The sequence below is a fragment of the Tursiops truncatus genome, chromosome 12 (genome assembly GCF_011762595.2).
Source record: "Tursiops truncatus isolate mTurTru1 chromosome 12, mTurTru1.mat.Y, whole genome shotgun sequence".
NCBI lineage: Eukaryota > Metazoa > Chordata > Mammalia > Artiodactyla > Delphinidae > Tursiops > Tursiops truncatus.
Genome location: NC_047045.1, coordinates 30,697,865 through 30,769,953, shown reverse-complemented (window position 1 = coordinate 30,769,953; position 72,089 = coordinate 30,697,865).

Here is a 72,089-nt window from a genome sequence, read left to right as displayed (position 1 = left end):
TACGTGCACTATTGAAGTATGAAAACTTTCTCCTTGATCAAAATGCTGGTAAGGATCTATACTTTTTTTTTCTTTCTTTACACGAGTACCCCTGCTATGAAAAAAAAAGTAGGAAGGCCAAATAAAAGTCTGAAACAAGCAGCCATAAAGTGACTTTTTACATTTTTAAAGTAGGTCAAAGTAAGGTATATTATTCTTACTACAAAAGTCAGGTTAAGCCTCTCAATTAGGAAAAGATGCATTTTTAGAGTTCTTCCAGTTTTATTGATTTTTGATGTCATTTTTAAAATGATGAATAACTACATTGTAGGAAACTAGACTCAAGGAGCATTTTTTTCCTTATCTTTTGCTACTTCCAAAGAGCCTGGTTCTGGCTTTCACAGGTCTCAGGAATATTACCTTCTAGAGCAGCTGGGATGATAGACCCATGCGAAAATGTCGTCTCTGACATTTATGAATATATGAATGTCCTTGTCCTGGGGCTCTGCCATGCACCTGAACATGGCCCATGCTTCAGACAAAAGCAAGGTCTCTCATTTGGAACAAGGATAATCTGCTTAAAAATCGAAATCTCTTATAAATGGCTGACGTGTGCAAGAATATCATAGTACATAGCTCTTCGTGAGGTAATTTTAAAAGAAAATGATACACATTTTGCTCAGCCAAGCAATCTGAAAGTTCAAAAGGCAAGAAGCCCTTCTCAGCATGAAACTGTCAAACATAGTTGAAAAGAAAGTTAATTACAATTGGCATTTCCAGGCCTTCTGCTGGCCATGGCTGCCTTACTGAAAGGTGACATTAGTGACATCCATTGCATAGGGGCTGAGAAATGAAGAGGATCAAAAAATCTGAAGCTCTGAATTTCTGCAACATAGGGTGAACGGCCCTAGGGCGCTTGTTATTTTTTATAGACATTTTACAGATTTGTGCATGGGAAGAGACTGAGACTAGCCACAAACTAGATACAGAGAAAATAGTGGGGTTCCAGAGAGATTGTCTGGATTCTTCCTTTTCATGGAAAAGGTACTGGCGAAGCCTGAAGCTCAGGCAAAGACAACTTTTCCTGTTTTGTCCACCTCTGAGTTTTCCTGAGTGGGCTTAGATTTCTCTCTGATGACTTCCTGGTTAGGTGGTTGGAAACAGAAAACGCTAATGGAAAAAGATTGACCTTCTCCCAGGAGCATCAGTTTTGTTGATAGTCTTGGGAGAAAGTATTTCATGTTAAAACAAGTATATATATTATGGGTGGAGAATTCAGACATTCACATATGTTTCAGATAAAATGGAGTATTTCAAGTATTTCAAAGTATTGTTTTGATTGTATGCGGCTTTGACTGGTTCCCAGATCCCAAGATGACACATTTTGTTTCCTTCGCCGCTAAGACAGTTTTGTGAAAACTTTTAGAGTTACTGCATCCTAAGATTGCAGTTATTAGTTAGAAATAACTGTTTTAAAATTGCTGCAGTGTGAAATTTAGCAATTGGTCTGGTTATTCCGTTCACAAAACCCACATTATGGTTTTATACACACCTTTAGCCCTGGATGAGGAGACAAGGGATACACACTGGGAGGCTTCCATCCATCAGAAAGTTCTAAGCAGACAAACGCTGAAGACAGAAGAGGTCACTCTGAGCCAGCTGGATGGGCAAAAACTGTACAGCCATCAGCAAAGCCAGAACAGTATAAGTAAGACACACAATTATTAGTGTTTTTATGATAAATAACGGTTTTAGCAAGTAAGATGTTCACCAACTGATACAAAACAGTATTTTTCTCAGTGTTCTGTTAGGAACTAAATTACTATGATCGTCTTCATCTGGGTAAGAAAGTAATGACATGATGACATTACTGTCAACATATGTGATATAATATTTAATATTATAGCATTAGAGAGTTTTTCTTTTGTTGGCCAATCCAAAGACAGATGCAGCTAGTGGGAAGTAGCCACATAGCACAGGGAGATCAGCTCGGTGCTTTGTGACCTCCTAGAGGGGTGGGATAGGGAGGGTGGGAGGGAGACGCAAGAGGGAGGTGATATGGGGATATACATATATGTATAGTTGATTCACTTTGTTTTAAAGCAGAAACTAACACACCATTGTAAAGCAATTATACTCCAATAAAGATTAAAAAAAAAAAAAAAGCAAGGGAGATATTGAATCACCATGGGATTCTAACCATGGGAATGCCATCAACTACCAATACTTTTTCGATGAAACAGCCAGTATAAGGAAGATGCTCAGAAGTGACACATTAAAAATTCCTTAATTTTCAATTATCGTTTGCAGTCTGGCTAGCATTATTATTAGGCACTCACATTTGAATTTCCATACGCATTTGCAAGAAATTCTTGAGTGATAACTTCAAAAATGTCATGTTTTTAAACAGCTTATTTTAGTTTGCCATGTATGAATACCCAGTTTTTATGCTTAGAATCTTAAGGATTCTGCTGTGAGTAGTTACGTAAATGTGAAGTCTTCTAATGATACACTGTTTTGCCCAAATGTAAAATTTCATTTTACAATAATAAAATAACAATAATAAAATCTGTGCGCCAACTAATTTTTGAAAACTATTTTCAGGGTTAAATAGTTATATAAATAAATTCTGGTAAATGACGAAAAATACACATTGACAAAAACCATATAACAAACCCATTGGATTTGGGAACTGATCTACAGAAGCTTAGTGGTTTTATTCATGCTTTAGGAAGTAATAAACATATTAATTCAGCCAATAAATATTTATTGAGCACCTACTATGGGCCAGTTGCTGTTCTGGGAGCAAAACTTCTCAAATAGGAAAAGGGAGAAAAAGTTAAATTCCAGTAACAACTAGAAAAATATTTTAATCTTATTTTAAATATTACCTAAGCTATTTGTTTGAGACTAAACTAAAATACTCTCTAATGTCTAACGTATCTGCAAAGTTTAATACAAATTACAACTTCCATGCTCTGCATCATGTATTAGGCAAAACTTTGATATACCTCTAATTCTTATATGTAATATTTAATACTTTCATTTAGATTTTTTTTCAGTTTGGAGGATTTTATGAAATGCTCTAAAAATAAAACTTTCCTTCCTATTAAGGCTGGGAAACATCATTATTATCATTTTTGGTAACATGTAAAGCTGTAGTGATTCTTATTGCAGTCAAGTAGCAGTTACTGGTGAGGGCACAGATGACTGGTTTTTAGACTCGTGTCTAAAACTCGTTGCTGAATTCAGCCAACAACTTGTTCATCATAACTCTAACAGATTTTTCTGCTATTCGGACCACTGGGAACCTTATGAACCAGTCAGTTCTGCCCTCCTTCTTATGACAAAGTGCCAATACTGTCTACATCCAGAAAACCAAGCACCAGAATCATATGCTACTGCAGTGAGCTTACTTTTCAAGTGCAAAACAAAGAAAAAGAAAATTTCTCTAAAAAAGTGATAATTTTTCATTGTCGTCATGCTTTAAAAAGTCTGAAATTTTCTGGTAAAAGTTTCCAGCCAAGAAGGAGGGATATTCTTGATCTTGATATACTAAATAATTCTCTCTCTCTCCCCCTCAAAATAATTGCGCGCGCTCTCTCCCCCTCCCCCCATCCTCGTCTCATTGAGGAGTAGGAACAGGGGATTGTTTCTCCATTATATAGACAATCTAATAATTTTAGCACTGGAAAAGATCAACTCATTTTAAGAGTAAGAAAATGGAATCCAGTGATTTGGATAAGATCCCAAAGCTAGGGAATAGTTGAATTTGTCGCTAGTTCCACGTTCCTAACTTGTAATCCAGTGATCTTATTAATGGACCCCCTATTGTCCCTTCTTGTATTATGTTATCCTATTGCTTATATGTTTAGGAATTATAATTTGACCGAATTTATCAAGTAAATAGAGTATCACCTCCATTAAAGACAGAAGGTTTTTTTTTCTATTTTGTTCATGATTTTGTCCTCTGTACCTAAAACAGTGCCTGGCATATAGTAAGTTCTTCAAACATATGTGTAGAAGGGTTTAATCATGGTTAAATTTGTGCATTAGTGCGTGAGATTACAGCTAAACTATTCTCTATTTTGCTGAAGGTAAGCCAGATAGAAGTGTAAATTCTACTGGAAAAAAAAAAAGTTAACTTGCTACAAATAAATTCAAGAGACAATAAATAGAGTAGTTAATACTGGGAATTCCATTTGTCTATTCAGAATTCAAGCAAGCTTGACAAAATATTCAAAAGGTTCTATGAAATATGATTAAAACAAGAAAATAGTGATTAAAATGAGACTAAGAATCATAGCAACAGCTAAAATGTATTTTACATGTTTATTCTGAGAAAGAAGGCTATAACACACACATAATCTTCCCTTGTCTACACAATATTTTTATAAGGTAATTATTGAAGGTATATTTTCATTTTGAAAACAGTCTAATCCAGGAAAGTCAAACCACTTGCTTGAAATTAAAGGAAGTCAGAAGAAGAAAGACTGGAAGAAAAGGAAAGGAGTGGTCTCACAATAAGTCCAATTCTGTTTGCATTTAGACCATGCTGCTTCTGGTTTGGTTTAATCAAAATAATAAAATCAGTCAATAGGCCACTAGCTGGGCTTTAAACACTATTTTAGGCGGAATAAAGAAAATGCATAATCATCTCTGTTTTTGACAGTCTTCACAAATGAGAAAAGAAATTCAAAGCTTTAGTTTCATTGATATTTGAAACATGACTGTTTAAGGTCACACCTTAGTTGCTGAGCAATAGAGGAAGTATAATTGAAAACAATGACTGACTCTGCAAAACCCACAGAAAAGATCCACGGTGCATCAGAGTCAGATGTGAGCTGGAGACCTTGCCACGAGCTGCTGCTACCCGGGGATGACAGAGAGTGACACAAAGCTGAAGGCGAGCTTCTGCCTTAGATTCCCATATACACAGTCTCTTTTGAAAACACCCTGGGTTTTGATAGCACTTCTGAAACCAGACATATTTTTTTTTCACAGAATTAATTTATACTCAACATCATGAATCACAAAAACACATTTTTGCTTGAACACAGGAATGAAATATAATTCACTTTCTTTGTTGCCGTCCAGAAATGCCCTTCAAAGCACTTTGGACACAATTGTCAGACAAGCATGATTTACTGTATTTGTGATGTTTTTGCTCAAAAGTTGGAATTTTCTTTGTGTTTTCCTTAGAAAGGACTAGTCCATTTCTTTACCCCTCTTCTGCAAGCCTAGAGCCCTCCTCACTCCCACACTCCCACACAAAGACACTCCTTAATTGTGTTACTGTTAGGCTGACCTCCAACCCCAACTAAAATGAGGACAAGGCTAGTTTTGTGTTTCGTGGGATAACAATTTATGAGCAATTAAAAATGAAGGGACACAAAGCATTCATCACAGTCTCAGCTAGACAGGCAGCTGAGGTCAAAGGCTCTAGCGATGAAGTGTGCACAATATATTTTTATTTCTGTTTTCACTAAGAAGGAAACGGGTTAGCTAAAAATTATGGCGTTCAGCCTCCAGTTCAAAATAGGTGCACTTAATCTTTGGAGACAGTCCATGCTTGGCCAGATAGGTTATGACAGCACATGCAAAGACACATACAAACACACACACACACACACACACACACACACACACTCACACTCACAACCTGAGTACCAAACAATATGATGTAGGAAAATGAAACATTTTCTAGTCCAATTCGCATACAATTTCTAAAAGAAAAATGTGCTAAATAAATATTCATTATGATTTTATAGCCAAATACACAATATTCTCTCCTCTTGACCCTATGATGGAAAACAAAATAGAAGATTTTAAGGTATAATCCTCCTGGCACATTTCTCAATCTGTTCGGGGGAACATGAGAGTCTTATAACTTTATTTTCCGGGAGCATCAGTGGTCTATTACATGAAAGTTGAGATTAATGTCTGGCCTGCTGAGTTTCAGTCAGAGTTACATATCAAAGGGCTAGAGAAAATGCCTCTCAACGTAATGTCGTTGGTTTTTAAAATTTGTCTTTTCCTGAAACACTACAGGATCCAAATCTGACACTCGTCTTCTGATTTAAGATTTTGGCCTGGTAAGAATAAAAGTTCCGGTGAATTAACTATTCGTTATGCTATTAATTGACGTCACTGTTGTTTTATACTGTGTCTAATTTTCAATAGAAACAAAAAGGCTGATATCAAGCATATCATCTGTGTTTATTCCAGGTGGAGATTTACTCACTTAATCAATGTGCTGTAATGTCAGAATAAACCAGAACCAAATCGTAATGATTGTTATTATTGAACGCTACCAAGGTGATGCCAGGTACGCATGTAAAATTCTTCTGATGAGAGGAGTAGAAAGTTTACTATCACAAATTGGGAAGTCCTTTACATTCCTCAGTAATTCTCTACTAGAAAAGCAGAGTAAATTTTGAAAAGGAATTCAATTTGCACCTAAATAACTTGACTTTGCTAGAAGACAAAGATTAAAAGCTATCAATAGCTAAACTCAGATTAACACAACATTTCTCTCATCAGAAAATTTCAAGGTCTGTCATCCATTTGAAATCACCAGACTACGTGTCTGTCTCCATTAGCTGTGGCTTCTTTGAAGGCATATTCAGATACCTTGGTCATCATACACACACACATACCCTTTTATAATTTTGAAATACAACACATATTCCTTGCAGTAACCTTGGAAAAATTCAGGAAACCGCGGTAAAAACATTTCTCACAGTCGTACCATCCAATGATCCAATGATTATTACTGATAATTTTTGACATAAGACCCTCTAATATTTTCTTCTATTTATATCTTATTTTTAAGTAACACCATACACTATTTGTTTCTCTTTTATTCTGTGACTACTGTGAATTACTTTGATTGATTTTCCTATGTTAAGCCAACCTTAAATTCCTGGGATAAACTGCACTGTCATGAATATGTCATTCTTTGCATATATTGCTGGATTTTACTTGCTAATACTTGTTAGGGATTTTTGCATCTATGTTCATTAGAAAAATTGAACTGTAATTTAATTTTCTTGTAATATCTTTGTAGTATTTTGGGATCAGGTTTTTGCTGGCCATATAAAATGACTGTGAAAATATTCCTTCCTCCTGTAGTTTTTGTAATAATTTATTTTGGAATGGTATTATTTTTTACTTAAATGTATGATAGAATTTATCATTGAAACAATCTGGGCTTGTAGTTTTCTCAGTGAAAGATTTTAATTATGAATTCAATTTCTTTAATTGATCTAGCGCTGTTCAGATTTTCTATTTTTTGTTGTGCCAGCTTTGGTAAGTTATGTTTTTCAGGAATTTGTTCATTTCACTCTCAGTCGTTGATTTTATTGGCATAGTTATTCATAGTATCTCTTTATTATCATTTTCATGTCTATAGAATTTGTTATAATGTTCCCTCTTTCATTCCTCACATTGGTAATTTGTGTTTTCTCTCTTTTTCTATGGGTTTATAAATATTACCAATCATTTAAAAACACAACTTGTGACATTCCTAATTTTATCTATTATTTGCCCATTTTAAATTTTTACTGTGTTCTTCTTTTTTATTATTTACTTACTGTAGCTTACTTTGTGTAAGTTAACAAATATAGTTTGTTCTTCTTTCCTTAGATTCTTAAAATGGAAGATTAGATAATTAATTTTACACTTTTTTTCTTTTTAAAAATAGGCATTTAAAGCTACAAATTTCTCTTCAAGCAACACTTTAGCTGTATCTCACAAGTTTTGATATGTTGTATTTGTTATTATCATTCCATTCAAAATATTTTCAATTTTCCTTGTGATTTCTTCTTTCACTCATGAGTTTTTTAGAATTTTGTTGCTTAATTTTCAAATATTTCAAGAACATATTCTGTATGATTTTGATCCTTTTTTTAATTAATGAGACTTGTTTTACGGCCCACATACCATCTATTCTGGTGAAAGTTCCATGTAAATTTTAAAAGAATGAATATCCTGCAGTTGTTGGGAGAGTGTTCTAAAATGTCATTTGGGCCATGTTAGTTGATAATTGTTTATATCTTTTATTGCCTTCCTAACTTTTTTCTTTACTTTCCTTGTCAGTTACTGAGAAAGAGCTATTAAAATATCTAGCTATAATTGTGAATTTATGATTTTTCCTTTAGTTTTGTCAATTTTGTTTCATGTATTCCAATGCTCAGGTATTATATACATAAGTGTTTAGGATTTTTATGTCTTTTTGAGAAACTGACTCTTTTATCACTACAAATCCTCCTTCTTTAACTCTATAAAACTCTGCTCAAAGTCTACATTGTTTGACATTAATACAGCCTTACTTGCTTTCTTTCTTTTTTTTTTTTAACATCTTTATTGGAGTATAATTGCTTTAAAATGGTGTGTTAGTTTCTGCTTTATAACAAAGTGAATCAGTCATACATATACATATGTTTCCATATCTCTTCCCTCTTGAAGCTCTCTCCCTCTCACCCTCCCTATCCCACCCCTCTAGGTGGTCACAAAGCACCGAGCTGATCTCCCTGTGCTATGTGGCTTCTTCCCACTAGCTATCTATTTTACGTTTGGTAGTGTATATATGTCCATGCCACTCCCTCACTTTGTCACAGCTTACTCTTCCCCCTCCTCATATCCTCAAGCCCATTCTCTAGTAGGTCTGTGTCTTTATTCCCATCTTACCCCTAGGTTCTTCATGACCTTTTTTTTTTTTTTAGATTCCATATATATGTGCTAGCATACGGTATTTGTTTTTCTCTTTCTGACTTACTTCACTCTGTATGACAGACTCTAGGTCCATCTACCTCACTACAAATAACTCAGTTTTGTTTCTTTTTATGGCTGAGTAATATTCCATTGTATATATGTGCCACATCTTCTTTATCCATTCATCTGATGATGGACACTTAGGTCGCTTCCATTGTAAATAGAGCTGCAATGAACATTTTGGTTCATGACTCTTTTTGAATTATGGTTTTCTCAGGATATATGCCCAGTAGTGGGATTGCTGGGTCATATGGTAGTTCTATTTGTAGTTTTTTAAGGAACCTCCATACTGTTCTCCATAGTGGCTGTATCAATTTACATTCCCACCAACAGTGCAAGAGGGTTCCCTTTTCTCCACATCCTCTCCAGCATTTATTGTTTATAGATTTTTTGATGATGGCCATTCTGACCGGTGTGAGATGATATCTCATTGTAGTTTTGATTTGCATTTCTGTAATGATTAATGATGTTGAGCATTCTTTCATATGTTTGTTGGTAATCTGTATATCTTCTTTGGAGAAATGTCTATTTAGGTCTTCTGCCCATTTTTGGATTGGGTTGTTAGTTTTTTTGTTATTGAGCTGCATGAGCTGCTTGTAAATCTTGGAGATTAATCCTTTGTCAGTTGCTTCATTTGCAAATATTTTCTCCCATTCTGAGGGTTGTCTTTTGGTCTTGTTTATGGTTGCCTTTGCTGTGCAAAAGCTTCGAAGTTTCATTAGGTCCCATTTTTTATTTTTGTTTTTATTTCCATTTCTCTAGGAGGTGGGTCAAAAAGGATCTTGCTGTGATTGATGTCATAGAGTGTTCTGCCTATGTTTTCCTCTAAGAGTTTGATAGTGTCTGGCCTTACATTTAGGTCTTTAATCCATTTTGAGTTTATTTTTGTGTATGGTGTTAGGGAGTGTTCTAATTTCATACTTTTACATGTACATGTCCAGTTTTCCCAGCACCACTTATTAAAGAGGCTATCTTTTCTCCACTGTATATTCTTGCCTCCTTTATCAAAGATAAGGTGACCATATGTGTGTGGGTTTATCTCTGGGCTTTCTATCTTGTTCCATTGATCTATATTTCTGTTTTTGTGCCAGTACCATACTCTCTTGATTACTGTAGCTTTGTAGTATAGTCTGAAGTCAGGGAGCCTGATTCCTCCAGCTCCATTTTTCGTTCTCAAGATTGCTTTGGCTGTTCGGGGTCTTTTGTGTTTTCATACAAATTGTGAAATTTTTTGTTCTAGTTCTGTGAAAAATGCCCGTGGTAGTTTGACAGTGATTGCATTGAATCTGTAGAGTGCTTTGGGTAGTAGATTCATTTTCACAATGTTGATTCCTCCAATCCAAGAACATGGTATATCTCTCCATCTATTTGTATCATCTTTAATTTCTTTCATTAGTGTCTTATAATTTTCTGCATACAGGTCTTTTGTCTCCTTAGGTAGGTTTATTCCTAGATATTTTATTCTTTTTGTTGCAATGGTAAATGGGAGTGTTTTCTTAATTTCACTTTCAGATTTTTCATCACTAGTGTATAGGAATGCCAGAGATTTCTGTGCATTAATTTTGTATCTTGCTACTTTACCAGATTCATTGATTAGCTCTAGTAGTTTTCTGGTAGCATCTTTAGGATTCTCTATGTAGAGAATCATGTCATCTGCAAACCGTGACAGATTTACTTCTTTTCAGATTTGGATTCCTTTTATTTCTTTTTCTTCTCTGATTGCTGTGGCTAAAACTTCCAAAACTATGTTGAATAATAGTGGTGAGAGTGGGCAACTTTGTCTTGTTCCTGATCTTAGTGGAAATGCTTTCAGTTTTTCACCATTGAGGATGATGTTGGCTGTAGGTTTGTCATTTATGACCTTTATTATGTTGAGGAAATTCCCTCTATGCCTACTTTCTGCAGGGTTTTTTATCATAAATGGGTGTTGAATTTTGTCGAAAGCTTTTCTTCATCTTTTGAGATGATCATATGGTTTTTCTCCTTCAGTTTGTTAATATGGTGTATCACGTTGATTGACTTGCGTACATTGAAGAATCCTTGCATTCCTGGAATAAATCCCACTTGATCATGGTGTATGATCCTTTTAATGTGCTGTTGGATTCTGTTTGCTAGTATTTTGTTGAGGATTTTTGCATCTATGTCCATCAGTGATATTGGCCTGTAGTTTTCTTTCTTTGTGACATCTTTGTCTGGTTTTCTTGTGCTTAAATATTTTCATGTCTTTTTTTCACCCTTTTACTCTCAACCTGTCAGTTTCTTTCTATTTAAACAAGAATATGAAAAACTACAAATCTTTTAATCAGCATTCAGTTGTGCTCAGCTTTTTAATTCTGTTCAATAATCTTTACCTTGTAACTGAAGTGTTTAGCTCATTTATAATCATTTACTGTGATTATTGATATACTTGGATTTAAGTGTAGCATTTTATCATTTGTTTTCTATTTGTAACATCAGCTCCCATTTTCTGCCTTTCTTGTCTTCTTTTGCCAGAATCAAATATTTTTTACTCTTCTGTTTTATCCTTTTACTGATTTTTTCATATACTTATTAGTAATTTTTTTACTGGTCCCTCTAGAGATTACAATATACATCTTTAAATTAACACAGTCTACTCAAATGTTATACAAAGTCAGAAAAATATGAAACCTTACAACAATATAATTCCATCTACTCCCACTCTGTTCACTCTTGTCATGCATTTTATTTTACTTTATTATTTTGGCTATAAAAATCAATAGTCTATCAACAAATATACATATAAATAAGGATAATGATTTTTGTATCCATTTCCCAGCTGAATATAGATTATTTCAAATTTTTGATTATTATGAATAAAGTTGCTATGAATAATATGTACAAGCTTTTACTGTGAACATGTGTCTTCAGTTATTTAAAATAAGTACCTAGGAGTGGAATTGCTGCATCATATAAGTGTTTATTTAACTTTCTGAAAACTTCCCAAGGAGTTTTCCCAAGTAGTTGTACCATTTTGAGTTCTTACCATCAATGTATGAGAGTTCCAATTGTTCTAAATCTTTGCTCTACTTGTTGTTTTAAATATTTTAAATTTTACCTATTTGAATGAAGTGGCATCATATTACAGTTTTAACTTACATATACTTTTGTTAAAGTGTGTGTTCAAATCTTTTGACTATATTTTTATTAGGTGGTATTATTGAGTGATAAGAGCTATTTATATAATTTGGATACAAGTCAGAATATCTGTGTTTTGTTTTCAGTGTTGGGGGAAAAATTCAGTCTTTCACATTTAGGTATGAGGTTAGTGAATACATTTTTTAGATGTCTTTTAATAATTTAAAGAAGATCCCTTCTTTTCCTAATCTGTTAAGATTTTTAAAAAATCATAAATGGATATTGCATTGTGTCAAAATCTTTTTCTACATTTATTGAGATAGTCATACAGTTTTCCTTTTTTAGTCTGTTGATGTGGTAAATTACTACATCATTTGATTTCAAATCTGTATTCCTGGGTTAAAGTCCAGTTAATCATGCTGTATTATATTTTGATAATCACTAGATTCCATTTGATATGTCTATATCCATTTTTATATCTATGTCCATTTGAATTATTAATCTTTAGTGTTCTTTTCATGCAGTGTCTTTGTTTGGTTTTGATATTTGTGTAAAATCGGCCTCATTAAATGAGTTTAGAGAGTGTTGCTTCCTCTTCAATTTGCTAAAAAGGATTTGTAGAATCGGTGTTTCTTCCTTAAATGTTTGATAAATGTTGATAAGTAAACTCTCCTGGGCCTGGGATGATCTTTGTGGGAAACATTTTTATCTTTGGTCAAATTTTCATATCATAGATATTGGATGATTCAGATTAGTTATTTCTCCCAAATCAGATGACTTTCTTTTTGGGTCAGAGAAGTGTCACATCCCCAGCAGTAGATGGCTTTTGCTCTTGTATGAAAGGAAGGTCCATGGCTCATGTAGTTTTTGTCCTCAAGTCCATTCTCTATGTCTGTGTCTTTATTCCTGTCCTGCCACTAGAGTCTTCAGAACAATTTAAAACATGATTCTTAATACTAAGGAGTAGTTATTTAATTGTGTCCTTATCTGTTTTGTATTCCCAGCTTTTAATATAAAGTCTTGGATATACAGTACACAATACATCTTGTAGGACTGGATTTTTGAGTAAAGCTGATAATTATATTTAATTTAAAAAAAACTCTGCTGAACACATATAATATATAATAGACAAGACTGACAAAAAGTGGTTCCGTTTTGTTGCTAAATCTGCAGATAAATGAATCATGTGGTAATGTGCCTTAGACTGGGTTCCCCCAAGAGCAGAGCTTGAAGCAGCTGGCTTTTGTGGTTCTATTTCATTATGGAGCACAATCTCCATGGGGAAATAATGCAGAGAGGAAGGAAGACCAATGATATGAAACATTGTAAACTAACTAAACTTAGAGGGTGCAGGTTATTCTCAAATTTGTTAAGCAATGTATGTGTGTTTCTTTCCTATAAAATATTTGTTGATGTGAACAGAAAGAGTTAAGCAAGAATCTCTCCAATCTGAAACACTTAGAGCTAGAAGGCATCCTCCTTCCTCACACCAATTTTATGGATGAGCAAATTAAAAGTTGAAGGTTAAAGGCCTTGCTCAAAGTCATAAAGCTAATTTATAAGGACTATGAGTCTATACGGGACATAACATACAAGCAATGTGGGTCCTTTGTCTACTTGTTCATACTCTCTACAAACATGAATTGATCACCAATTTTATGCCAGACACTGTGCCCAGTGCTGTACTGTGTGCCCTTTAATGTTTCTGATACTGAAGGCATTCTTGCATTCTCATTTATATTGGTTTGCTCTATTGCTGTTCCAGGTTTAGACATGAGAAAAGCCAGACTTATAAGCATAGTTTTCAGGGGTTCACATCGCTTCTGTTCCCCGTGCAATGACACCATCCAACAGGCAGGTTACCATAATGAATAAAACATAAGCATCTAACCGTACTCTGGAGGCAAGACCAACTTTGAATAATACTCAAAGTAGAATGACATACTGAAAATATTTAGAAGTACCTATACTATTTTAATTAAGAGGAAACCTTTCTTTGATGGTCTTAGCTTTTTAAATTGTAATGAAAGTTAAAATTAATTTTTTTAAGACTTTTTAATGTGGACCATTTTTTGTTTTTTTTTCTGTATGTGGGCCTCTCACTATTGTGGCCTCTCCCCTTACGGAGCACAGGCTCCGGACGCGCAGGCTCAGTGGCCATGGCTCACGAGCCCAGCCGCTCCGCGGCATGTGGGATCTTCCCGGACCGGGGCACGAACCCGTGTCCCCTGCATCGGCAGGCGGACTCTCAACCACTGCACCACCAGGGAAGCCCCACGTGGACCATTTTTAAAGCCTTTATCGAATTTGTTACAATATTGCTTCTGCTTTATGTTTTGGTTTTCTGGCCTTGAGGCACGTGAGATCTTAACTCACTGACCAGGGATCAAACTTGCACCCCCTTGCATTGGAAGGTGAAGTCTTAACCACTGGACCACAGGAGAGTCCTGAAACTTAACATTTAGAGAGGAAATTTCTTCAGGTATAATAATTTCCACCAAAACCCACGCTGATATTAGTGGGTTGGAATAATAAAATAAGAATAGTATCTATGGGATGTGGGAAATAACAATGCTGAGTCCAGTCACATCAGACTTGGTAGTTTCCAATTCTGGCTGCATGTTAGAACCTTCGGAGAGCTTTTAAAAATACAGATGCTAGGGTTTCCCACCCAGAGATTCTGATGTAATTGGCTTGCAGTGAGGTTTGAGCAACAGAATTTTATTAAGGTAAGTCTAATATGTAGCCTATTAGAATGCACAGGTTGAAGATACCGTTAGAAACAAGTTTAGAAAGAAGAAAATAAAAACCTTTCATTATATGGTAGAAGGACTTGACTTTGTAGCCAAAAGGGAGTATCATATAGAACTAGGGTTCAATTAAGGTTAAGCTGATGATGGGGCACAGAGTGGAAGGAGAATGTGGGGGGGGCATGTGTGTACATACAGACTAAAGGCAGAAAACCACTTATCATGCGGACACAATAGGGCAACTGGGAGGTGATAAAGGTCTGAAATGAGGTTAAAATAGGGAAATGAATGCAAAGGAAAGAAAATATTTCCTTTCCGATAGGAATAGGAAGCAAACAGAAAAGAGTATGTCCCTTTTCCCTCCTACAAAATTCCAGTCTTCCTCTAAACTCAATTAAATGTTGCCTTTCAAATTGCCTCATATATTTTTTCAGTGAAAAAGGATACTTTAATTATTCATATGAAGTGACTATTACTTACCCCAAAATAATCTCTAAAAAGTAAATTTTACATATATTTTAATGATAGTTGGAATTTTTCAAAATATATGCTAACATATCTAAATCTTAATGAAATCAACACATATATTCTCACATCAAAGCTCCTTTCGGACTAGATTACAGAATCTATACCTGCATAATTAAAGATCCCTGAAGGGACTTCGTATCAGGATAAGATCCTGAAAAAAAATAAATAAATGAAAATGTGCATTTCTGGTATGTAGTTTCTACACACCAAACTCAGGCAGCCCAGAAACAGAAGAGTGTGTCATAAAATTAAAATGTTTACTACAGCTTCTAGTTGTAAAGCTTAAGTCCAAATTTCTTCATCTTAAAATAAATAAAAAGAAATCAAACTATTCTCTGACTCTCTGACCGGCTGTATATTAGCTCCTCCAATGTGTCATGGGTCTTCCCTTCTTTCTTCCACAGAGTATTGACCTGCACACCTCCAGGGTTGGGTCTCTTCTGGGGTGGCACCCCTCTGGGAAGCCCTCTCTGACCACACAACGCAAAAAAAAGCTCTGAGCTTTTGCTACCAGATTCATCTTTCCTCGGTGTCACTATTACTGTCTGTAATTACACTACCATTTTGTAACCAATTGACTAGGGTCTGTCTCTCAGACTAGACCATAAGCTCTGTGATGGTAGGAAATGAGTCTGCTTTGCTTACTTCTGTATTTTTAGCACCCAGAGAAGTGATGGACACAGAGCAGATGCACTAGGGTCTGACATTTAAGAAAACAGAAACCATACCAGTTTCTGTTTTATAACAGAGATAATTTAACATGGGAGGACCTCATGGCACAAAACAGAGTGTAGAAGGGTATATTTGGAGCTGCGAGTCAATAGCCAATAACTAGCACACCTAGGGAAGTGCCTAACATATAGGAATTATTGAATATATGTTTGTAAAATAAATGAATGAAAGAGGATAAGCCAAATTAAAGAATAAACTCAAAATAAGAAGATAATGAATAAAAAATGGAGTGTACTTGATACATCTCATGAGATAACATAAAAATTGGAGACAAAGGGTCTGAAATCTGAATTCTAATTCTAGGACCGTATGCATTCAGCTGTGTGGCCTTGAGGATGTCATTTAACATTTCTGTGTCTTAAATGTCTTGTACCTACAATGTGGTATTGAACAAGATCTTCTTCTTCTCCAGCTTTGAAGTTGCAGTCTCTCTTAGCTGGTTCCCTATGTCCCTTGCAGTGATAATCTGAGCTGTGGCAAGAACAAGTACAATCTTAGGAAATCTGGATGAAGAGTACGTCAAACTTGAAGACACCACTTTACTCCTACCCCAGGGAATGTGTGAATGTTCCCTCTTCTGTACTCGCCCTGGCAATTCATACATTCCTGCATTAATGCACAAGTTATCCCTTTGTATTTGAGAGATGTATTTAATTACTTTTTGGTTTCCCTGTTCGTCCTTGAAGTCTGAGACCCTGATATTTTTAATTCTTGAATTCCTGGTAGCATCTGGTACATGATAGGTGCTTAATGGAATAGTAGAATTTAGTGAAGACAGTTAGCTAGTGAGGAAATTCTCTTTAGGATTAGGCCAATTTTCAGGCTTCTCAATGAATCTATTTGGTTATGTTTTCTATCTATTCCTGCCAGTAATAATAGTTTTGGTCTTTACACCAAAGCATTAACAGTGTCTTCTTTGAAATCAAGAAGCATCATATAGATGGAAGAAGACAGAATACAGGAGGGAAAAAATCGTGAATGAATTACTCATCCATCCATCAAAGGGTCTTTATACCTCGGACCATGCCCAACACAAGATTTATGAAACACCCAAGAGCAACTGCAAGGCATGATACTTAAGAGACTTACAGTCTAGCTGGGAAGGTCACCATGAATAGTACAAGACAGAATCTAAGAAATACAGTGTGTCAGAAATTTTGTTTTTTCTGTCTTCAAATTGTATTTGGAATCTAACCACCAAGCACCACCTCCACTGGCTAGCCCAAGCTACCATCATCTCCTGGCCTCCTCACTGGCCTGCCTGCAGCTGCCCTTGACTCACTTCATCTCAGTGGCACAGAAATCCTGTTAAAGTCTATATTGGATCAGAACACTTCTCTGTTCAAATTTACCAAAGCCCCCCATCTCATTAAGAGCAAAAGTCACCATATTTACAACGCCCTTTTAGTAACTTCCGAAGACCTACTTCTCCAACCTCCTTGTCTTTTTCTCCCCCTTACTGTTGAGAGCCAAGCGTCTTGCTCAGAGATGTACAACTTCTCTGTCAAAAACTGGAAATTTTGGAGATTGTAGACAAATAATCCAAGGTTCAGTAGTGCTTGGAATTTGATGTGTGTGTGTGTGTGTGTGTGTGTGTGTGTGTATTTCTGTCTCTGACTGTTTAAGGGGAGCTATGTGCATGGCATTACAGTCAGACATATATGAGAGGCAATCCTATTTTACTACTTACTAGATGTGTGGCTAGTTATCCAATATCTCTGGGCCTCAGTTTCCTTTTCTATATAGTGGGTATGATCACATCTCATCTTGCGTCTTTCTGCATTTTAAATGATATCATGGCAGTTACAAGGATTTAGCTCAGCGTTCACCACATAGTGGATGCACAACAATTACTAGCTTCTTTCAGTTCTATTTGTGTCAGAATTGGGCACTTAAGATGCAAAAGAGGGGGGCATGGCTAAGGGTTCAATGTAGGCTCACTAGAATGGTAGCTCTGATCAAGAGGAGGGTCAGGCCTAATAGGGATGGGCTGGATAGGAATGGGTTAAAGGAGTTAACAGGCTGCCCAGCTGGACCATTCTCAATCAAGGGCCTGCATAAAAAGCAGGCAGGAGCAGAAGCGGGGGCTGGCCATGCTGAGAGTGCCTTCGGAGGCCGGCAGCTGAGAAGTTGCTCATCTCTTGGTTCAGCCTGTTGTCACACCCTGGAGTGGGGGACCAGGGGATGCGGGAGGCTGGCTGGCCTTTGTTAAAACCCTGAGAGCGAGCAAGCAGTGTTTTATATTGAGCCTGACAAATAAAAGGCCAACCTGAACCATCTGGTTCTGGAACATATGGGAAACACAGATTTCTATTGTCAATGACCAAAATATTAGTCTATTGAATCTTAAGGTATTTGACTATCAGGAAGAATTTGAATAATGGAATAAGTAGCTCTTAGAACGGTCACTCTGATGAGGGGAGGATTAGGAGAAAAGGCTTCGATGTTGCACACAAAGTGATTATTGATTTTAGTACAGTGCATCTCATTGCAGGGCCCCCGATTGTTTAGAAATATTAACTCACTGATGCTTAGAGTATTGCTGGGTGGGAGGGAGGGTCGCTCCAGTGGAGGGGAGAGTGAACGCGTGTCAGCCGAGAAGTCAGGAGACTGCTATTCTCCGGCAGGACGGATCAGAAGTGACAGTGGACTCAATTACAGCCTCCTGCTCCTATTTTCATAGTATGTCTTTGAGTCATTGTGAAACAAAAATTAAACACAATAACCAGAGCCTGTTTTTAATTGCACCCTAACAAGAGCCCTTGAAAGGCCTGCTAGTATGTAGGCAATTAGTTTAAAAATGCATCAAATTATTTGACAATCATTCAAGGATTTTTATTAAAAAAATTTTTTTCTGTTGCTTTTGAGGTCAGGTTCATCAACCCTTAGTAACAGAATGGGGCAAGATGAATGCAAAATTCTACTATAAAGCTGTCTGAGTGAAAAGTAGCATAGGTTGATCATTCCAGTTTTAAACATGAAGCTTTGGACAAAAGTTTGTAGTTGAAGAGGAGATTGCAAGAATAACCGATGACAAGCCCAGTGGATATACTGCAGCTTGACTTTAGCAAAACATTTGGAAATTCTTAAAATGTATCCTTCAGTCTACCCCAAATTGACTTGGACAGGCTTGAACGTGGCATAAGGCCTTATGAAGTTGATTTTTAAACCGTGAGGGCAAATTCTAACATATCCAAAAATGAGGTGGTATACAGTAGGGCAAAACTGGGTCTTCAGTGTTGCTTAACTGTGTTGCCAATTTGTAAAGAGCGCTAAGTGACATCTGTAAAGACAGAAGGGTGACAAGTGCCAATACTACCTGAGTGTTTAAATAAAGAGGCCCAGAATAATCAGAAATATTAACAAGAAGTTAATGGGCAACAGCTTGGAAAAGTACAAATACATTTGTGAGGGTCCACTGATGCTGCAGATGTTCAACCTGGGCAGACTTTGTCGTGACAGGGGGCAGCAGCGGAGATAATAATAATGTCTGGTATTCATAAAGCATCTGTCTTTGGGGATTTCAAAGCGCTTTGGGTGTGTATTATCTTATTCAGCCTTGCTCCTTTTTGTCTGCAGTAGCCCAAATAGTGGCCATAGGGGAGGTGGCCAGCACACCGACTGGAGACTTTATCTTGTGTTTAATGACACTGAGGCAAAGTGTCTGGGCCAAAGGGCATTTCAGGGAACTGAGAGGCCCAGCAGTTTTGTGCTGGGGAAATTTCAGAAAATTTCTGTGGGTGTTCTGTGAGCGTTCTCAGCTTACTTCTTCACACATAATTTGGAGAGGGGATGAAGAGGTGAGGGGAGTTGAGAAGCCTAGGAATAAGTATTATCTTGATGAAACTGAGGCTCAGAGAGATGGAATAGCCTTCAGAGTCCCACTGCATGTTGGTACAGGGAAGTTAGTCCCCCTCACGAGTCAATTCTGGGCTTTTTGATTGGGTGTTCGCAAAATGATGTCTTTTAACATGGAGGTGGCAATCCAAGGGAGTCGTGGGATGGAACAGAGGAGGCAGACCACTCTGGAAAGTGGCAATGTAACTGAGTTCCTCATTACCGGGAAGATGGAGATAAGTTGGAGTCAGGGTGGGCCTGAAGGGATTGACCTGTGACTAAGTGAGCTGGTGTTGGGGGAACATGCTAAGTCTACAGGCAGAAGAGGGATTATTGAGAATGACGCACGAGAAAACCTGGGAGTAATGGGACGGAATGAAGAACCCTTTCCAACAAAAGAAATCTTTGGGATGGTAGGGATACTCTAAGTCCACAGCATATTTTTGATTGAAAATAGCATGTATAAATAAATCCTATCCTTGCTTTTTGAATGATGAAACACATCTTGCAGTCTGCGATCATGATACAATCAACAAACACATTGCAAAGTTTTGTGTGTGTTGGTCCTTACCACACAGCATCCAACAATAGCAAAGAAAGATTACCCTCTACATGATCTTTGTGGGGAAATACAGGTTATAGCTGATGCTTTTCATAGAAAGGATGAGTACAACTTCACAAAAGCCCATCATCATTGCCTGTCTGGCATAGAGTGAAACCTTAGCCACCTGGTTTTGTATTTTCCCTGAAGCCCCCAGACGAAGGATAACTGCCACACAGAAAAGTAGAAACTCTGGTGATGCTGTAAAAAGTTGAGCAGTTTTGCTCTAAAATTATATAAAGTCTACTGATACATGCATTCAGGAGCAACTGGTGAAAAAAATTTCAGAAATAAACACCATCACGATTCCTTCAGGAAATGGCGTCTATAGACAATATGTCACTTCCTATATGATTCTACAGTGGTCTTGCATACATCCTCCCTCTTTGTACTCATAGTAAAAGCAGCTGATTAGAGTCTGGGAAACAACAGTCAAAGAGCCACGTTATACAGAGAATGCACAGAGACAATTAATGAAACGTGATCAGTCTCGACATTTTTCATATTGCAAGTGGAAACGTGCGTAGGATCTTATTACCTAATAAACCCTGAGCACACTGACAAATTCTGAACACTGCTAACTGTCCTGGTGCACATGCATTTCTTTCTTTTCCAGATTTTTGTTAAACACATACAAAAATGCCTCCAAACAATAAGTAGAGCTACTCACATTAATATATTAAAAATCCCATTAATAATGTATTATAATGGTTCTCTTATGATGCAGTTTTTCATCACTGACCTTGCAGATTTTATCCAAAGTATGCCTGACCTCCCAAGGTCATGCCAGGGAGCCTGTGCTCAATTTCTAAATAGCAACAGGACTGCTCAGACATGAAATCGCTGGGTCCGAAGAAGTAAAGCCAGCTCCTAGCTGTTTTAAAAGAAGCCCCTTCTGTGCTGTGATTTTTTTTTTTTTTTTGGTATGAGTCTTGATTTGATGAAAAGACTAAATTAAATAAATGAGCAAGTCATAATGTGTAAGCCATTCCTTCAACTCTCCTGCTCAATCCTGCTCACATGAGTTGGCAGTCTTTCTAGGCTGGTTCAGACTTAAACAATTACAGGCTTCCAAACTAATTAGGGGGCAGAGCATTATGGGACTGCTGAAATTTGGCAGTTGTTGCTAAAAATAAGAGTTCAAAACTAGCTGTTATGAAAACAACTGGAAGTTTTCAAGGAATCGCAATCGTAAACCATCAGCGTGGCCCTGAGCCGCCCCGCTTCCTTTCGTGCACCTTTCTTCATTTTTCGCGCTGGTTGATAGAGGAACTACACAGCTTTCTGTGCCAAAACAATGCCACTCGCACTTGGTCTAATTTACAGAAGCAATGCATCAATGCCTTTATTATTTCCGCTATAAAGCATCTTTAAAATTTTTGAAAGTTTTGTGGTTAAAACATTATTACAGTCGTCTCTAAATAGTCCATTGTGATACCGGATTTCTTTTTTCCCTAAAGAACTGCTGCTGCTTTAATATAATTTCTGAAAGGACAGATTTACCCTGAATAAAAGCTTCCCAGGAACAGTTCATAGACTGATGAGAGTCCACACCTACTCGTTTATAATTTTGAAGTAAACTTTAATCAGGAGTTGATAAATACAGCGAAACAGAAGTAAAATATTAGGTGAAGTGTTGTGATTATGAAGAAAGTGAGGGCTCAAAAAGTTCAGTGATTTCCTCCAAGTTTTCATAATATGTTTGCGTGTGATAAAAACTGGTAGAGAAGATAACTTTTTCCTTCTACCTTGCTGTCCACACAAAAATAAGGCCACTAAGGTCTTTTACTACACAAGGCAGGAACCCTGGACCTGCCTGTAAGTGTGAGAATGAACATGAGCAGATTCATTTTAGTTCTTACAGCACAAGATTTAATTATTGAACAACCAGAAACACCATCACCTGATTCATAATGCGATCTTGACATATGCCCCCCGGGATGGAGCTGGGTTGAGGCCACAATGCATGCACAGTCATGCAGGTACATAGAACACTACTTTCTCTAGTACATCTTTTCACCATCCTGGGTACTAACTGAAATTATAAAAGTGAACACAACCATCGGTGTAGAAAACGAATACAATCGTGATACATTTGGGATTTAATCCTTTAGCAAAAACATTCCATAGCTAACATGAAAAAAAAAAAAGCTAAGCACAAAACTTAGCACCTAGGGTTGCTTGATAATATTGATAATGAAAATATTGCTTGATAATGAAAATATTGCTATACTTTTCTCTCTCTCTTTCTTTCTCCTCTGATTGTAGCAGCACATAATTGAATCATTTGACTGCCAGGATTGGGGGCGAACTTTGCAGGCCCTGGTAGATCTTCACTGACTGGCCTATATGGGAGTTAAGCCTTGTCTTAATTCCAACAACATGCCCATATTTAGACAAGGGTGATAGTGTAGAAATGCAGCAGAAGAGCACAATCCTCTTTCTTCCATTTGGACCCCCCTTACTTCATTCTATCTTCCCTTTCTTTCACAGTTTAATATTTCAAAATAGCCATGTACACTTGTACCTCTAGCTACTTTTTCATCTTTATTTTTTTAAACCTTTACCATTTTGCTTTACTCCTACCATTCCCCCAACAAGATCAAGGCTTCAGCCTCTCTGTCTCCCCTAAATCCCATTACGTCATACCTCATCTAATTGTCCTTCAACCCCCTTGCTGGTTTCTCTTCCTTTAGAACCCTCCCAAAACCAGTATTTCCACTTTAACTCTCTTCCCTTCTCATTACTTCCTGTGTGCTGAGGACCACCCTTTACTGTTGGTTGAGATCTTTGCACAGAATTCCAGACCCGTGTGCTTAACACTTTGCTGGGCTTCACCACTGCGTTATCCCACTCAACATGTTCCTATCTCTTCCTTCACCTCTATTACCCCTCTCTCCACCTTGACTTTTATTCTCATTCCAGTTAACGATTCTGTCATCCGGTTGGTTAAATAGGAGAAAAATGTGTGAATTCTCTTGCTTCCTCTCTCTCCCTCCTCTTCCTATCCAAAAGGTTAAGTGATGTCAATGCACCTTGAAAGCTTCACTCAAATCTGTCTGTCCAGGGGCTTCCCTGGTGGCGCAGTGGTTGAGAGTCTGCCTGCCGATGCAGGGGACACAAGTTCGTGTCCCGGTCCGGGAGGATCCCACATGCCGCTGAGCGGCTGGGCCCGTGAGCCATGGCCGCTGAGCCTGCGTGTCTGGAGCCTGTGCTCCGCAACGGGAGAGGCCACAGCAGTGAGAGGCCTGCGTACCGAAAAAAAAAAAAAAAAAAAATCTGTCTGTCCGCCTTGCTGGTGACACACTCCACATCCTCATTATCTCTTTCAGATTATTGACACGGTTTCTCCTCTGTGCTCCTTTCTGCCAGGACTGCCCCCTTCTAATCCATCTCTACCTTGTTGCCAATTTCTAAAATGCAAACTTGATCATGTTAATTTCCCCTTTAGAATTGTGCAGTGGCTTCCCATCGCCTACAGGACAAATTCTTGTGTTGTTTACATAGCATATGAGATCCTCCGTGATCTAGCCACTAGTTAGCTCTCTGTTTTCACCTTCTAACATGCTTTTGTACACATTTTGGGCTTCATTCATCATAAAATATTTGCAGTTGATTCCCTTCCTTTCTTTTCTTGACTCTCCACAGGCGATCTCCTCCAGCCTCACCCCTTTAAATACTCTCTCTACATTGATAGTTCTCAAAATGACGTCTCCTGTCTGGACCTTGTTCTTGAATTCTAAACTCAAATACTCATTTGTTAGATGTCTATACACATCGCAGACTTAACATGTTTTTGTTTGTTTGTTTGTTTTTTGCGGTACGCAGACCTCTCACTGTTGTGGCCTCTCCCGTTGCGGAGCACAGGTTCCAGTCGCGCAGGCTCAGCGGCCATGGCTCACGGGCCCAGCCGCTCCGCGGCATGTGGGATCTTCCCGGAGCGGGGCACGAACCCGTGTCCTCTGCATCGGCAGGCGGACTCTCAGCCACTGCGCCACCAGGGAAGCCCAGACTTAACATGTTCTAAGCAAACTCCTGATCTTAAAACCCGGCCCTCTCATGGTTTTGCTCATATCAAGACATGGCAACTTCTATTTCTTGTTAGTCAAGCCAAAAAACCCTTCAACTCATCCTTGATGCCTCTCCTTCTCTCATACTCCATATCTAAGTCAAAAGTAAGCTCTGCCTATACCATCTTCAAAATATATCTAAAATCTGAGTTACGAATGTGGTCTAAGTTACCATTATTTTTGTTGGTTTGCTATAGCTTCCTAACTGGTCTTCCTGACACATCCTTGTCACCTTTCAGTCTGTTCTCGTTAAAACAGTCACTGTGATCTATTAAATTGTATGTCAGATCATATCACTCTTCTGCTCAGAACCCTCCAATGGCTTCCTATCTCACTCTGTGAAAGCCAGGGCTGTCTTCAATTGTTTTATCCCCCATTGGTTGTTCATTATCCTTTTTTTTTTTTTTTGAGTTTTCTCTTTTTGTAAATTTATTTATTTAATTTATTTATTTGTGGCTGCATTGGGTCTTCGTTGTTGCATGCAGGCTTTCTCTAGTTGTGACAAGTGGGGGCTACTCTTCGTTGCTGTGCGTGGGTTTCTCACCGCAGTGTCTTGTTGCAGAGCACGGGCTCTAGGCGCGCAGACTTCAGTAGTTGTGGCACATGGGCTCAGTAGTTGTGGCTTGCGGGCTCTAGAGCGCAGTCTCAGTAGTTGTGGCGTGTGGGCTTACTTGCTCCGCGGCATGTGGGATCTTCCCGGACAAGGGCTTGAACCCGTGTCCCCTGCATTGGCAGGTGGATTCTTAACCACTGCACCACCAGGGAAGCCCCTGTTCATTATCTTAATTCCCATTGAGAAGTTTATATACATTGGTCTCTGCATTAATTAGAATCCTCTGCTACTTTCTGTATCCTAAATTTTTCAGAACCCAACTCATTTATCAAATCATTGTGTAATATTTTTCTTTGCATACTGTTACACAGAACAGCTGTTATTATTTAAGCTGTAATGTGCTTGTCTGCAGCCAAACCGTACAATATTGAAAGTAAATGAGTGTGTCTTACATTTCATTTTATCCCTCGCAGCTTGGTCCATAGTATAGGATCCAGAAATATTTGCTCACATTTTTGATTGTATTAACATTACAAAGTAATTGGTTCTAAACCACAGGATTCTAAATATACATACTTTACTGGCAGAAGCGTTAATTTTGGGGATCAAAGAGTCCTAGACCTTGTTAATCTATGAAGGAGACATAGTTTGATGTGTATCTTATTAACAATAGCCACAAAACTGACTTTGAGGAACCAAGTTTTAAGTCCGTCTCTTCTGTCAATATTGGTGTCAGAACCCTGGAAAGTATTTCTGACCTGTAGCCGTCTAAATTACATACCTCCCTGAGATTAGATGGATACCCTACTCAGAATTAGACTAGCCCTTGGAGAGTTTACTTTTGGTTCTTAATCTTTTGGATGTCACAGACTGCTAGAGTTTTTTATGAAAGCTGTGACTCTTCTCCTCCCCAAATGACCATATGCATAGCCACTTAATATTTCCATAACTAAGGGACTCAAGTTTTCAAAAGCCTATCCATGGAATGTCTAGAACTTCATAGATCCCAGGTTAAGGATCACAGCTCAAGGACTGCAATTATATTTTTTCCCTTACTGCCCTAAATGGTTGGATGATTTTAGGTAAAGCATGTACAAGCAAACCTTGTTTTATTTGATTCACTTTATTGCCCTTTCCAAATATTGCATTTTTTACAAACTGAAGGTTTGTGGGAACTCCGCCTCAAGCAAGTCTACTGGTACCATATTCCCAACAGCGTTTGCCCACTTCCTGTCTTTGTGTCACATTTTGGTAATTCTCACAATATTTCAAACTTTTTCAGCATTATTATATTTGTTATGGTAATCTGTGATCAATGATCTTTGATGTTACCATTGTAATTGTTTTGGGGCACCATGAACCATACCCATATAAAACCACGAATCTAATCAATAATGTGTATGTTTTGATTGTTCCACTGACTGGGTCATTCCCCTGTCTCTCTTCCTCTCCTTGGGCCTCCCTATTCCCTGAGACACAACAATATTAAAGTTAGGCCAAGTAATCACCCTCCAATAGCCCCTAAGTGTTCAAGTGAAATGAAGAGCTGCATGTCCCTCACTTTAAATCAAAAGCTAGGAATGATTAAGCTTAGTGAGTAAGGCATGTTGAAAGCTGAGACCAGCTGAAAGCTAGGCCGCTTGTGCCAGTTAGCCAAGTTGTGAATGCAAAGGAAAATTTCTTGGAGGAAATTAAAAGTGCTCCTCCAGTGACCACACAAATGATAAAAATGCAAAACAGCATTACTACTGATATGGAGAAAGTTTGAGTGGTCTGGATAGAAGATCAAACAAGCCACAACCTTCCCTTAAGCCAAAGCCTAACCCAGAGCAAGGTCTTAACTCTCTTCAGTTCTAAGAAGGCTGAGAGAGATGAGGAATTTGCAGAAGAAAAAATTGAAGCTCGCAGAGATTGGTTCATGAGGTTTAAGGAAAGAAGCTGTATCTATAACATAAAAGTGCAAGGTGAAGCATCTAGGGCTAATGTAGAAGTTGTAGCAAGTTGTCCAGAAGCTCTAGCTAAGATAATTCATGAAGGTGGCTACACTAAACAGACTTTCAATGCAGATGCAACAGCCTTATATTGGAAGACGATGCCATCTAGGACTTTCATAGCTAGAGAGAAAAAGTCAATGTCTGGCTTAAAAACTTCAATGCATAGGCTGACTCTCTTGTTAGGGACTGATGCAGCTGGTGACTTGAAATTGAAGCCAGTGGTCATTTGCCATTCTGAAAATCCTAGGGCCCTTAAGAATTATGCTAAATCTACTCTGCCTGTGGTCTATAAATGGAACAACAAAGCCTGGATGACAGCACACTTGTATACAACGTGGTGTATGGAATGTTTTAAGTCCACCATTGAAACCTACTACTCAGAAAAAAAGATGCCTTTCATGCTCTGGTTACCCAGAAGCTCTGTTAGAGGTGTACAAGGAGATTAATGTTTTCATGCCTGCTAACAAAACATCCATTCTGCAGCTCCTGGATCAAGGGGTCATTTTGACTTTCAAGTGTTAGCACTGAAGAAATACATTTTGTAAGGCTATAGCTACCATAGATAGTGATTCCTCTGATGGATCTGGGAAGAGTAAATTGAAAACCTCTAGAAAGGATAACCAGTCTAGGTGCCATTAAGAACATTCTTTCAATCCAAGAACATGGTATATCTGTCTATCTGTTTGTGTCATCTCTGATTTTCTTCATCAGCGTCTTGCAGTTTTTGGCATACAAGTCTCTTGCCTCCTTAGATAGGCTACAGACACTATGGAGAACAGTATGGAGGTTCCTTAAAAAACTAAAAATAGATCCTGCAGTCATATGATCCTGCAATCCCACTCCTGGGCATATATCTGGAGACAACCATAATTCGAAAAGATACATGCACCTTATTGTTCATTGCAACACTATTTACAATAGCCAAAACATGGAAGCATAAATGTCCATGGACAGATGAGTGGATAAAGAAGATGTGGAATGGAATACTACTCAGCCATAAAAAGAATGAAATAATGCCATTTGCAGCAACATGGATGGAACTAGAGATTACCATACTAGGTGAAGTAAGCCAGACAGAGAAAGACAAATATCATATGATGTCACTCATGTGTGGAATCTAAAAAAATGATACAAGTGAACTTATATACAAAACAGAAATAGACTCACAGACATAGAAAACAAACTTATGGTTACCAGAGGAGAAAGGGGTGGGGAGGGATAAATTAGGAGTTTGGGATTAACATATACACACTACTATATATAAAATAAGACCTATATGTACAAGGACCTACTTTGTAGCACATGGAACTATACTCAATATTTTGTAATAATCTATAAGGGAAAAGAATCTAGAAAAGAATGTATATATGCATATATATGTGTATAACTGAATCACTTTGCTGTACATCTGAAACTAACACAACATTGCAAATCAACTGTACTTCAATTTAAAAAAAAAGAACACTCCTGGGCTTCCCTGGTGGCGCAGTGGTTCAGAGTCTGCCTGCCGACGCAGGGGACACGGGTTTGTGCTCCGGTCCGGGAAGATCCCACATGCAGCGGAGCGGCTGGGCCCGTGAGCCATGGCCGCTGAGCCTGCGCGTCCGGAGCCTGTGCTCCGCAACGGGAGAGGCCACAACAGTGAGAGGCCTGCGTACCGCAAAAAAAAAAACCCCAAAAAAACCAAACACTCCTGATTCATAGGAAGAAGTCAAATATCAACATTAACAAGAGTTTGAAAGATGTAGATTCCAGCCCTCATGAATGACTGTGAGAGGTTCAAACTTCAGCAGAAGCACTGACTGCAGATGTGGTGAAAATAGCAGGAGAACTAGAATTAGAAGTGGAGCCTGACGATGTGACTGAATTGCTGCAATCTGATGATCAAACTTGAATGAATGAGGAGTTGCTTCCTATGGAAGCGGTTTCTTGAGACATTGTCTACTCCTAGTGAAGATGCTGAGAAGATTGTTGAAATAACAACAAAGGATTTAGAATACTCGGTAAACTTAGTTGATAAGGCAGGTGAAGGGTTTGAGAGGACTGACTTCAATTTTGAAAGAAGAAGTACTGTGGGTAAAATGCTATCAAACGGCACTGCATGCTGCCGAGAAATCTTTTGTGAAAGGAAGGGGTCAATCGGTGCAGCAAACTTCATTGTTGTCTTATTTTAAGAAATTGCCACAGCACTCCCAGGCTTCAGCAACCACCACTGCGATCAGTCATCAACGCTGAGGCAAGACCCTCCACGAGCAAAAAGATTGACTCTCTGAAGGCTCAGATAATGGTTAGCATTTTTTAGCAATAAGTTATTTTTAAATTAAGGTATGTACATCGTTTTTTTAGACATAATGCTGTTGCACACTTAATAGGCTATAGTATAGTATAAACATAAGTTTTATATGCTCTGGAAAAATGAAAAAATTCATGTGACTTGCTTTATTGCAATATTTGCTTTTTTTGTGGTGGTCTGGAATCAAATCCAAAATATCTCTGAGGTTTGCCTGAACCATATTTACACCTCAATTTTCATCACTTACAAAGCACAGGAAAACTTCCTGGTGCCAGTTTAGTTCACAGAGGGTAGGCTGACTAAATCCCTTGGGCACTATGCAATGGAAAGTATAATTTCACCTAAGAGGAGAGTTGAGTCAATAAATGAGAAGTGTGAAACTGTACATAGCAATAAGTCACCTTGTTAAATAGTTATGGGAAATTGAGCCCACTTCACCTAGATGCAATGGAATATCACCAAAAGGGAGAATTAACTTATCCCAGTAAATGCTTCACTTGAAAGTAAACAGCTCTAGTTCTCTGAGCCAGCCAGTCCCTGTTCTACTTTTCTTTTCTTTTTTTTTGTGTGTTTCCTTTTTAATAGCTTTATTGAGATATAATTCAAATACCATACAATTCACCCATTGAAAATGTACACTTCAGCATATTTTAGTATATTCACAGAGTTGTGCAACAATCAGCATGATGAATTTTAAAACTTTCTCATCATGCCCCAAAGAAACCTTTAGTTATCACCCTCTCCCACCCCAGTCCCTTCAGCCCCAGGCAACAACTCCTCTGTTTTCTGTCTCCAGAGACATTTCATGTCCATGGAATCATACATATGCCATCTTTGTCTGCCTCCCTTCGCTTAGCGTGTTTTCAAGGCTCATCTGTATTGTAGCATACATCAATCTTTGGTTCCTTTTTATGGCTGAACAATATTTCTTCATATGGTTATACCACATTTTGTTTATCCATTCATCAGTTGATGGACATTTGTGTTTTTCTTCTACTTTTTGGCCATTCTGAATAGCTATAAACTTTTTAAAAAAATAGATCTTTATTGGAGTATAATTGCTTCACAATACTGTGTTAGTTTCTATTGTACAACAAAGTGAACCAGCCGTATACATACATATATCCCCACGTCCCCTCCCTCTTGAGCTTCCCTCCAACCCTCCCTATCCCACCCCTCTAGGTGGTCACAAAGCACCGAGCTGATCTCCCTGTGCTATGCAGCTGCTTCCCACTAGCTATCTATTTTACATTTGGTAGTTTTTATATGTCCATGCCACTCTCTCACTTCGTCCCAGCTTACCCTTCCCCTCCCCGTGTCCTCAAGTCCGTTCTCTACGTCTACGTCTTTATTCCTAAAACAGCTATTAACATCAATCTCTCTTTATCCTACGATTAATCAAGCAATCATCTCTTTTAAAGATTTATTTCTTTTTTGTGAGAACGGATGGCATGTTTTTAATGAAATTCTAAAATCTGATCAATGTCCCCCAATTCTACAGAAAAAGAATACAGCATTGCACTCAGAGCAATGATTTTTTTGGAATCAATCGGTGTTTTATTTTTTTATATATTCATTTCTCCCCAACAGCAAAAAAATTTAAAAATAAAATAAAAAGATTTTAAGGCAGTAACAAGCAGCAATGTTTTAAAGACAGTTCCCCTAGATGTCCTGGCATTCTACAGGGTTCAGTGAGAGTGATGTGGCCCCAGGCAGGGCTACCAGATGAATTTTATGGCTCTCTCCCTAAAGGGTGGCTTCTTATTGTATCATTTTGCCAAATCCAATAAGACCTGATGCGCTCATCACACCAAGTACATACCCGGGCTGGTGCCACAGTGTCTAGACTGTCATGTCACCTGTGTCACTTGTGAATCTTGTGAATGCAATCCATCACATTACAGTGACATCTCATCTTTTTCATCCCACTCCTTTTCCTCCCCATCATCATCCCTACCATTTTACTGAGCTCCTAAGAGGAGCCAGGCACTGTGCTATGTTTCCACGTCGTTAGATTATCAGTACAACTTAGCAAAGTAGTTATTAATCTAATGTTCCATTTGAGAAAACTGAGGCTCAGAGGAGTTAAGTAACTTTTCCTCAGTCTTTAGTAAAGGGTGGCAAGTAGACTGGAGAGAAGTTAAGGGGAAGAATGCACAAGCAGCCACAAATCACAGAAGTGGAAGGAAGGAGGAAGAACATGAGAGAATTTAAAAGTGTCCTATGAAGTTGGGACGACTACAGTGACACTGAATGGAAATCTTACAAGTAGAAGAGAAAATAGATATGAGTATTGACCTGTTTGAAAAATAGAACTGTTAGGGTAGAATTCGATGTTACAGGAGGAAACTAGAGCTAACAGTTTCTCCTTCGTTTCCGCCTGAAGCACAAAAGGGTTGAAGTTTTCCCACCTATTTAGAGAGAGAAGTGAGCTCTGCACAGAGGGCATGATGAAGCAGGACAGCTGGTGGAAGGGGTCAGCCACTCCACCACTGTCCAGAGTAATTCTGCTCTTGTCACCTATTTCATTCCCTACTTCCTAAAGTTGCCCTGTAGGTAACAAAACCCACATCCTGGATGGCCTCCCGCTGTTCTTTGAACCTGCCCCTTTAGAAGGGGGCGTCCTGCCCTTCAACACCTTGACTCTGATCTCTGAGAAAACTTCTGACCATTGAATTCGATTCATCTCATCTCACTGATGTCTTAGCATCCCCACGGACTGGCAACCTGAGCACATTCCTGGAAGCCCACCCCTTAAATCTATTTCTGCTATCAGATAATCGCTAACACAGCCATTCATTTCACAGTTATTGTATACGTAGCTGTCCCTGTTCTAGTCTCTAGGAACACATAGCGAACAAAATAGGCATTGCTGCTTCACATGGGAACCTTACACACACACACACACACAAATACACAGACACACATCAAAGTAGAAGAACAATGGGAAAAGGGAAATCATGTACTCATTCTATGTAGACCATGTGCATCTTTGCCATGTATATATTCACATCATAAAGATGTTGCTTCTTTTAATCATTGGATTTATCGCTTAAGTTAGAAATTGTAGTTTTCTGCAGTATAGCAACAGAAAGAAAGAAGTGATTGTGATGCTTTCTTTCCTCAAAACATCCTCCCTGGGATGGAGTGTGTATAAGCTACCTGTCCAGCAGAGACAATGATATTGCATCTCTCCTCCCCGTGTTGCTTGGATGAAACTCACTCTTGAGTCTCTAGGGCTCAGGGGAGTTCAATGGGCTAATAGGCAATCCCAGCTGAACCTTGGCAGACCTTCCCACCAAACCTCAGGGGTTACTGGATTTGTAATGCAACCCCAAAGCCATCTATGAATCAGCTGCAGTGGAAGTGCTTGCCTGTGGCATCTTGCCAAGACCCTATTAGAAGTCTCTCAGAAGAGTCTGACAACAGATATTAAAAAGGCTGCAGAAGGATGATTATGGTCTGTCATTTGAAGAGTCTACCCATGGACTACACATCTTCTTCCTTATGGATGAAAATGCCCCTAAGTATAAACTGTCTAGCCAGTACCATCTACTGTATATTGGTTGCAAATACAGTGAAGATGCTTTCAAATAACTCTTTCTTGGGAAGTTGGTCAGCAAAGGATGGAAAGCCCATAATTCTGGTATACATTTGGTATCCTCACCATATCAAATCCTGCTTGAATGCATCATCTTTAATTAAATGGTGTGACTAGACACTGAGAAAAACATATCTTCTGGGGCTAGCACTTGCTCTCAGAATCAGACATACTCTATCCAGGTGAAGCAGTCTGAACGTGAGGACGTAACACACTGATAAGGCGCTGCTTGGAAAAAAAGAGAAAAAGAGAGATAGAGAAAGAAAATTGTTCCTTAGAACGACCGAAGGAGCGTTTCAACACGTGCATAAGAGGAACAAGATAGTGGGAAAAGACAAGAAATTATGTTGGAGTGGTGCTCGAATTAAACAGAAAAGCTTTGGGGAAAGCATACTTTTCAACCTTCAACCCTTCTTTATACTAGACTATAACTAATTATAAATGAACAGATTTTTTTTTAATTTAAAAGTTGTATAAATAGCAATTTTTTCCATTGCTGCACAGAGTGTATAAAGAAAATAACCCCTTTCTGAGAGGGCACACCTGCTACAAAGATGTTACAAAATGAAACAGATACAACCTTTTGGGGGGAATGCCCTAAATGTGATTTATCTCGCTTGTAGTGTAGCCTGATTTTAGGCACAAAATAATTTGTGCTCCTTGTGGTCAATTTCAGATCTGTTTCATCAGAATTACAAAAAATGGGGATAAGGGAAAATTATTTGATATAAGTAAGGGGGAAAGATAATGAAATTGAGTAGAAGAAGCATACGTATTGAAAAGATTTAAGGAAAGAGAGCTTGATACATTTGAAATAGCTCATAGTAAAGGGACAAAAATTAAAATTATAGGACAAAACAATCATTCGTTCAATTGTTTACTCTTAAAAGAACAACAAGCTTTCTCTCCTCTTAGAGGGTCACTCTTCTGACCCCTCATTTTACATTTCCAATAGCCTTTGGTATATAATCTTCTCTTGGCTATAAACTCTAAAATTCATTCACTCATTCACTTGACATTTATTGGTAACTTACCAATAAATGTCTAGGAAAGGCAAAGGGAGGCTCCTGTGTGTCTAATTTAACAGCTGAGAGTTACGTATTAGAGTCTGGAGGCCACTCCAGCCCCCCCAAGTCTTACATCACAATTGTCTTTGGCCACCACCCAAAATGTAACCCCTCTGGGGACCATTACTGTCATTCCTATACCCCTCTGTGCTTTCTATCTCCTGACTCAGCCTCTCTTCTCTCCTCTCTCCTCTCCTGCTACTCCTTTCTGCTCTCTCTCTCTCTCTCTCTCTCTCTCTCTCTCTCTCTCATGTCTGTTCCATGGAATGCAAACTACCCTGTAACATTACCTTTTCCACAGAATACTTTGTTTTATTTGCTTGGAATTCAACTTTAGTTTTTATCTAGGATACTGCCTATCCAGGGGCCTGAATAAATAGAGTCTTCCATGGGATCAGGCAGTTGGGTCTGCTTTCACCTGGGTCCTGAGGCAACTTTCAGGTCATCCAAAATCTGCTTTTCCCCTGAGATTCACGCCATTTCACTCTAACACCTTCTTCTTCAATATCATCTAACCACGCCTAGTCAGTACTCCAAATTCGCTGGACATCTCGCTCACCGTCTTCCTTTATTTCCCATGACTTGCCAACAACCTAAGTGATTTCAGTGTCCAGGCCAGGACTTCTGATACCTAGAAACTATAATATTTTATTTCCCTTTCTCCAGTATATTTTTAAAGGACTTTATTTTAGAGAAATTTTAGGTTCTCAGCAAAATTGAGAGGAAGGTGGAGAGATTACATATATACACTCTGCCCCACATATGCATAGCCTCCCCAGTTATCAATATTCCCCATCAGAGTGATAAACGTGTTGCAATTGATAAACTTCCATTGACACGTCATTATCACCCAAAGGTCATAGTTTACGTGAAGGCTCACTCTCGGTGCAGTATTCCGGTACCTTTTAACCTTCTCTTTTCTTGAACCCTCCACCCCCATGGCCATACCTGAATCTCGTTACAACCCACTTTTATTCCTCATTTGAGAGCTGTCACTCTAAAACCTCACTCTGACTGTAATCCTCATTCTTTATCTCCTACTCCTGCTACATGATTTCTTCAACTTCATAGAAATTTCCCAGCCTTTAGGTCCTCCATTTTCTTTCCATTGCTTCTCTAGGTATCCTGGAATCTTTTTTGATCATTTATTTACCCTCGTTTTTAGAACTTTTAGTATTTTACATCTTCATCATTCTGCTTATAGGTCAAGCAGAATTCTTCACTACTTTGCTCTCTTCTACCCAGTCTTCTGAGAGCAGCTGGAGGGAATGCCACCACCACACCGGTGCTCACATGACAATTCCCTGGCTTGACCCTGTCTTCTAACTGACAAGGTGCTTTACCTGTTCATAGTCAAGAGCCTTAGTTAAACACGAGTGTTTTCACTCTCAACCAAAGTGCACAAACTCACTCAGCCTCTGATTCCTGCCCTCCACATACGTACCTAATGTTGGTATATTTCTTATTCCCTTCTTCCTTCTATGTCCCGAATTCTGTACCTTCCACCACCTCTGGGACATTAATCCAGTGCTTTATCTCTTTTTTTTGTACCTTCAATGATCCCTCACTAGCAGTTTCTTTCCACTAAAGGTAAAAATATACACCAAATCCACACAGTCTAGAATAGTCATTGATACATGTACAATACGGGAATAAGTGAAAAAGGATACAGAGCTGCATAGGTAGAACGAACTCAACTTCCCAATAATTATTACATACAGCAAAGCCTAGGAGGAAATAGACCAAATCTTTACTGTAGAAATCGCTTAGTCATGGGATTCGAGATTACTCTGATTTTATTGTTTACCCTGTTTCATAGCCTCCAGACTTTCTGCTGTTAACATTATTATTTACAGAAATAATTTTTTTTCTAAAAATGCACTTTCAAAGACTTATAATCATACCTTTGATCCTGTGTCCCAACCTACCTTTATTTTATTTATGTAATATTTATCCAGCCAAGGAGATGTCTATGTTCATTCCATTTCTTCAGTTTTCATGCACTCTTTAACCCACTGCCATTAGAATTCCGCCTTCCTAGTTTCACTGAAAGTCTCTGGTATTTTCAAGATGACCTTCGATATCACCAAATCAGAGGACTATCAATTCTTGTCCTGCTCAATCTCAGTGCCTCATTTGCCTCTGTTGCCATCCCCCTTCACCTTAAACACCTTCCTCCCTTAATTTCCACTAAAGCCTTTGGTTTCATCTCCATCATGCTATCCTTTGTCTCCTCCCACACCTTAAGTGCGAGGATTCCCTAGGGCTTGGTGAGCAGTTGGCTGCTTTTTGCCCTACTTTTTGCCCTCCCTGGGCTATACCATTCACACAAATGCATTTTCTTTTTCAACACGCATCTCCTGGCCATTCTGAAACCTCTACTTCTTGCTCTGGTCTAAAGTGTTTCCAAGTTTAGGAGACATATATGTATGTCATGTACAGTAGTAAGAGAAATAATAGGCTTTTTAAAGAACACAATTAACAGATTTTACTATAGTATATTTTATGCTTCAAATAGAAGTTGGACTTGTAAATATAAGATAATTCTCATTACTGCCAACTGGGAATAATATACTCAGACACAATCACATAACAAAAACTCGAAGAAGATGTATATTTTCACATTTGAGCGTATTGCTGCTTATGTGGTAGATTTTACATTTCAATAAAACTGTAAAGTGAAACTGTAAGTAAAATCAAAAGAAATAAAATTCGACACAACACAATAGAAATACTCCAAAATTAAAGCAAACATTTGCAGTAGCATTTGAAAATAGAGTTATTATGACAAATGCTGTGAATACCTGCTTATTGCATTGGTCTCATAATCTCACATTAAGGGCTAACCTGACATTCTAAATTATCTACTGAAATTTTATAAATGGCAGCAGAAAAAAATAGCTTTAATTTTTTTATTGTTGCTGTTGCTCTCAAAGATGTCAAAGATCATTAAAAAATTCAAATAATAATGTACAGACACTCACTTGGCAAATTGTTAAAAGAAAGCAAAGAACTATAGGGAAGCCCTGATATATCAGTGGGACAATCGGAGAATGACCAAAAACGTTAGATGCTCACTTGGTGTAATTTGTCTTCACGCAGCTCTTCTTTGAGATGAGCATGGCCTTCCTTTTCAGGGGCCTGTGCCATTCACAGAGTCCTAGATTCTGAGTCAGTGGCCCTGGTTCAAAACTGGGCTCTGCCACTAAGACTTAGTGTGAATTCTAGCCGGTCATTTTTTTCTCTCTGAGCCTCGTCTTGTCCATCTGTGAAGGAAGTAACCGCACTGGGTTGTTGTGAGGCCAGCGCATGTGGCAGCAGAAGCCCTGTATCAAGTACAATACTCTCAATGTCCACTGAATTTCTTGAAATAATAATTGAGTCTTTTAGACGTCAAACAATTCTTAATGGAAAGGAAATAGAGATGAACACCGGATTTTATTATTTACTCTTCCATACACTAACTGGCTGATCGTGGGCAAGTCACTTATGCTCTCCGGGTCTAAGTTTCCTTAGCCTTAAAATGAAAAGTATAGATGAGATAAATTTTCCACCCTGATTCTCAAATCCTAAAGTCATTTAGGTGGTGAGATATTTTCTAAAACATTAAAATAAGCGTGGTCCTTTCATTTATTCTGCTTCTTCATAGATGACTAATTTAAAAATGTTTTGGAAAACATTTGGAAGTCAATATTAAACTTAACAGAGTATTTTGAAATCTTAAAATGAAAACTAAAAGATAGTATGATTTTTCTTTAGCTTTTCACAAGTTTCTTTTGGAAGTAAGTGTGTAAGTAATGAATAAAACATCTAACTGCATATGTGTGCAGATGCAAATAAAATTAGGCATTTCATAGCTGGTTGGAGCAAGAATTCCTATTCTAAATCTCTCTCTTCACTTATGCTGCTTGCTCAGAAAAAGCAGGCAGAGAGAGGCATTTTGCATCCATGGCTAGTCATAAAGTGACTATGCTTTCTCGGGGTGGGAAGGCAGAAATGACATCTTTAAAACTGGAAAACTTTACATCCAGACATTTGAGATCTGAGACAATCTGGGGCACTTTCTGGAGAATTAACACAAGTTCTCAGAGCTGTCCGTGAGGCAGCTGGAAATTACCAGGAGAATCCAGAGTGCGTCTCCCTGCGAAGAACATTCTTCCTACCAAGAAGAATGAATCACCCATTGTCACCTTGGGAGACAGCCTAAAACAATCAGGGCAAGTTGGGAAGTTTCCCAGGCCTCGCTACCCAGAATGAGACCAGATGGTAGAATTAATAAAAGTAAAAACATAGTATCTTTCACTGCAACTGAAATTATAAGTAATTTGTATAGTCTGTGGAAGTCTGGATTTGTGTCACTGACATCTACTTGTTTCTGATGATCCTTAATACTAATTGAGGATTAAATTCAAAATATTTAAAAACAATATTTAAAAATATTTAAAAATAATTTTAAAGCAAATAAAATTCCCAACATTTCTATGGTTGTAAATTTTTAAAATCTGAGAACTACCATGATGTTGAAAACAGCTGCTAAGATGAAATAGACATCTATGTAAGTTTCAACAATATCGTATGAGAAATTTGTTTACCAAAACCTTTTTTTATAGGGAGACAGACCTAAAAGAGATAAAAAGAATTAACAATGGGGAGGGGGAAACTCAACATCTAGTCTCTAGTTTTTTGTAGTTTATGAGTTATCTGTTAATATATTTGCACTGCAAATTTACTAAAGCTGTTACCCACCATAGCCTGTGCGTCTCAATTTAAAACAATCATTTATGGGTGTTAGAGGATGCCTAGGAAAGCAGAAGGGTTCTGTGTCAATCAAAGCTAATCACTGGTACAGGCAGAGGGCTTTTGTTGGCCTCCATGCTCTAAGCCGTGCTTCCACATCTGTGTTTGAAGAGATTAGAGAGGTGCTTCATACAAGAACTGTATTAGTTAAAGCTGATCGACAGTATTTGGAATAAATCATGAAAAAGTTGAGTGCCAGAAGGGAAGTCATGGCAAGTGGAAGATCGAAACTAATGAGGGCGAAATGCACCCCGCTCCAGTCCCCCTGCACATTTGTGTTTCGGTTTTGCTCGCTGGAGAGCATTACCAGGTGCCATGCTCACCACTTCCTAGCAAGCACGCAGCAACTCAGCCAGGAAGCCCGACGCCAATGTTTTCAGTGAAATGCTTGCCACACTTGGGCGAAGGGCTCCGGTGTTATTGGAGGTGCTTCACAGAAAACAGATTAGCCCAAGTGGGTAAGTGGGATTTGAAGACTAAGGATGGCAAAGAATGAAAAGTGAAAAAGATCCCAGCAAAAATGAACACCGAAGCCCCCTCCCCACTTACGGCAGTGCTCTCTCTGCATGAAGGCCATACACTGGCAAATAAATTATGAGTGACAAGTATTTGAACCAATAAAGAGGGCACTATATTTTATATGCAGTAAATTTAATTCCAGATTGTGTTTCACCTCAGCAGGGTGACATGTTTATTGCCAGTGAAAGATGAAAGCCGAGGGAGTTAGAGGCAAGCGTCAGCAGTTCTAGTGGGCACCTGCAAAAAGAAGATTTGACAGACCAGTGGCTGAGCCCTTGAAATGAAATGCCAGATCAAATTTTACCCCCAAAGGGGTCAGATGTACTATCGTGCCCCCAAACTCGCAATACCAGCTGAATAAATGAGCCCGGTTCAGCAGAGAACAGGAGGCCAAGAGTGTGCTCTAAGAAATCCCACTCACAAGCTCATCAGCTTGTCCAAGTGCAGGGAGGCTGGGAGGACCAGGGTGAGGTGTGTCTGCGGGAAGATGTGCTAGAAGGATGCGAAGTGCCGCCGCCTCTGTGTGGCTCTAAGTGTCGTTTTAAAAATCTATTAAACAGATCGAAAAGTAGAAGGGAGTCTAAATTGATCTGCCTGCCTCTCAATTTCACCCTACAAGCGCTCAGCTCAGGTGCTCAATTTATTGAACCATAGCCCCTTTTTAAACAATCAACATCAACGTGCAATAAATATGCCCAGCAAGGGCAATATGTACATGCACGACTCATTGTTCTAGAAGATTATTTATGGGGGAACTGACTGACAATTACCTTGGTCTTCCTTTGGCAGATGGTGGCACAGTGGCACGTGGGCACAGCTCTGGTTATTGCCAAAATGAAGCACACTGAAGGGGTGAGCCCTGCTTTCCCCTATGACATAGGCAATGTGCCTCAATTGCAAAGATGGGGAGGCATTGTTGGTATGATCTTCACAGGACTTCACTCATCAACTCAGAGAGAGAGGAGAAAGAAAGAAAGAGGGATGAGGGAGGGAGAGAGAGAGCAAGAGAAAGAAAGAAAGGAAGGAAGGAAGGAAGGGAGGGAGGGAGGAAGGAAGGAAAGGAGGAAAGGAGGGAGAAAGGAAGAAGAAAAAATAAAAAGTTGTTGGTCTCAGGAAAGTATGTCCACGAAGGGTATATGTAATAATTCCTACAATGATGTTGATAACTGATGTAAAATGAGAGCGAGTCTTTCCTCTTTGCATTTAGGAAATAGGTCTGTTATCCAATGTATGGATTGGACTAGCCCCACGATTTCGAAATCATTTGTGTAGACACAGTGTCATCAACTCTTGAATCAATCAGAAGGGTTAACACTTTAATTAGTTCCTTTCACTGACCCTACCCTGCAGAACTATCAGTAGAAACTTCTAGGTATTTAACTTCACATAAATGTATTTTAAGAATGTTTCTCATAGTTCAATGTCATCAAGATGAAGATGATGCAAAATTTCTGCAAAAAATTTTGCAGAATTTCATATATGAAATTTCAAAATATTTGAACCATATATTCATTGACGTTATAAAGAACATGTACTACTCTCGTGTCTGGATGGGGGACGAAGGATCTAAATAATGTTACAAGCACCACCTAATTGATCTTAGGAACTTTCTAGGGCCTACTTGTTTCCTGTAAGAATAAACTCACATTTGGTGAACAGAGCTCTGGAACAGAAGGAACAGAACCTGGTGACACCTGGAGATACAAGAACACCTGTGATGTAAATAAGTACACCTACCATAAATAGTAATCATCTCTCTGTTACTCACTTACTCCTGAAGGATGTTGTGAGGGTGACGGCTGGTTAGAACGTGTGTAAATCTTTAGTAGGACCTTTAGATAAGAGTCGCTGTATGAAAGACATTGTCATACATAGATGAAAGGCACCTGGCTGTCACCATTGCTAAGACCACGGTCCAGCGCTGTTTCCTGACCACCATTTTACTCTGCTCATTCATTCTGCTTGCTATGTTCTCCACAGTACATAGAATTGAAGCATTTTTAAGCTCATATCATTTGTGTAGCTCCGAGTATTACAGACGTATCTCTTTCCTCCATCAACTACATCCCTCCTCCCAGGTTCCATATGCCCTGGCTTTCCCTATCTCTATGTTCCCTGCTGTTTCCTCCATTTTTCTCACCAGCCTCCTTTGTCTGCTCTTTTCAGACCTCTTGTGTGAGTTGCTCTTGGAACAGTCCATTTGTCTGGCATATGCCCTTCCTCTTGGCCAAAGAGCTCCCTAAGACTCCACAGGCTTTCAAAGCCATACAGCAAGAGTTCCTGCCAAATTAATCTATTCAGTTTGTTTCCCTTTTTGCAGATCATAATTATTGGCCTTACTTACAATTCGTTATAAGTTCTTGGGATAAAAGAAGCAGGTAAGAGTGTAGGAGGATCGGTAGCTGCCAGACAACTGAAAATATTAATAATGTTAGAAGAGAAATGATATTTAACTTGACAATGGTCAAATTCATTATAATCATTTAATGTGCAAGAATTCCAATGCATTTTATGGTTAGAATAAACACATTTCACATCATGTACACATGATAAACCTTCTATTTCTAGCCTTTTGTGTTTGCCTACTATCCTGTGACTCCTGAAATCCTGCTTTCAAGTAGTTTTAATGCCCTCCCTCAAGTTCCTCTTAGATTCACTCCTACTTTCCAATTCCACAGCCAACACCAACAATCAGGCATTTTTCACTCAAACTCAGACCACCTTAGAGACATCCTAGCCAGGGCATTGGAGGCTTTCTTTGTTTTTTTTTTTTTCCTGTTTCATGGCTTCCTAGAAGCTGTTTCCTTTGGGTCTCCCTTATAAAGTTAAATTCAAACTCCTAATAATACTATTGAAAGCTCTCTATTCTCTGACCCTTCCAAACCCACCAGCCTGACATTGTGTGTGTATTATTGGATCCTGTTTCCTCCTAAACATTTGCCTTGCCAGGTTGTTTTGAAGATAGAACTAGACATTGACAGGCCTGACCACCGTGCCTAGCACATTGAGAGTTGCTCAATAAATGATACCTCGTTATTTATTATGACAAATGGCCCTTCTGCTTCTGCCCAGCTAATCTGCACCTCCTTCCTAGAAAATGGCTTCATACCCCCCTACTTTTCTCTACACTCAGATGCCTTCCCCCATTCTCCTCCATCCGTACAACTTGGCTCAAAGGTCCCCTCCTGCCAGAAACCTCGCTCACCAAGTGCTTTCAGAGCCTGCATGCCAGCAAGAAAGAATTAACAGACACCAGCGTGGCTGTGTGGGTTATGTTTAGGATTATTCTGTATCCCTCATATAATTTAGGATTATAGTTGGACTGAAAAAAAAAAAAAAACCCTGATTCTGTTGAATAACAACTTCTGCTAAGTTATGCTAAATAATTTGTGTTAACTATGTATGCATATTTAAGTTCTAACCAACCTTCGAGGTCCAATTTAAATATCTCCTCCCCTTCCTTAGGTAAATTACTCTGTGATCTTCGGGCCATGATGAAGTGATCATGTGTTTTTGAAGGCTGAATTTTCTATTTGGTAAGAACGACATATTATCAGATATTGTGGTCGGACCTGCACATAGCATATCTGCCTTAATGGAGGATGGAGTGAGCTCCTGGAGCAAAGGAAGTTTCCCTCTGACAAATGTTTATTAAGGACCCAGGAGAAAGCCACTGTCCCTGGTGGCCCAGGCTGGAAAACAAGGAGTTGTGCCCAGCCTCCGGCTCAGGAGCACTTATGTTTCAGAGTGGCTGGGGACGACAGCTTGGAGAAGAGATGGACAAAAAGCACAAAGCAAACAAGAATGAGATATTTCATAAGTGCTAACTGTCAGTCTAGGCTTAATGGGCCACCAGTGGAAATTTAAGGAAAAATTTTGATTTGGCTCTACTTGCATTAGGATCTATTTAAAATTTTTGAATAAGCAAGATTACTTTTTAGTATTTAGGCATGTAGCATAATGTCCCCAAATAGTATATGGTGAGTGAATCTTTTTGAATGAATAGGAAAGTAAATGACATGCTGTTCCATTCTTTCCATATAATTGGAATTTTTTTTTTTTTTTTACTTTTACTGATCTGAGAAAAGTTGGCAGCATCTGAGTTCTATAGGACATGTTTATCTCCTAGGGTGAGGGTCACCTGTACGGTCACCTGCAAACCTTCTCTTGAAATTGACTATAAATGAATTAAAGTTGAATTGAGTTCAAATGGACAGTGGTTGTGTTGAGATCAAGGAAATAAACAAGAGAAAAAGCTGCAATTACAGTATAAAAACGAGCATTTTAGAGAAATGCTGAATAAAAATATTGCCTGGGATAGCAAAGTTCAATTGTGCTTACACTGCTAAGATTTCTTTGGCCCTTCTTCCATATACTTTTCCCCCAGAAGGTGTTAATTGATGTTGGCATTGAATCTTTGAAGCAGTGGGAATTCATACTTTAAAATGTCCAATTAGCAGCAAAAATGAGTGATGGAATGGGTCACTGAAGAATTTTAAAGGCAGAGAAGCACCGTCATTTGAGGGCATCTAAACCTCTGCCCTGAGTCAGCCTCCGAGGAGCTTTCCTTCAACTTTTGCTTTATCTCTTTGTATAGAGGCTAGGACAGCAGCAGACAGCCCCCAAAAGGAGAATCCTCGCAAGTTTCTTCAGAATGCCAAGTGTTATAGTGAACGATAAATAACCTTTCTGTAACAAGCATCCCTTTTTTCCTGCTGGAACAAACTGTTCAACTCTATTTGAATAAAAAGCCCACACATATATCAAATTAAACAAAATAGCATTGTTCCAAATACAGATCAGGCAGTCTTCCCAGACTCGTGTCAGTTAAATTTCATAGCACTCCACACCATTGTATAGTAGCTCTCTTTCTCCCCTTCTTTATGTGTGAGTGCAGAATCACTCTTCTTAGACAAAGGAATGCAGACACAGGCCGTGTCCCCATGCAGTTGAAGAAAATAAAGGTCCAAGTAGGGCCTCTGATGACAAGAAAAAAGAATGCACCACGGAAAATACAGGTGGAGACAGTACTACACAACTATACTAGGAGCAACTGATCAACAAGAAGTTATTTTGCTTATTGCCAGAACAAAGATTTTCCCATTTGATGAGGCACATCTCTGGATCGATGTTAATGAACCAGGGAGCTAATTGCGTGGCACGAGTGCTGAGATGGGAGGGATGCTGTAGAATGTGAGGCCGCTTTGCACTAACTCCTAAGGGCCGATTGTTCAATTTTCAGGATTTTGCAAGCTTTTCGTTGCACACAGTCATTATGAAAAACTGACATAAAAGTGTAAAAACTTATAATTCAATACATTATATCAAGAGGAATATAATATCCAAACTATTTTTAAAATTTAATTTAATTAATTTTTATACAGTAGGTTCTTATTAGTTATCTATTTTATACATATTACTGTATAAATGTCAATCCCAATCTCCCAATTCATCCCACCACCACACACACCCACCCCTCCCACTTCCCCCCTTGGTGTCCATACGTTTGTTCTTTACGCCTGTGTCACTATTTCTGCTTTGCAAACCGGTTCATCTGTACCATTTTTCTAGATTCCACGTATATGTGCTAATATACAATATTTGTTTTTCTCTTTCTGACTTACTTCACTCTGTATGACAGTCTCTAGGTCCATCCACGTCTCTACAAATGACCCAACCCAAACTTATAACTTCTTACTTTACTACATTTTACTCTGTGCTCTTGAGGTTATTTACATATATTGTGTCTGTATGGTGGAAATAGTATGGGATGGCGTGATACTTTGTGTTTGCTCCTTATGATGCACTAGTAGCTTGGAATTGACTCATACTACAAGTCAGAGTTATTGCTTGTTTTTGTTTTTGTTTTCCAGAGAGCTGATTGTTATACATTTATCAGCACACCATCGGGTAGAAGTTCTTTGAGAAGAGACCTAACTTCCCATGAGAATCTTAGGCTGCTGAGGTGAAGAGGAACTTGAGCTGGGACTGCCTTCAGTGTTTCAAGGTTAAGAGGCACGTCTGTGCAGGACTTCCGGTGTGCAGGGGGCGGAGTTTGCTTGTCTCCTGCCTTCCATAAAACCTTACTAAGGGATTAAAGTCATTTCCTCCAGTCTGACATCTCCAAATTCTTTTTGAACACTAGAACTCAATCTGGGAAGATATTCTTATTAGGATAAGTTGGTTTATTAAGAAAAGTGTATATTCATTCTCACCAAGTGTAACATTTTGCCAATCTTACCGAATGTGGTATCAGTTTAGCCTGAATTGGCAGTAATTGAACCTCAGAGTAGCACAACAGCAGGACTGTCAGCCAGCACTTTTCTCTCTCCTCACCCTTTCCAAGCTTCCCGTTCAAGTTAAACTAGGAGGTGAACTGGGAAAATGTGATCAAGGTTGGAAGTGTTCAGAAGTGGCAATGAACTAGCTATCTTTCCACATTAGGGCTTTTGGGTCACATACACCTATCTAGGCTTAAAAACTAAAAGTGAAATAATTTCTTTTGGTGTTGGTAGCAGATTTGAACTCACTAGGGGTTCTATAATTATTTTCCCCTTAATTCAGCCTCTATGGTGCATTAAGCCAATTAAATTACAATAATTTATTTAAATAATTATAATAAAAATATTTCATATATTGTCCAGGGTTATACACACAGAGTGTTATACAATATAGACATACACACATATTTTTGTGTATATATACTCAGTATATATATATATATATATATATATATATATATATACTATATATAAATATATATAGTATACCGTACACACACACAGGATATATATATTCACATAAGAATATATGTTTTATATATGTTTGAATATATATATTCAAATAAAAAGTGTGCTCTGTCCTGGAATATCTGGTCAGAATGCCTTGGATAATACGCATGTCAGGACCAAGGCAGCATTTTTCTTTAAACATATTTTGTAAAGCGAGCAAGTATATATACAAACAAATTAGCATTTCTAATAATTACCATACTACTATTTTATGATTTTATGCTACAAAAGGCCAGTAACTATTATAATGTTTCTCAACTAAATGCCTTCTTTTATCAGCAAGTAAATTCCACTAAGAATGTCATGTGATCTTGCTATTTGGTTCTATGCACAGAGTAATCTCTCTCCATATTTAAATTGCACAACTGTCAGATACAGTATACCGTGAGGATCAAATCTCTTATGTCACAATATTAAACAATTATTTCTGGTCACACCATTGAATTTCCACTGCCTGAGGTGTCTCTTGTGTTCCAAATCAAGTCAAATTAAGAATGTATACACTGGTAAATTGAAGAAACAGATAAGCAGAAGCAGAAAAAAAAATAGGAAGATTATACTTGTAATGTTTCATTAAGCAATTTCCATTAGGAAAAGAAAAAAATCATTAATGCTAACCCATGTTTGAACTTAAAACACAGAATTCAAAATGATTCACACAGTGGGTTTTTACATGTAACCTATGCGTTTAATAGTCACTCTTTGATACATGACAAGTATCATCTTGAATTTTATGTGAACTGATTCACAGAAGTCATTCAGCAAATTAATGTAGTTTTGCAAAATTAACAGCAAAATAGGCATGCCGCCAAATGTCTAATGACAAATTGAAGGGTTTGGAGATGTGTCTGTCTATTTGCAGTATTGGAACTGTTTTCAAAACAAAAACACACTGAAAACAGTGCCGGCATGACAGGAGATGCAGTCATTATGCAATTTTAATTGACAAATAATTCCATTTTTATGTGAATAAATTCACCTAGCCAATAACTGCATTATCATCTATCATGTACTGGTTTCCCTTCCCATCTCATGCACCCTCTAATTTTGATGAATTTGATCAAATGTACCTGGCAGCATAGCTGAATCTGGCAAGTCAAGGGAAGATCACAGTGTGTTGGGGGAGAGGGAAGGGGCAGGTAGGAGGATGGTGATTTGTCACAGGGATGGAGATTGTCTTTAGCGTTACCTGTTGTGCAGATATTATTATCCTCCATTTATCTTCCAGTTTGAATATTCAGATTAGGATGTGTACCATTCTTTCAACAAGGCACTAAGAATCTCCCTAATTTCACTCAGGTATCCAAGGGGTATATGTGTAGGGGCGGAGATTGGGAAAATTAGAAACCTTTATCGATCTACATATAATTAATCTTCAGATGTTGGCTTTAAGCTCCAGCATAACAGTGTATAGCCCACTTTCACATAAGGAGTAGCTAAAATGCAAAATGATCACAAGTATGAACATACTCTAGCTAAGGGCAGGTATTCCAATGGCGGCATTAAATATAAATACAATAGAGTATTGACATAATGTAGTAAGGTTCCCTCGCTATTAAAAGGCTTTGTTCTAAAGCGTATCTGTGTACACAATGAGATGATGAACACAGAGCATCACATAGCTAAATTTAATATATGCAGGGGTATGATGTTTGCAATGCATGCATTTCAGCAGGTCCCATTAGTGCGCCTTTCCCCTCCAGTGAAAACAGAATGAACCACAGCCCCTTCTGGTTTGCATAAAGCAAACAAAATTAGATTTGCTTTGCTGAATTGAAACCCGCTTGGGATTGTGAGCCTCTCTCGGGGACAAATTACTTCAAACAATCCCTTTGTACCATAACAAAATCAAAAAATTCAGGCCAATCAACATGGCTCAAAACCCTTAACACAAGAATTAATAATACAACCTAGTCTATTTTTATTGCTTCTGCGCTACAGCTCCTTGTTTTAATGTAATTACACTTATTTGCCGTCCACATGTTAAATAAGCTTGCATATGTTAACTAATGCGACATAAAACAACTTTCCTAATTTTACCATTGCTACAAGCATTGTTCCCCCTGGAATAAGATCCGAACATTGGACAAGTTGAACACTAATGTTATTAAATTAAATCTATTTTTAGACCCTTGATAAATGAATATAGGCAAAATGTCTGTCAAATGTTTCTTCAGATAGGTGCAAAAGCTGATTGACAATCAGATTAGTCTATTAAGAATATTGGTTTATGGAGTGTTATTCACTTGATATCTCTTGGCTTTTAAAGCCTATTTCCCTGAAGAAGAGAAGGACATGTACAACTGTAAATATGGAATCTCTTAAATCAGTTATCTGGTCGATGACCACTTAAATTCAGCAGCTTGAGTCAGTATCAAGATGATACATATTCTTACTGCTTTAACACCTGAAAATCAGCAGAGGCTACATGCCTCTAAAACTTTCATCTGAGCCATAAGTTTACTGACTTTTCAGATTTGAAATTTACACTCTAGGATAACTTTTTGCCCATTGCTTTTTAAAAAGTATAGGTCAGATAGAATACTTGAATTCACAAAATTGTGATCTTTTGAGATCAAAAGCTCTCCTCCTAACTGCCTAGTCCATCACAAACATAATCTCATACTTAGGAAGGAAGAGTATGTCAAACATTTATGTATCAAGGAAGGTTTTATCTAATTGTTAAGAGGTAGTTAATACTATAGAACTTGAGTAAGCTTCACCTGATACTGACCAAATATCTGAATGAAAAGTTGGAAAAGATCTGTCTTTAAGCATGGATTTATCTATGTAGCTATTGGATCATGTACCCTTATCAATTTGGTTCAACAACTTGTCAATTTTGCCCCAAAGATCATTTAGTCTCATTGTTTGCTATTGAATAGATAAATAAATATGATTGACATATAGCTCTTCCTTCTTACGAGTTATGTAGATTCAATCTGAGTTTCTATACGAAACACACACACGATTATGTAATCAAATCATTTATTAAAGTTCTCTTTATGTTAAATCTTTCAAATTAGACATTTCCTTTTAAATATGGCAGACAATTGATCAAAACAGTTAATCTCGTCCAAAGGTCTCAAACTGGGTCTCTAAGTGTATTTTGTTTAGAAAGGACAGTCTTTAAAAGAAGCAAAATCAGAACATTTTTATATATGGCACAACTGCTGCATTTCCCTGCCAGTCTTCTTATAATTAGCCCTCGCCTGAGCCCTGAAAGCACTTATATTTGAGAACCTCTGATCAAGACTGGCTGATTCATCACTTATATTGAAATGACTTACATAATATACAAAGTACCTGAGATAAGGTTGTAAAAGTAGAATCAAGACACTGGGGTTTCTCCATATTAAAAAAATCCAACCCTGAATACGGCATGGGAACGTGTGTGTGTGTGTGTGTGTGCGTGTGCGCATGTATTTGTAATTTCATTTAATCCCCCTTTAGAACCTGTTATGGGACAGATAGAGGTAGGGAAAATGGGTGCCTTCCCATGAGAAGACCCAAAGTCTGTGGATCACACTGATGCCCTATTTTGAAAGACCATTCTCTACTGCTTCAAGTCAAAATGTTAACAGCACTATTCTTTTAAAGAACAAGAGATGATGTCATTATTGTAGTTTTATTCATAAGACATAGGAATGCAAACTACCTCAGTTTTCTGCTATTTTTGCTTTCTATTATTTAGGTCTTATATTAAGTCCTTGGATCAGTTCCCAACCTATTGTGATTCTAATTTGATTTGTATACCCCCGTCTTTCTCAGAGGTACTTTAAAATCTTAGATAAAAGAAAATGAATTAGTTGTAAGTACGTGCCAGAGCAGCAAGAGTGGGGATATAAGATCAGTGAAATGAGTTCAGCTTCAGAAAGAACAGTTAAGTGATCTCACACCTACCCTCTCTCCTCCTTGCTCCCTCACCTCACAAATCACTCTTTTGTTCTCTGACGTTACCTCGTTACCTCGGTGCCCCATTGCTTTCTAGTACCAGTGCCAAGTGCCCAGTTTAGCCTTCCAGCTCCTTTCTCTGCAACTTGTAAGATTTTGGCTTAATGCATTAGCTTCTCAGATCTTTGCTTTCTCTATCTCTAAAGTAATAATACCTGCCCTTAATGGATTTTTCTTAAATTATAAGATTATCTCCTTTGAGTACTATATTGCATATTACATACGTCGCTATTATTTCCTTTGCTCATCCTCTCTCGTCTCCCCTTAGACTCTCTCTCCTTGTCTCACCGTTAATGAGTTAGATGAAGACCGTTAGCCCGGCAAACATAAAGGCATACTTTCTCAGATTAAATTCTATTAGCCCTCAGCTCACTGCTTTTTCCATTTTGAGGAAGAGGAAACTGATATTCATTGAGTATATCTGGGAGAAGGCTTATGCATTTGCTTGAAGTGCTCAAACTACCACTTGAACTTTAGATTTGGCCCTGACATTCATGCAACATATAGAATATTGTCATGGGGCATGTGAATATGATACAGAAAGTGGGAAGATCCTGAGTTTGAAGGCCAAATTAGGCTAGATTTTAGGGCATTTTTCACTGCTTCCTATTAGGGCAAGTTACTTGAGTTTAGTGGCCTTGCGTGTACAATGGGAATAGTATTTACCTTGCAGGATTGTTACAGGAATTAAGTGGGATAATTTCTGAACATAATAGGCACTCAATAAATTACAGCAATTATATACAGTTCACCCTTGAATAACACGGGGGTTAGGGCCGCTGTCACTGTGCACAGTTGAAAATTCGCATATAACTTATAGTTGGTCCTCTATATACACGGTCCCTCCTTATCTAGGGTTCTGCATCCACAGATTCAACCAACCTCAGGTTGTGTAGTACTGTATTGAAAACAATCTGCCTATGAGTGGATCCCCACAGTTCAAAGCTGTGGTGCTCATGGGTCAAGTATATTTGATTGTCATGTAAAACACATATCGTAGCACCTGGCAAATAGTACATAATCAATAATGTTAGCTCCAGTCACCCATATCTTACTTGGTTTAACCAAATTACTAAAAAGAAACTCAGTAGATGCTTTAAATTTATAACTAATATAAATTACTTCATTAAAAAACTGTTCACATCCTAAATAGCATCTCATATTGAAAAAATATTTTTATCTCATCATGAAAATGTTAACTAATTGATTGAATCACTCCTAAGATGTATCAATAAAAGACCACAAAAGAAGTAAGCAACAAGTCATTCGTAAGACAATAGGGGCAACTAAATGCCTTCATACTGTGCCCAGCATGTATGCTGCACATATAGGCCACACAATCACTTAGCAATGTATAACTGATTAATTAAAAACAGAAATGGTTGCTTTGAACTTTACTGTTCTGAATTAGGACTATTTTTACTTTTGCCATGTGAAAACTAGCACCATTTTCTGCCAGAAAAGTCCTCTTCCTCTTTCCTTCCTTCCTTGTACGCAACCTCTCACCTTCCTGCACACTGTCCAGTAAAAGTACAGGAATCAAGACAGTGTAGTTAGGAGTCTGGTATGAACCGATACATACTACTATATATAAAATAGATAACCAACAAGGACCTACTGTATAGCACAGGGAAAACTATATTCAATATCTCGTAATAACCGATAATGGAAAAGGATCTGAAAAAGAACATATATACACATATATATGTATATATATTAGTATAACTGAACCACTTTGCTGTACCCTCAAAACTAACACAACATTGTAACTCAACTATACTTCAAAAAGAAAAAAGGCAGTGTGGTTAGCATGAGGTGGATATATAGAATAGTGAAACAGTCTGGAAATAGGACCATAGACATATGGTCAGTTGATTTTCGACAAAGATGCCAAAGCAATTCAATAGAGGAAAGAACAGCTTTTTCAATGTATTGTACTATAATAGCTGGATATTCTTATGAGGGAAAAAAATGAATGTTGACTTCACACTATATATAAATTTAACTCATAACCCATCATAGACATAAATGTATGAGTTAAAATGATAAAACTTTTAGAAGAAAACATAGAAAATATTTGTCTTTGGGATAAGGATTTCCTAGAAATGACACAAAAGGCACAAATAAACAAAACAATATGTACAGTTGACCTCTGAACAACACAGATTTGAACTGCATGGACCAACATACACGCAGTTTTTTTTTTCAATAAATACATACTACACAATCCATGGTTGGTTGTATCTGTAAATGTGAAACCCGGATACAAAGGGCTGACCGTAAAGTTAACCAAGGAGTTTTGATTGTGGGCGAGGGTTGGAGTAGGCTTTCCTAACCCCTGTGTTTTGCAAGGGTCAACTGTGTTATACTTCATTAAAATGAGTAAGTCCTGCTTTTCAAAATACAAAATTTAGAAAGTAAAAAAGCAAGTCATGAGCAAGGCTTTGCAATACATATATTTGCAGTACATATATCTGATAAAGGACTTTATTAAGTTTTATAAAGAATTCTTACAACTCAGTAATAAGAAGATGAACAACCCAAATAGAAAATGGGCAAAAAATTTAACAGATTTTTCACAAAGAAAGATATACAAATGACCAGTCAGCATATGAAAAGATGCTCAACATTAATAGTTATCAGGGAAATGAAGATTAAAAGCACAGCGAGAAACCACTGTACGCCTATTAAAATGACTAAAATTAAAAAGACTAAAATACCAAATATTGCTGAAGTTACAGACCACCTAGACCTCTCCATATGCTTCTGGTGGGAATGTAACATAGCACTATCAGTTTGGAGAACTATGTGGCAATTTCTCATAAGTTTAAAATGCACTTAACAAATATGATGTGGCCGTTTTACTACCAGTAATTTGGTAAGAGAAATGAGAACAATGTTCATATACAAATGTTGATAAGAGCTTTATCCATAACCACCCAAATCTGGAAATAACTTTAAATGTCCATTAACATGTGAATGGATAAACAAATTTGGTCTATCCACACAATGGAATACTACTCAGCAAGAAAAAGGAACACTCATGGGTGAATCTCAACAACATTATGCTGAGCAAAAGATGCCCCACAAAATAGAGTAGATATTGTATGATTCCAAGTATATGAAATTCTAGAATAGGCAACTCTAACATATGTGATGGGAAGTTTGGGGCTGGGGTAGGAGAGGGGGGAAATGACTGTAAAGAGGCAGGAGGGAATTTTGGGGGGTGGTGGAAATGTTTAAATCTTCTTTGGGGTGGTGATTACAGACGTGTACACCTTTGCAAAACTCATTAAACTTCATACTTGAAATGGGTGCATCTTATTGCATGCAAATTATACTTCAAAAAGCTGATTGTTTTTAAGTAGCTAATATTTAAATGCATGCCACATTGGACTGTTGGGTTACTACTGTAATACTATTCATTGTGAAACCAATTGCATGTGTAATCACAGATGGCAGAAAGTGTTTCTCTTGGGAAAAATCATGACTTGAAATTTTAACTGTTAAAATCGTGATTCGGGGTTTTTATGTTTGGTTTAGAAATTTGCTTCTAAATGTAAGCTCTTGTCCTGGCCCTACAATTTATTTTCCTTTGGCAAGTCAGTTAACTTCACCAGGTCTTTGTTTCCTCCACTGTGGAATGAAAGGCCTGGACAACGTTCAGATTTAATAAAAACAAATTATTTAAGCACCTTCTCTGAGCCAGGCATTGTGCTAGGTCAACTACTGCTCTCACAGGTCCTTTGACATTAAAATAATAAAGTTTTAGAATTTTGGACCTTTTCCATTTTCAAAGAAAATTGCCCTACCCCAATGTGTTAATTTGTATCATATTACCTACAAATTCTACTAGCCAGCAAAGAACTTCTAAACTTTATTATGAAGTGCAGTCTGATTCAATGTGCCTAGAAAAACATTACTTTCTTCTAATTAATCTCTGATAGTCTGAGTGGATAAAGGTTTGCGTTTTTAAGCCAGATGCCTATAAGCTTCAATTGTATGAGCCATAGCATTCTTCCACTGACAGAATTTGACTCTTAATATATTCAACTCCAGGGTCTAGGGCAAGAGAAGCTTACTTAGTTAAGCCCAGGGCATGGGAGAACTTCTTCCAGGAGCGTTTAAGTGTTGCAGCAGAGAAGGATGGTAACCACATGATTAAAAAATGCAAATAGGGCTTCCCTGGTGGCGCAGTGGTTGGGAGTCCGCCTGCCGATGCAGGGGACGCGGGTTCGTGCCCCGGTCTGGGGAGATCCCACATGCCGCGAAGCGGCTGGGCCCGTGAGCCATGGCCGTTGAGCCTGCGCGTCCGGAGCCTGTGCTCCGCAGTGGGAGAGGCCACAACAGTGAGAGGCCCGCGTACCGCAAAAAAAAAAAAAAAAAGCAAAAAAAAAACTCAGTTGCCCTCCCACGGATTTCTTTCAGGCAGAGGGAATTAGAGCAGAACCCCTGACGAGAGAACTATTTAAAAGTTACTGGAAGTAGTGCATGTAATACAGCGACTTTTATACAGAACATCCACTCTCAGGGCACCCAAGTAGATGGCGAGTAGGAATATAAGCTTTTGTTACTTCTGGACACTAGATCCACTCAGGTTTTTCTTTTTAGATTCATATCTGATGTTTCTGTCTCTTTCAGTCTGTCTTTTTATCTTCCCAGAGGACTTGGCCTACCTTATTTACCTCAGTTTCCCTCTTGTACAAATTTTCCCTCTCAGTTTGTTCTGCATAAAAATTTTATTTATAATATTTTCTATGAAAGTAATAGTATCTGTTCATTGAGAAAATAAGAAAATACAGATAAGCATAAGGAAAATCACATACTCACAATTATTAGCAACCCATCTATAAACCCACCACCCAGATAGCATTATCCCCCAGCTGGGATAAAGTTTCAGAGCTGTGCTATGGCCAAGTGCTTTCCCCTGGAGAGCAGGCTTTTGTTACAGACAAGGTTCTGGATATAATTCCCAATCTTTCTCAGATCTTCCATTTGAGAAACTGGAAGAGTTCCTGGAGGGAAAGCATGGGGCTCCCATAAGACTGGACCCACAGGAGTTTCTCACTTTTCCCCCAGTCCACAGTCAGCCTTCAGCAATTTGTGAGGATTACCCTTAAACATTCTGACCAGGTCATGGCTCCAGCTATGTAAGCAGATCTCAGTTCAGTATCTCTCAGGATGCACCTGCCTCCAGATTTTGATGCAGCGATTTGCCCTGGGACCTTAGTTCTCTGATGGGTCCAGTAAAAGTTACTGACTTTCAGGTTGTCTAGCTTTTTGGTTGTTGTAAGAAAGAGAACAACTTTCATTACATGTTGGAACTGAAACTGGAAGCATCTCTCAACTTTACCTCTAATGATAAAACTATACTTTGTTTAAGAAAGGAAATATCCAGAAAAGAAAAAAATTATCCATAATTTATTCACTAATCGTTTAGGTGGGCAATCCTTTGCCACCTCACCACAGCCTTTTAGGAGCTGTCTGCTAACATTTGTCCACACAGAGCTCCCAGGTTATGCCCAGTGGACCATTTCTCAGCTAGACCTTGGCTCACTGAGCAGTTATGGTTATGGTCATGGCTGTGGTTAGAAAGGAAATCTGGCCTCTGAGCGTGTAAGGCTCTTTGCTGCTGTTGACATAACGTCAAAGACACAGATGTTTGGAACGAGTCTCAGTATTACTTAATATGTTTCTCCAGTTTTTATCTAGATATTTGGCCTTAACCTTTCTCGTAGTCCTCACAGTTTTCTTCTATCTAATATTAAATATAGGTCCTAATATATTTTTCTACAAGGATCAAATAAACATTCATGTATGAATGAATAAATGTTAGCTACTATTACACCAGTAGCTCCACTCTGCTATTTTTACATAAAAACTTGAATGCTGATATTGCTATAAATAGCAGCTACAAATGAATTTTGGGTGCATCGCTGGCAGGTTTCTGGTATACAAATGAACATGACTTGCAAATAGCAATTTTACAGTTTCTACATATGGAAATTCAGTTCTGTGTATAATATTCTGCTTCAAGGTTTAGAACAAGTATGCAGAGCAATGTTCATTCACACAACTTTGAAAAATGTGTTTGCTTAGCTATTTCAGTTTCTCCTACGGAAGAGTCCCAATTGCAACAAGCATTACTGTGTGCTGAGTTCAAGATGGCTGTGCTCAAAGAGATCAGGGCAAATTTGGATCCAATTCAATTCTATGTGGGCTTTTCTGATGGTCCCTCATCACAGAGTTCAAAGTGGACATAGCTCTTACATGTGATTTCAAGGTTTGGAGTTCCCTAGCTTTGAATCATTGCTGGAAAGAAACTGCCCAGCCTCAGACCACATTTCTAAGCCCTTATAACTTCTAAATGGTGTCATATGACTGTACCTGACAGCGCAATGTGAGGAAAAATGATGTGGGTCTCTTCTGAACCAAATGGATTTTCTCTCTCCTAACTTTCTTTCCTTTCCTACTACCTGAGTACAGAAGACACGAAGCACTGCTAGACGGCTGTGTCAAAAGATGGTGGAACATCATTCTCAGAAAACAACAAACGGAAGAAAGTTGCCCACCAGCTAGAAGCATTATATTGCTCGTTTATGTGAGTGTGAATAAACTTCATTGTATTGAGTCGCTGAAATTTTGTAGCTTATATTCCAGAAGCTAGTATTACCCTACAGAAATTACTACTAGAAGTGATAAGCTGCTTTAGCAGATACTGGCAGTATCCCACCAGGACTGCACTGGAACATACCATTTTTTTTCTTAAGATATAATTGACATACATCACCATATAGGTTTAAGGTGTACAGCATAATAGTTTGACTGACATAGATTGTGAAATTAATACGTCAGTAAGTTTAGTTAGCATCCATTATTTCCTATTTCATATAAATATAGTAAAAAGAAAAAGAGGGGCTTCCCTGGTGGCACAGTGGTTAAGAATCCACCTGCCAATGCAGGGGACACGGGTTCAAGCCCTGGTCCGGGAAGATCCCATATGCCGCAGAGCAACTAAGCCCGTGTGCCACAACTACTGAGCTTGCGTGCTGCAACTACTGAAGCCCACACACCTAGAGCCCGTGCTCCACAACAAGAGAAGCCACTGCAATGAGAAGCCTGCGCACCATGACGAAGCGCAGTCCCTGCTAGCTGCAACTAGAGAAAGCCCATGCGCAGCAACGAAGACCCAACACAGCCAAAAAACCCAACAGATCCAAAAATAAATAAATAAAATAAATAAATTTTTAAAAACATTTTAAAAAAAGAAAAAAAAATTTCCTTGTGATGAGAACTCAGAATTTACTCTCTTAACAATGTTCATATATACCATACAGCAGTGTTAACTATAGCCATCATGTTGTACTTTATATCCCTAGTAATTATTTATCTTAAAACTGGATGTTTGTACCTTTTGACTGCTTTCATCCAGTTGCCCTCCTGGTAATCACAAGTCTGATCTCTTTTTCTCTGAGTACTTTTTTTTTTTTTTTTTTTTTTTAGTATTCCAGATATAAGTAAGATCATACAGTATTTGTCTTTCTCTGTTTGGCTTCCTTCACTTAGCATAATGCCCTCAAGGTCCATTAATGTATTCATGTTATAGCAAATGGCAAGATTTCCTTGTTTTTTATGGCTAATATTCATTTATATATATATATGTGTGTGTGTGTGTGTGTGTGTGTGTGTATGTGTGTCTGTGTCTGTGTGTGTGTGTATGTGTATGTATCTCACATCATGACTTCTTATCCATTCATCCATCAACGGACACTTAAAGTTGTTTGCATGTCTTGGCTATTATACGTAGTAGCCAATAATAGCTATGAACTTGGGGGTGCAGATATCTTTTCAAGTTAGTCTTTTTGTTTCCTCTGAATATATTCTCAGAAGTGGGATTGCTGCATCATATGGTAGTTCTATTTTTAATTACTTGAGGATCCTCCATACTGTTTGGAATAAACTATTTTAAAGCTTGCTTGCCTTGATTTCCATCTGCCGGCATCTGCATCTCTTTGCAAGAAGATAAGGTCTTTCGTGTCTACACATATAGCAGGCTGGAAACAAGAGAGAATTAATGCCCAGGAGACCTCAACCAATGGCTGGTGGGAATTGGTCTATAAACACTTTATGTTTGCTGGTGGAAACTGACTGTACAAAAGCCATTTCACTCTACATCATAGTTCATGTTCCTCCTCCCATAGGTAGAGCTGTTGTTCCCTTTCCCCTTCTGGCTATGGCTTGCAGAGAGCTCTGAATCCCTAGGGGATGACAGAGCAACAGATTGGAGGGAGCATGAGTCTGTGTTTCCCCAAGCTGAGGTAAGCCACTTGCCAAACAGAAACTATATCATTATTATGTGAGCAAGTGGTAAATATATTTGGGTTAAGCCTCCAAATTTTGGGAGTTTACTTTTTTTTTAATAAATTTATTTATTTAGTTAGTTTTGTCTGTGCTGGGTCTTCGTTGCTGTGCGCGGGTTTTCTCTCGTTGCAGCAAACGGGGGGCTACTCTTCGTTGCTTATTGTGGTGGCTTCTGTTGTTGGCGGAGCACGGGTTCTAGGTGCGCGGGCTTCAGTAGTTGTGGTTTGCGGGCTCTAGAGCTCAGGCTCAGTAGTTGTGGAGCACGAACTTAGCTGCTCCGTGGCATGTGGGATCTTCCCAGACCAGGGATCGAGCCCGTGTCTCCTGCATTGGCAGGCGGATCTTAACCACTGCGCCATCAGGGAAGTCCCCAGGAGTTTACTTCTGATAGTAGTCTTCAATTAACTAATACAGAGGTAAACAAAAGAGCCTGTGTTCAAGGAGTACCACCGATGAGCCAGAAAATCACGTCTGATAATCATCAAGCAATGAGAGCAAATAGGAGGATCCAAATTCCTGGAGAAAAGACAGGGTTGGAGAATCATGGAAGATGAGAGCAACACACAGTGGGTCAGAGAAGACAAATAGAAATAGGTTTGGACTAATGCCAGAGCTGGGAGTCAAGTGTGCGATGGGTGTTTGTGTTCACCTGCCACCAGATTGTGTGAATAACCTGAGTTTGTGTAAAGGGACCAGACTTGGATGTACCATTTACCTGGTATCTTACCTTTGTGGATTTTTCAAGAGAGTTGATTAGAAAAAGAATGGCAGGGATCTGCCATTCCCATAAACTCTACATGGTAATTTGGTATTATAGAGATTCAAAAAAAACCATCAAAAGAAACAAAATTGCTTTGAGGTCACTAAGCCTATACTGTTGCTCAATATAAGAATCTCTTCAGGAATTCCCTGGTGGTCCAGTGGTTAGGATTCCGTGCTTTCACTGTTGTGAGCCCCTGTTTGGGGAACTAAGATCCCACAGGCTGCGCAGCGCGCCAAAAAAAAAAAAAAAAGAAGAACGACAGGGTCTGCCATTCCCGTAAACGCTACACAGTAATTTGGTATTATGGAGATTTCCAAACCTGGGATATACGTCAACTTCAAATATATGGTTAGGGCTTTACTAACATTTTTTACTTCCCAAAGGGCATATGAAGTCTTAAGTCCAACACATCTTATGTCTGGATTTCAGCCATCTGTAGTTTCCTAAAGATTTCTTTCAATCTGGAATTAGCCTCACTTAATCCAGACTTAATGATTTTCTACTGACCTACCCTGAGTCTCTGAGACAAGGTCAAACCAGTGCCAGGTATGGCGTTGATCTGGGGAGGATAGAGTGATGAAAGTACACACAGAAATTCATCATTGGAAGGTAAATAGGATGTCTTTCTCATTCTCTACACTTCTCTGTTCCATATTCAAGGAGCTTATAATCTATATGGGATGCTGTAAGGTATGTACCTAAAATGATAACTCATCTTACAGAAAATTAACGGTGTGGCAAAGAACTCAACGGCCTAATGAAAGGAGAGTGTACTTTAAGTCCAAATATTCAGAAAAAGTCCCATAGTGTAATGGTTTAGAGAAAGATGGTGTTTAGTACAAAGAAGAAAAAATTTGGGCCTCGGTAGCTGTCTTCAAACACCTGAAATGTTCTCAGAGTTTGTTAGCTTCAGGCAATCATTTTTTTCCTTGCTGTTTTATCTGTTTAGTTAATCTTAGTGAAACCTCTAAGAATATGCCACTGAATGATGTTTGTGTGTTTGTCAAATTATGATTACAGATCATTACAATGCATTAGATTCCAGCATACTTAATTTGTATATTTACCTTGTAAAGGTGCTAAGTTAATGTATACTAGAAATCAGTTTCAAGTGGCATCTGATGAAATTATTATTCTGTATCTTATTTGTTTATTTGCATGTTGAATTATTAGGCAGAATGATTTCTTTTCATTCTCTCCTTCTTAATTCTGATCAACTGTGAGGCAATTTCCAGACAAGTTTCATGACTGGTGATACTAGACCAAATTTGAGCAGTTACCTAATTTATAATCAGAAGAGAAGAGAGAAGAGAAAGACAGAAGAGAAAAATCATTTTGGTCAAATAGAGTTTGATTGGAAAATTTTTCTCTAACTTCAAAAGTACCAAAACCCAAATCATATGATCATCATATCTAACCAAATCATAACTCCCATAGGGAATTGGATTTTATGTGACTTTTTGAACACTTTGCTTTGAGTTCTATGAACCACTCAAGTATAGTCACAATGATCTAAGTGTTTCAGTTAAATCATACAGTTTAAACATTTACATTATGTAAATTTTCAGATAATTAGTTTACAGTCCCCAAAGACTTCATTTTGCACTACATCAACCTGATTTCTTTAGGATTTCAGTTAGTTCTTTTGTAGTTTTTAACGTCCATGTAGCAATTTATAAGCTAAAAAAATTCTAGATTAAGCATCATTTTTATGATCAATGGGACACTTCAAACAAGTAGTTGATTAAATGCCCTAGAGGTACATATACTGAGAAGCACACTCGTATAGCCCTAGGACAGACACTGAATATCTTACGACTTCTGCCAAATATGAAAAATAATGAATCTGCTCTGAAAGCCAGACCCACAGGTAAGCTGCGAGGCATGCTTCTCAAGGGTTAATTCTCAAGTGAACACAAGGATATATCCAGCCTCCAATAAGAAGTCTGTACATTTAGCTCTTATATAGGCACACTCCAGTCTTTGGAGAGGTGAGACTGGGCTGAGAGGATGTCATACACCACTGTTTGAGCAGGGTGGAAGGCAAGACAGGTCTTTTCAAGTGTACGCTGTAGGCCTGAAGGAAGAATAGAATCGTCCTTGGAGCCTTCCAAGGAGAGGCAAGCCTGGCTGAATAATCAGTGAGCAGAAACCTAAACCCTGCAACTTATCAGGCAAAGGGACATGAAGGCTAGAGTTGCTGTGATGATGCAAATGAAGGGCAAATGGTACAAATTCCTGTCTCCCAGAAGGTGTAATTAGAGAACGAAGGTAGAAAAACAGCTATCTCTAGAAATGCAGAGCAGATGCTACCTCAGGCCTGGGTTAACAGTTAAAAGATATTGACAATTTTCATTTCTCGCCTTCATTTTATATAAAAGTTTGCCCGAGTTCCAATCCGTAATACTAATAACAGATCACAAAATAGACACAGCACAATGTGAATGCAGAAGCCATGCACACAAAGCACTTAAAACATCTGAGCCAAAGGAAACCCGGGCCAAATATGAAAAACATATCTATGATAATCAATCTAAAATTATGCAACATAAAATTCAGTCTGAATCATGTGAACTATTTGACGTTCTAGCCATAAGAAATGCCAAGTTCTTTCTAAATGCTTTGGTTTGATAATACAAAAATATATTTTACTTCTCTCCCACTTCTCTTTAAATGGTATTTATGTTCTATATCATTTCTAAACTGGCATATACAATGCACACATTTTGGGCAGTTGCCATGCTGTCTCTCCTTATCATTTGCCGTTATTTAAGTAGCTTCAGTATAGAGGCCATGTGGTACTTCACTTTGCAGGGATACCAGAATCTGAGTATTTTTCTCATGTACAAAGGCACAAAATGTTTCAGCTGTTTCATGAGTCTGCATTAGCCCATAAAACTCTTAATTTAGCCTAGTGTTGTTGGTGACATGGTCTTATCTCCTCTGGGTACTGCTTAAGTTGCCTTCAGTTTTCTTCATGTTAGATGATGGTTTTCCTCTTTATACACTTGGTTAATTAAAATAACAAATCTTCAAGCCATCTTTTCGGAATGCCTTCTTATCACTCTAAACTAATTTAACTGGAGGGGTAAAAAGGACCTGCTACAACCTAGTAGCCAATCTTCCAGCATCAACCATATTTAGTATCTTTTATAAAATAAAAATATTTTATCTTGGACAACTCTCTTTTTCATGGCTAATACATTGCTCTCTAAGATAATCGACCTTTTTCTGTTCTACTGTCCAACTGAAGAAACTTCGGTGCCTCTGCTACCAAGTGGACAACAGGAAGAACGGAATGTATTTTGTAGAAATCCCAGGGAATGGAATCAATCTGAAATCCACTGTCTACATCCCAAAAGCTAATTGGTAAGAGGGCAATGAGATACTAAATGGCTGATAGGAAAGTTTTCCATGGTCAATTTTAGCCTGTGGATCTCTTGGGCAGTCAGAAAATCTATAAAGAGTGAAGAACCGTTGTCTGGTGGAATGATAGCATTCTCTTATTCTGGCTGTGGAGATACGGATACGGTGCTTCCTTAATAGTTAAGATTCACGTATATTTTCATTTGCCTGGGACATTTTAAGTATGGCCTAAAATAACTTCTCAAGTTTCATTCCAACCATTTGATATTGTAATGTTCAGCAACTTTGAAGACATAGCTTTTTCACACTCGAGAACCTCAAACTATAATTCTATGTCAAAGAATTTGAATAGAGAGATGAGGTTAATCTTGTCATGAGATATGTTATTAAGGAGTTTTTCTATCCACTTGAACTACATACAATACTTGATTGTATCTTAATTTATACTATATTGCATTTTCTTATAGAATCTTCCTAATGAATATTCTGAATTAACCGGACTGATCTGCAGTTTTCTTTAGTTTTATTTCTGAAGAGTTTTATTTCTGAAGAGTTTAAGATCAAACACAACAAATGTGAACAATAAAGCTTAACTAAATAGTTTGGAATTAAGTAAATTAATTGCTGGCTCTAAAATTCAATGAAGAATGAATTTCTTTACTGTATAGTTTTTTCCCTGAGACATTCAGAAAGGAATCCATAAAGGAGTTAATTTTTAAGAATTCCAGTGCCTAGAGCATCTTGGAGTTAAATGATTAGTATGAGGCACATTGAGTAGGAGAATGGGGAGAATGATGGATTACCATCTGAGGACGTTTTGAATAAAGTAGCAAACTAAAAAGGAAAACTAGAGCAAAGGCTGCCTGGCAGATTTCAGTTGAGGGTACCCTTAGAATCTCTAACTGAGGTCAGTCTGAGGCTGCTCAGGACATGGCATCTGGCACCATTCCATTGGCTCTGACCTTAAAATCTACCTTCCTTCCACTCACAGTTACTGATTTACCATGGGAAGGTTGGATTGATAATATAGGCATATCTTGTTTTATTGCATTTTGCTTTACTGTGCTTCACAGATATTGTGTTTTTTACAAATTGAAGGTTTGTGGCAACCCTGTGGTTAGCGACAACCCTGTGGTTAGCAAGTCTATCAGCACCATTTTTCCAACAGTATTTGCTCACTTTGTGTCACATTTTGGTAATTCTTGCAATGTTTCAAGCTTTTTCATTATTATTATATTTGTTGTGGTGATTGCTGATCAGCCATGTTCGATGTCACTATTGTAACTGTTTTAGGGCACCATGAACCCCGCCCAGAAAAGACCATGAACATAATTGATAAATGTGTGTGTTCTGACTGCTCCACCAACCGACATACTCCCGTTCTCGCTCGTTCTCCTCAGGCATCCCTATTCCCTGAGATACAATCGTGAAATTAGGCCAATTAATAACCCTACAATGACCTCTAAATGTTTAAGTGAAAGGAAGAGTCTCATGTCTCCATGTTATTTAATTTTCTGTCTTCCAGTTTTAATGAGATATAATTGTCATATAGCACTGTATAACTTTAAGGTATATAGCATAATGATTTCACTTACATACATCATGAAATGATTACCACAATAAGTTTAGTGAACCTCTATCATCTCATATAGGTATAAAATTAAATAGAAAACAATTTTTTTCTTGTGATAAGAAGTCTTAGGATTTACTCTCTTAATAACTTTCATATAGAACATACAGCACTGTTAATTATATTAATCACGTTGTCCATTGTTTCCCTAGTACTTATTTATCTCATAACTGGAAGTTTGTACCTTTCGACTACCTTCATCCAATTTCCCCTCCCCCATCTCTGGTAACCACAAATCTGATCTCTTTTTCCATGAGTTTGTTTGTTCATTTGCTTGTTTTTGAAGTATAATTGACCTACAACACTATGCTAGTTCCTGTTACACAACATAGTGATTCAGTATTTCTGTACATTTTAAAATGATCACCACAGTAAGTTTAGTTTTAGTTACCATCTATCACCATACAAAAATAGTACATGATTATTGACTATATTCCCCACACCGTACATTTCATACTCGTTACTCATTTATTTTGCAACTGATAGTTTGTACCTCTTCATCTCCCATACCTATTTCTCTCCTCTACTTACCTTCTTCCCCTCTGGCAACCACCTGTTTGTTGTCTGTATCTATGACTCCATTTCTGTTTTGTTATGTTTGTTCATTTATTTTGTTTTTTAGATTTCACATATAAGTGAAATCATACCGTATTTGTCTTTCACTGTCTGACTTATTCTGCTTAGCATAATGCTCTCAAGTTCCATTCATGTTGTTGCAAATGGCAAGATTTCATTAATTTTTTATGACTAACATTCTATTGTATATATGTAAACTACATCTTCTTTATCCATTCACCTATTAATGGGCACTTAGGTTGCTTCCATACCTTGGCTATTATAAATAATGCTGCAAGGAACATAGGGGTGCATATATCTTTTTGAATAAGTGATTTCATTTTCTTTGGAATAAATACTCACAAGTGGAATTGCTGAATCATATGGTAGTTTTAATTTTTGGAGGGATCTCCATACTCTTTTCCACTGAGACTGTACCAATTTACATTCCCATCAACAGAGCATAACTGTTTTCTTTGGCCCACATCCTCAACAGCACTTGTTATTTACTGCATTGTTGATAATAGCCATTCTGTCAGGTGTGAAATGATCTCTCATTGTGGTTTTCATTGCCATTTCCCTGATGATCAGAGATGTTGAGCATCTTTTAATGTGCCTGTTGGCCATCTATGTCTTTTTTTGTGAAAATATCTATTCAGATCCTCAGTCCATTTTTTATTTGGGTTGTTTGTTGTTTTGATGTTGAGTTGTGTGACTTCTTTGTATATTTTGGATATTAATCACTTATGCATATATCATCTGCAAATATTTTCTCCCATTCAGTAGACAGCCTTTTTGTTTTGTTGATAGTTTCTTTCACTGTGTGAAAGCTTTCTAGTGTGATGTAGTCCCATTTGTTTATTTTTGCTTTTGTTCCCTTTGTCTGAGGAGACATAACCAAAAAAAATTACTAAGATCAATGTCAAAGAGCATACTGCCTATATTTTCTTCTAGAAATTTTATAGTTTGAGATACTATTTTTAAGTCTTTAATCTATTTTGAATTTATTTTTGTGCATGGTGTGAGAAAGTAGTCTAGTGTGATTCTTTTGCATGTAGGTGTCTGGTTTTCCCAACACCATTTATTGAAGAAGCTGTCTTTTCCCCATTGTACATTCTTGCCTCCTTTGTCATAGATTAATTGCCCATAGAAGTGTGGATTCATTTCTGTGCTATTTTGTTCTATTGATCTATATGTCTGTTTTTGTGCCATACCATACTATTTTGATTACTATTGTTTTGTAGTATAGTTTGAAATCAAGGAGCATGAAATCTTTAGCTTTGTTCTTCTTTCTCAAGATTGTTTTGGTTATTCAGGGTCTTTTGTGGTTCCATTCAAATTTTAGAATTATCTGTTCCAGTTCTGTGAAAAATGCCATTGATATTATGATAGGTATTACATTTGAATCTGTAGATTTCCTTGGGTAGTAAGATCACTTTAAATATTAATTCTTCCAATCCATGAACAAGGTATGTCTTTCCATTTGTTTGTGTTGTCTTCAATTTTTTTCATCAGTGTCTATAGTTTTCCAAGTAGAGGCCTTTTACCTCCTTAACTAGATTTATTCCTAGGTATTTGATTCTTTTTGATAGATTTGTAAATGGAATTGTTTTCTTAATTTCTTTTTCTGATAGTTTGTGGTTAGTGTATAGAAACAAGCAGATTTCTGTATATTAATTTTGTATCCTCCTACTTTACCAAATTCATCAATGAGTTCTAGTAGCTTTTTGGTGCCATGTTTAGGATTTTCTATGTATAGTATCATGCCATCTGCAAACAGTGACGGTTTTACTTCTTCCTTTCCAATTTGGATGCTTTTATTTCTTTTTCTTGTCTGATTGCTGTGGCTAGAAGTTGCAATATTATGTTGAATAAAAGTGGCTAGAGTTGACATCCTTCTTTTATTCCCAATATTAGAGAACGTGTTTTCACGTCTTTACTATTGACTATGATGTTAGCTATGTGCTTGTCATACATGGCCTTTATTATCTTGGGGTATGTGTCCACTATATCCACTTCGTTGAGAGTTTTTATCATAAATGGGTGTTGAATTTTGCCAAAAGCTTTTTCAACATCTATTGAAATGACTATGATTTTTATTATTCATTTTGTTATGTGGTATAAAACATTGACTAGTTTGTGGATATTGAACCATCCTTGCCTCCTTGGAATAAATCCCATTTGACCATGGTGTGTGGTCCCTTTATGCAATGTTGAATTTGGTTTGCTAATATTTTGTTGAAGGTTTTTGAATTGACGTTCACACAGTACATCCAAGGTATGCCCTTAATAATTTGCAATTATTGAGTATTTTATGTGCCAGTTATTGTTCTAAGTGCTTTGTATATATTAACTCACTTCAACCTAAAACAACTCAATGAGTGAGGCACTATTATAAACCCCACTTTACAGACAAAGAAACTGAGGCATAGAGAGTTAGTTAGCATGCCCCAAATCACACATTTCATAGGATTTGATCTCGGGAAGACCTGCTCTAGAACCCACACTCTTAAATATGAACTATACTGCTTTTATAAGAACATAGTATCATCATTTTATTTAGTACTTTTATTTAATTCCTTTCTAAATTGTCTATAATTCCTTAGAGTTATCAAGAATATATCTAGTCTGTGGGTCCTCAAGACATTGAAGAGAACTGGAATTAACTTGAATAGTTTGTCAGACATGAAGTTAAAATTTTTTGAAATTTAAACCTTGAAGTCTACATTACAGTAAATGTACACTTAAAATGAATAGACAAAAATCACTCCGATTACCATTTCATTTCAAAATATATAACAATGCCTACCAACAAACAGCTCAAAATGGAAACATGAAACCATTCTTTATTGTATGTGAAGACAGAGTTTCAAAATTTTTTTTGGAGATGGGAGTAATAAGAAGACATTTTTAAGGCTGGATTGTTTGAAATCTCTTCATGTACAGAGTGGACGGACACTCAGTAAAGGCTAGTTGAAAGAATGAGTCTAAAATGAGGTAGCTTCTGCCTGCCTTTTGGAAAGATGTTCTCCAGAGGTCTATATTTTTAATGAAACTTTGCATTTATAATCAATCCAGGCAATTTCCTCTGAATTCCAGGAAATGCCCCTCAGGCCATACTCCATCAATTAGATTCTTTTCTTCTCTTTCTCTTTTTTTTAACTTGATTTTGATGTGTTATAAGCAATCAGCTTCCCCAAGAACATGCTATTACTTTATAATTACAAGTACTGTACTCTGTTGCTGATTTAATATTATGTTTCTTAAGTAGTACTGTCAACTTTTAAAAATTAGTGATTCTACTTTAGCAAGAGCACTGGGCCCATTTCTCATCTTACTCTGAATCTAGAGGAGCTCAGCTGAACCAAGATGAGCACTGAGAGAGGTAAGAAACAATCTCACTGAGATTTGTTTCATTATAAAAGAAGTTTTCAATTCTACATCCAATATACTCAAATTGTAAATGCTTCAGCATCAACCAAGCATGATATATTGCTCTAAGAACAGTTGTTGCATTGTTTTTAAATGTAATGTTCAGGTAGAGTTACTTAACCAAAGAAATTAAATAATACTTTCCTGCTTTCACTTATAAAATTAAGCTTGCAATGATTCTTTTAAAATTTATAAGTTGAGTATTATTGGATCAGTGCTTGGAAGGGAAACACAAATTCCATATAGACAATAGTGATTTCTGTAGTCCAGAGAGTACTTGATTTTGAAAAGAAGTAACTTTCTACTTTCTGTTGATATTTGCTATGCATATATACTGACCTTTAATTCCAAGAACAAAATTCAAGAATAAGTGTATTGAGACTTTATCAATAATAAAATTTGATGCAGCACAGATAAGAAAATATTATGGGAAATGTTTCAGATATGAACCAAATTTAGAAGTCCAGATATTCTAAGTCAATCATGTACCAGAACAGTCTCCACTCTGCAATCTATAGATACCTCGTGTATACCTCCTACTTCTTGACTAAGGGTATATTACTGAGAAAACTAGCTACCAAAGAGTAACATCAGCATGCCAGCTAGCCCCAAACCTTTGAAAATTTTATAGTCATTGTTAAGTCCAGTTTATTGTGTAGCTGAGATAAATGTGCCACTGATATCACATCTGTGTTCTTTAAAACTGTCTTCATGGGCTTCCCTGGTAGCACCGTGGTTAAGAATCCGCCTGCCAATGTAGGGAACACAGGTTTGAGCCCTTGTCCGGGAAGATCCCACATGCTGCGGAGCAACTAAGCCTGTGCGCCACAACTACTGAGCCCGCTCTCTAGAGCCCACGAGCCACAACTACTGAGCCTGCATGCTACAACTACTGAAGCCCACATGCCTAGAGCCCGTGCTCCACAACATGAGAAGCCACTGCGGTGAGAAGCCCATGCACCACAAAGAAGAGCAACCCCCGCTCGCCACAACTAGAGAAAGCCTGCGTGCAGCAACAAAGACCCAATGTAGCCAAAAATAAATAAGTAAATAAAATTAAAAATAAAATAAAATAAAATTGTCTTCATGGTCTATGTAAACCTAAGCAATAAAAACAAAAATGAACATCACCAGAAATAGATGATGAAACCATCTGTGCTGGGTTAAATACCTTGCTCAGAAAGATGAGTACTGTATATCAGGAGTGAGAAGGGTTAGGTGGAACATATTGTCCAGAATTTCAGTGCACATATATACCACTGGGGGTTGGTAACTGCTGGCTCTAGCTAGCACAGATAGGGTGATTGGAGATGAGCTGTCTGTATGAAACAGTGGTATCATTCAGCTTGAATGCAAAGGGATAGAGTCAGAAATAGAGATAATCCTGCAGTGGCTATAGCCATATGCCCACTTTGAAAAAAAAATGGCTTCTGATCACATTGTGCTTAGGTTCCATGTGTAATATACACATAGTAATGTGATCCTGTTGGCCTACTTTTATAAAGGACAACTCTATAGAGCTAAAGACCTTTCTAAAATCTAGAAATCATTGTGAAATGTGGAGCGCATATTAGCGGGTCTCAATTCAGTCGGATGAGTCTATTTAAAATGTGAATAGGGTGAGGGGATCTTGTATATCCTCACCCATTTGAAAGTAATTTTGAATGAATTGATAAATTAATATTTGCTAGGTATTCTGGGAAGGTTTTGAGATGAAAGAGAATGTGAAAAGGAAAGGGAACTATCATTAGATGCTCCTATTATAGTAACATAAAGTAGGTTACAAATTGTTTTATATTCACTAGTAAAGGAAATACTGTTTATTATTTCCTTGAAGATGGGTACATCTGATAACTCAATTTCAGTGCCTATAGCTCATTATCTTCAAACTATGATCAATTTCCCTTCAGCTTTGAATGTTCTCTTGGCTCTAATGTCAACTTAAATTTTATTTTATATTCTTTGTCCATAATTAAGTCACCTTTTTGGAGGTAAAGTTAAGAACTATGTTTTAGCATCTGTAGTTCAAGTCTTTAACTGATGCATGACATTTATTTTAAATTTATTTAAATCTATTTAAATTACATATATTAAGTATATTTTTAAATTAATAACTACTTTTTAAAGAGTAAATATATGATAAAGTTTATTTGCTTACTCATCTAGCACATTTCTGGCTCTTCTACTAATTAACTAGTCCTCTGACCTTGTGGGAGGTATTTCATGTCTATAAGCCTACATGTCCTTATCTATAAAATGGAAATAATGGAATTATAGCATGTTAAGGCTCTTCTGTGGTACACTTTATCAAGAAACATTTTAGAACATTTTGATACCACATCGTTAATGTATAAATTTTAAATATGGAGTGAGAGATAAGGACAGTTTTTCCTGAATAATACTTTATACTCTTTATTTCCAAATCATGAAAATGTTATATGGAAGGTTTGTGAGATATCAGCAGGTCAGGTATGTGTTGAGTTTTTCACATAAAGACCCAAGGGTTCTAAATACAAGAAGGCAGCACAGTTCCAGTGAACTTTTAAGGAAGTGGCCTCATAGAAAAGAGAAATTCACAGTAGCCACGAACTTTGAAAGGGACTAAATTACATTTCACTCCATATTCTTTCTTTCTAGCAAACAAATGACATTCTGTTAAATACAATAGTGGCATTAGATAGTATAGAATCAAATTATTTTTTAAGTTTGTCAGGTGATTTTTAATGTGTTTTCTTCAGCTATTATACTTATCTAAGACATAGTGTTGTAAAATAGAGTATTATGACAGTTAATTTTATGTGTCAACTGACTGGACCATGGGATGTCCAGATATTTGGTTAAACATTATTTTGAGTATGTCTGTGACAGTGTTTCTGGATAAGATTCACACTTGAATTGGTAGAGTAACTAAAGAAAAGAGATGTCCCTTCCAGTATGGGTGAGCATCCTCTAATCTGCTGAAGCTGAATAGAATAAAAGGCTGAGTAAGAAAGAATTCTTTCTCTCTGCCTCATTGTTTTTTTCCTGGCTGTCAACTTGGGCTCAGACTGGAACTCCCACCGTTGGCTCTCCTGGTTCTCAAGCCTTGGACTTAGACTGGAACTATACCACCAGCTCTTCTGGGTCTCCAGCTTGCCTGCTGAAGATCTTGGATTCTACAGCTTCCATAATTTCATGAGCCAATTCCTTATAGTGTGTATGTCTCTCTCTCCTATTGATTCTGTTTCTCTAGAGAACCCATACTCATATGTGTCTAATGGCAGATTGGCAATTTACAAAATCCCTTGGGAACTATTTCAGAAAGTGGTCGGATAAATCATTGGTATGCCAGCAATTTTACAAATGCTTTGTTATTCTTTAGAATAAAACTTCTATATCAAAATAATAATTTGGAAAAAATATTTAATGATACACGTATAGTTGTCTTTTCTCATTGTCTTACGTTGCTACTTTGAGAAATCTATATGGTCTAAGTAGCGTCATAGTATTTTTTCTGAAGTAGTTCATTATGTGATCATTATACAAATTAAGGTTGACGTTTCCAAGCATCTGACTAAAGGCATTTTATTTGAGTCTTCTTTCTTCTTTTATAAAAAAGGATTGAAATGTTCTAGAACATAATGGACTAAACTATCTCTGATTTCTTTCTATGAGCTTTATCCTCACTTGAAGATGCTGAATGGTCTTCCCAGATTTCTACTGAATGGGCACCCACAAAGTCACTCTTTATTGTCTCTAATCTCTCCAATAAATTACCTACGAAAACAGAAAAAAAGAAGCAAACTCACAGAAACCTGGAAAGTTAAGACTGGAAGAGGGAGGACTAGTGCTTCAGTTAAGCATGGTTGGGAGGGGGTTTCCACTGAATAGCGAAGCAATGGAAGATTACAATAAGAATAACTAATGGTCTCCTTCAACTTCTTCCTTACAATAAAGGTGTCTTGTTTCCTGAAACTCAGACGGAAGAAACCTCATTTCTTCCTCACTGCATGCACAGCAGTGTAGACACTCCAGGTCATTATCTAACAGAACACTGGGTCAGTCA